The sequence below is a fragment of the Coptis chinensis genome, chromosome 7, assembly GCF_015680905.1.
Source record: "Coptis chinensis isolate HL-2020 chromosome 7, ASM1568090v1, whole genome shotgun sequence".
NCBI lineage: Eukaryota > Viridiplantae > Streptophyta > Magnoliopsida > Ranunculales > Ranunculaceae > Coptis > Coptis chinensis.
Window position 1 is genome coordinate 65066730 of NC_141462.1, and position 72089 is coordinate 65138818.

General features: G+C 35.6%; 5 protein-coding genes and 1 pseudogene across 6 annotated transcripts; 2 read left to right on the forward strand and 4 right to left on the reverse strand.

The window, feature by feature from the left end:
* Positions 1–9092: 9092 nt before the first annotated feature.
* Positions 9093–14332, reverse strand: LOC147488417 (large ribosomal subunit protein bL27c-like). Its single transcript, XM_086573347.1, has 4 exons — positions 14205–14332; positions 11929–12030; positions 11628–11837; positions 9093–9436 (listed from the first exon to the last, which is right to left on the reverse strand). The coding sequence occupies exons 1-3, from the start codon at positions 14286–14288 to the stop codon at positions 11658–11660; spliced, it is 366 nt and encodes a 121-aa protein (XP_086429473.1). The 5' UTR covers positions 14289–14332; the 3' UTR covers positions 9093–9436; positions 11628–11657.
* A 1630-nt stretch (positions 14333–15962) lies between these two features.
* Positions 15963–16664, forward strand: LOC147488418 (uncharacterized; annotated as a pseudogene).
* Positions 16665–26222: 9558 nt separating this feature from the next.
* On the reverse strand, positions 26223–37409 carry LOC147488419 (large ribosomal subunit protein bL27c-like). The gene is made up of 5 exons (XM_086575163.1): positions 37035–37409; positions 34159–34260; positions 33858–34067; positions 31610–31658; positions 26223–26404 (listed from the first exon to the last, which is right to left on the reverse strand). The coding sequence occupies exons 1-3, from the start codon at positions 37317–37319 to the stop codon at positions 33888–33890; spliced, it is 567 nt and encodes a 188-aa protein (XP_086431289.1). The 5' UTR covers positions 37320–37409; the 3' UTR covers positions 26223–26404; positions 31610–31658; positions 33858–33887.
* Positions 37410–42762: 5353 nt separating this feature from the next.
* LOC147488420 (tropinone reductase homolog At5g06060-like) lies at positions 42763–45402 on the reverse strand. 2 transcript variants are annotated; one of them, XM_086575161.1, is made up of 6 exons: positions 45342–45402; positions 44780–44875; positions 44460–44667; positions 43936–44152; positions 43757–43863; positions 42763–43179 (listed from the first exon to the last, which is right to left on the reverse strand). In XM_086575161.1, exons 2-6 carry the CDS (start codon positions 44866–44868, stop codon positions 42991–42993), a joined length of 810 nt encoding a protein of 269 aa, XP_086431287.1. In that variant the 5' UTR covers positions 44869–44875; positions 45342–45402; the 3' UTR covers positions 42763–42990. The 2 variants fall into 2 exon arrangements, with proteins under 2 accessions (XP_086431287.1, XP_086431288.1); XM_086575162.1 differs by lacking the exon at positions 45342–45402 and having other exon boundaries at positions 43785–43863; positions 44780–45274.
* A 5632-nt stretch (positions 45403–51034) lies between these two features.
* On the forward strand, positions 51035–51905 carry LOC147488421 (B12D protein). The gene is made up of 3 exons (XM_086573015.1): positions 51035–51191; positions 51426–51514; positions 51606–51905. The coding sequence occupies exons 1-3, from the start codon at positions 51168–51170 to the stop codon at positions 51751–51753; spliced, it is 261 nt and encodes an 86-aa protein (XP_086429141.1). The 5' UTR covers positions 51035–51167; the 3' UTR covers positions 51754–51905.
* On the reverse strand, positions 51823–56392 carry LOC147488422 (cytochrome b5). The gene is made up of 3 exons (XM_086573014.1): positions 56135–56392; positions 52332–52398; positions 51823–52176 (listed from the first exon to the last, which is right to left on the reverse strand). The coding sequence occupies exons 1-3, from the start codon at positions 56219–56221 to the stop codon at positions 51932–51934; spliced, it is 399 nt and encodes a 132-aa protein (XP_086429140.1). The 5' UTR covers positions 56222–56392; the 3' UTR covers positions 51823–51931.
* Positions 56393–72089: the final 15697 nt, after the last annotated feature.

Here is a 72089-nt window from a genome sequence, read left to right on the forward strand (position 1 = left end):
AATTGGTATAGTGGAAGTGTGTTTGACCTGTGACTTGCACATCCTGTGGTACCAATCCTCTGAAATTCATTTTCCTTTTTAAATTTGGTCTAAAAAAACTTGAAATACTGAAAAAGTTGTTGACATGGGGGTTCGAACATAGACTACTTGAACTGAAATCCTTATGGGCTAGGATGGTAACTATAATGGCCCATATAGGGGCTGCATTAGCAGCCCATTTTTACATTGGTCCCTCAAATTTAAAGATAGAGAGGCTTATAAAGGCCCCATGGGTAATGCCCAGGGAACCAAAAAATTGGGTGTTTTCCATTGTTTCCCCCTTAAAAAGGGTGTTGACTTCTTCTGTTAAATTGAAAATAACTTTTTCTGTACAGTCTCTAGTTTACTCTCATTTTTCGGTCAAGTCTAGGGAATAAATGAAAGTTACTGTCATTTGCCACATCAATCTTAATTTTTCTATGTAGATTAATTTCTTAATTTTTGATGATTTTTTTTTTAAAAAAAAATGTAACTGTTAAATGCATTTAGATGGCAAAGAGACGGAATTCCTACATTATTAAAATTGAAAATATGGATGTCCAAAATCTTTTTTAAAAAAAAGTATGTTGCCCACTATGAGAATTTGCCCATAGTTTGATATCCAGAAAATCATTTTTTTATTTCTTTATAAGCTCAAACTTATGTAAAGAGACAAATTCTGTGAATGTGAGAGAAGGCACGATAAGAGAAATAGGTGGAACACACCTAGAAATTGGAATGAAATGATCTCAACAAGCTTAGGCTTCGAAAGGATGTTAGAGCATCTTTAGGTGGTGGTAGCATACTCTTCATATTTGAAGAATGCTACAATAGAAACTGGTTGCAAATTTCGACCAACTCTAGGTGGTCGCAAATTTCGACCGCAAAATTTATTGTAGAACCCACCTTGGCGCCGACGACATTAAGATCGATGCCAGCGTCAATGCAAACCGGGCGCTGCGTGTGTCTTCAGTCAAAGTCAAAAAAGTTGTGGGGCGACATTTGCAATGGCGCACGACATTACCAATGTCGCGCCGCATCCGCATCCAAATTACTAAATTTGCGAACAAGAATGCGAACAAACATGTGATGCGACCACGAATGCGACCACCTAGACAGTGGCGGAGCCAGGAATTTATTCCAGAGTGAGCCGGTGAGCACTAAAAGATTTCAACTCAACTCAATTTGTGTGTACACAACTACATGAACTTAGTTTGTTTTATTTTAGTTTAACACTGTTCATCAATATATATAAATATTTTACGTAAACAAGCACTTCTTAATTTATTTAGTCAATATTTGAAAATAAAAAAATTTGTTAATATATTTAGGTAATGGAGATTTCCTAATTTGTAAGTAGTGTTGAATTTGGTTACGACTTACGAGTCACAACTTATTGCAACTAGTTAATCAAGTTTAGCCTTAGTAAATTGAACAAAATGAGATCCTTAGTATTTATTTATTAATAAGTCATGTATCTTGTTTTTTCCGCCAATTATGATAAGTCACCAAAAATTCTACATGGTTTCAACAAAATTAAATTTAAAGAAACATGGAATCATATGATATGATCAGCTTACTGTTTCTAATTTGAGTACTCTTCTAACTTTTCATTTTAACGATAGGATGAATCCATTAGCTCAACAAATGAAATATTACCTTTACCAAATAACCCTTCATAGTTCACTTTTTTACAACTAGCTAAAGCCCTTTATTCAAGGGCACAAAGAGAAAATTCAAAGCATAATAGACGCACTAAGTACCAACTCAAAGTATCAAAGTACTGTTTTTAGCCAAATTTCAAGGTGAGCCAGGTATTTCTGACCCCCTGGCCCCTCCCATTACTGCACCTAGAGATGGTATTTTAGGAAATTCCGACGCATTCCTTCAAATTTGAAAGATGCGACCATGAATATGTCCATCTAGAGATGCTCTTAAGCCAAATCCCCTTTGTTCTATATTTATATCAGTTTTTAGACTTACGCCCTCAGCAAGTTTGTTAATTAGATTTCCGTCCCTAGTTCTTCCATTATTAGATTTCCGTCTCCATTTTCATAGCATGACCAAGTCAGCCCTCTTTGACTAGATACCATCTGGTTAGTGCATGTCCAATGTCAAATCTACCCCTCACCATATAAAATAACCAAAATACCCATTGACCCTCACAAGACCTAAATCGATCAAATTACCACTTGGCACCATCCTACGATTTAATCCAAGGCACACAAATAATTTTCATAAATGACTCCTACTACCCCTCGCTCACCTAAAATTACTCCACTACCCTCACTCATTTTTAACTCTTCTACCACATCTCATCATCTAACACACACACACACAAAAATCAAATGATCGAAAACACCGTGATGGGGCGTAACACGCTTTAGTGAGTGATGATGCCATGATAACATCACCATCTTCTTCCCTGAAAAAACAAGGCACCAACAGAACTTTGATGCATGGGTATTGAAAGCCCAAGTTCCGGCCATCATAAATCATTATGTGCCGATCGGTGATCAAAACCTTAATACCACTTTATGAAGATTGAATCCGCGTAATTTTAGCAATATCAAACGATTAAATATCTAATAAAGAAAACACAGTTCCATGGTTTTGGTTTTGAAAGCTCCACAATTTTCACATTGCAACGAAGTCATCGGCTTGTATTGTAACCAAGTGAGTGCGATCATTAAAAGTTTCAACTTTTTCTTCCCCCTCAAAAAGACCTTAGTATCGACCGAGTGAACTCACATACTAACATACTGCTAGAGATATATGAGAGGAAGGGTATCTCGAGAAGATGGACCATAAAAATTAAATTGAGATAAAGAAAGGCCTAAGATCTAATGCAATCAGGAGGTGATTGACCCTGTTTTTGAGATAACTCTCCATTTTGAGAATCATTACTGATTGTCTCCCATTTCAGAGTTAATTTTCCATATTGACAATTTTACCTTTATGTCAAATTTGTAAAAGTTCCCAATTTTTAACATACATTTTTGAAAAATTCGAAAATAAATTAATAAATAAAAATATGAAAACTCAAAAAATCCGGAAAATTGAAAAAAAAAATGACAAAACTCGAAAACAAATTAAAAAAATATTCAATAAAAGGAAAATTCAAAAAAAAAAAATCAAAATTTTCCAAAAATTGAAAAAAAAAAAAAAAAATCGGGAAAAAAAAATTAGAAAAAATTTAAAATAAAATTGAAAAATGCATAAAAATTTGAAAAAATAATAAAACAACTCAAAATTTTTGAAAAAATAATAAAATTCATTTGTTTTCCTATATTTTGAGTTGTTTTATTATTTTTTTCAAATTTTTACGCATTTTGTCGATGTTATTTTATTTTGCCAAAAAAAAAATTCGAATTTTTTTTCCGATTTGTTTTTTCAATTTTTGGAAATTTTCAGATTTTTTTTTGAATTTTCCTTTTATCAAATATTTTTTAATTTGTTTTTGAGTTTTTTGTTATTTTTTTCATTTTTCCAGATTTTTGAGTTTTCAGATTTTTATTTATTTATTTATTTTGAATTTTTGAATTTTTAAAAAATGTATGTTAAAAATAGAGGGTTTTTACAAATTTGACATAAAGGCAAAATTGTCAATTTAAAAAATTAACTCTGAAATGGGGGGTAATCAGTAATAATTCTCAAAATGGGAGGTTATCTCAAAAGGGGAGTATATCCGTAGGGATTAAGTAAAAAAAACCCCTTGAAATTGTTCTAAAAACTTTTGGATTCCCACCTATGTGTTAGTACCGTGCATGTAGTCTATCCTTGTAAATAGCAATTCTAAAGCAGTGCTTTAAGTGCCTAAGAGGCTTCCATTCTTATTTGTTATTATGAAAGTTTTTTGTCACATCCCGAATTTTTCTAGACAAAGTTAAAACAGAGAATTATTCAAGATATAAATATCTCAAACGTCACACTATTCCTAAGGTAAATGAAAACCTTTTAACATATTATCAAATACAACAATAAAAAAAATCTGAGAACAAATTAAAACCGAAAAACCAACTCTTCATTCACGAATTCAAAAATAATTAATCAACTCTATTACATCCGTCTCAATTCAAAACCATACACTCTATAAAACTTAAAACTAGAAAGACTCCAAGAGCTTAATTCAAATCAAACATCCTCATCTAATACACTCCACCATCTATGTTCATAAAACACACCTAATGTTACAAAACAAAGCAAACATTGATCAGCAAATTGAATTTGTTGGTATAAATAAACCTAAAATAAAGTATACAGTACTACATTCAATCTTTTAAATAAATAAATATAATGTCACCAACCATTTCAACTTAGAAGACAAAATAGTTCTGTTTTCCAAAACAGTATGTAGTTTATTCCAAGCAAGCTTAGTATACATAATTTCAAACTAATAAACAAACAAATTATACCTTACTTTTAATCTATCATGACGTGTCAGGGTAGGACAACGTCTCTGCATAAAAAGTTAGTAAGTCATACCCTCCTACAAAACAAAATTAGATTTCCCAAACGTAATCTTTTAAAGTAAACATCTATTTTACTATCACTATAACCATCATGGATATATATAATCTGGTATAATATATCATCAATATTAACATTCATATCACACCACCATATCCATCATATCACACTAACCACATTCACATTCATTCGTAAAAAATTATATGCATCATATCATAATACAACCAATCATATCCAACAACTCATTCATATATAAAACCAATATTTTACGTAAAAACCACTCGTCCACTTATGAGAACGAGAAAATATCACAACTAGATAATACATTCATCGCTCGTGAGTATCAACTCACACAAACCACATAAATAGACACGGTTCCAAAACAGACACAGATTTTTTTTATTTTTTTTTTTTATTTTTTTTTTTTTTTCAAAAGACAGACTTCCGAATATCTTATCGGTACCCTAACTTGTCACACTCATGATAAAATTAATAAAGACTTATTGTTCTAAAAGGTACTCAAGGAACATGGTTTTTCATGTTTTAACAAAGTCCAAAACTTCGAACATAACCAAAAGCTACAAGTTAACTAGTAAAGTATTGTTTACCAACTACACCTTTATCGAAAAAATACTTATCAAACATATATATATATATATATAAACAAGAATTTGGCCAATAGCTATCTCATGCATCACCATCAAACATTACCATTTAGTTAAAATAGTAATCTATAGTGTTTTTACCCGTGGTTATAAACAACTCTCACAAAATCCAACAGTTCTAACATCTGTATATAACACTTCAAACGTTCCTTCTCATATATATATAAATCAATTCAGAAGCCAATAAAGTCATGCAGACACCTCCAATATACCTTCTCATATAAATAAGCTAATTCAAAAACAAGTAACATCAAAGTAGACACTTCAAATGCTCATTCTCATATATGTACACTACTTCAAAAGCAAATAAGTCATGGCAGATCATTAGTATCTACAACCAAACCCCTGTAATGGGAAAAATCCAAACTCTAACAAATCTAAAGGACACCAATTCAATTAATAACCAACTGTTTACCAACTACCATATATATAAACCCATGAAAACATAGATAACAAAATGAAACTTGGCGCCAATATGCTATAATGCCTTTGAACAGTTTAATAATCTTTCTCATGCCATGGTCCCAAAAATAATGAATCACACAATTTAACTACTAGAATTCTACGCTAATCCATTGAAAATAGAAATAATAATTTAGACTACTCACCCCGAGTTAATCGAAAAACAAAAACGTTAGTGAAAGCTTAAATAACCGGGCGAACTTCGAAAACCAACGGTAAGTGTTGTCTTCTTCTGTCCCTTTCTCTTTCAAGCACTCTCTCTCTCTCTTTCTCTTTTTCTCTTGTACGTTTCTCCCGTTTTTTTTGTATTTCAAAACCCTGAAAAAAAAAACTAACAAAGAAGGAGGGTTCGGTTGTAACCAAACCCCTCTAACTCTCCTACGCTTTTCTCTTTCTTATTTTCTTATTTTCTTTTTCTTTTCTTTTCTTTTAATAATATTATTATTTATTTTTAAATCCTAATAAGTAGGAAAAATATAAAGAAAAATAAACGGGGTGTTATAATATACACACCTTAAAAGAATCTCGTCCCGAGATTTTAGAAAAAAATATAGATTAACCAAAACAAGCACTACGCCAAACAAGAATTCTTCATAGAGTCTATAGTTAAAGACTATATCCCATCAACTAAGCTTATGTAACAATCTAAAACAAACCAAATAGAAGATTAAATTAAACTCATCATTTACAGCTTGCACCCAAAGGTCACAAAGAACAAATATCGAAAATGAGAGACATACGTGTATATGCAATACACACCTTAAAATGAATACACATATATAATATCCCCAAAACCACATATTTAAAAAGGTTTAATTATGTACACCTACACCATTTTTTTTATTATTTTTATATGAAAGAAATAGAAAACCAAAATCAAATCGAGTTCAAAAGCAAAATAAAAAACAACATGAAATTTAACATCACAAAGAAACATTCCTACCACCCATTATCACAATCTAAGGATCACCTAAACTTTATCATTCTAGGCTAATCTAGGCTCTGATATCAAACTTGTCACACCCCGAATTTCCCAGACAATTAAAACAGGAAATTATTCAAGAGTCGTTCAAACCCATATTACCTAACTCAATCAACAAGGGCCTAGGACATATGATTCTAAGATATTACCTAACTCAATCAACGAGGGTCTAGGACATATGATTCTAAGGGTCAAATGGCACACCTTAGTGCGACCATGAAACCTAAATTCATAAAGGCTCCAAGTTTAAAATTCCAAGCTTTAGGATCCAAATAAATTCTAAAAAATATGGATGATAAATTGTAAAATAAGTGAATTCAGACCACATAAACACCAGCAAACCGAGACACAAGAAAAACCAGTTTCACTTTAAAACTTTTCCAACCGAGACATAACTTTATACAGCCACATGACTAGCCCATCCTTTTCCTGCATTAAAGAAATGCATTTGCCACATGACATTCTAACCTACGAGTTAAACAAAAGAAATGCATTTGCCCACCCTTATTAACTTGCTTTACAAATGAACTAAGAAACAAAATCCAAAGACAAACTAAAACTCCTCATTAAAACCACGGTTTTGAACTTTGTCATGGTACGTAGTATTCACCTTCAATTCATAAATAAAAACACTGATGGAAACTATTTTAGATGCTTAAATTTCTTTGGTACTTTGCATATCTTTTTACGCTATGGAGCTTACTCACTTCTTTAATATTAGAGTTGAGTCTAGTATCAATAGATTGGCGACCTCTAGGGTACATGCCCTCCAGGTGCCATGTTCCGCTCCCTGTCTTGTGCTTAAAGGTAAAACTCTGTAGATAAGCTACCCACCTAAGCGTGTCTCGGACCGAGCTTATCCTAAGGCCTGAAGAAACCTTCGGATGGCGGAGCAACATCAAGATATCTAATATCTGCTTATCTATCCTAGCGTGCTATAAACCTTTGGAACTACCAGTAAAGAGAAAGGAGAGCTAGAAGGCAAGGAAAGGAGAAAAGCCATACAGACGACTGATTATCAGCGCTAGCTACAGGAAAGAGATTTCTTCCTGCTTTAATAGCCAATCTTTCCCTCGCAGTTTAGCATAGCGTGCATGGGAACTTTTATTTGCAACAAATAGAGAGAGAGATATAGTTTCCACAAACCCTCATCCCATGCGATGAGTGAACTTTGGAACCCAACCATTCTTTTCAAAGGGCAGGGCAGGGCACGCCATCCAATACCCAAAAAGGGAGCTGGTTAAAAACAACCCTTTTATTTTGTTATTGCTCTCCTTAGCAGCGGAAAGGAATCTATCTATCTGCCTAGCTTTGGTGGGTAAGTCCGACGACTCAGTAACAGTGCAGAATTAAATTTCTCGTCTGGTGGATCTGCTCTATAGCTTGGGGGGCATTACATACCAAAAGGTTCGAAAAAGGAACATGCATAAGAGTATATAACTAACCCACCCTTCTGTATAACCTATTCAAATTAGTTAAGCAGTGCATAAGGGAAATGAACATTTGTGAGACCTTAGTCGGGATGCATAGGGGAGTCAACCTACGAGCCTTCTTCGATAACACACACACAATAGCTCAATCAATGCTTCTTGACCGATTGTAACCAATATTTGTTCTAAGCTCTAATTACCTATGATAACAGTTTAAAAATCTATGAGTCACACAGCTCATGCTACATATTTATCACAGCATATATCTATCCATAAAGCATATCATTTTTTCAAGATGTAACATGCATATCACCATTTCAATGTGCAAGAGCTGAATTTATTAAAGAAATATCACCATGTTATGGTTGAAAATGATTTGGAACCACCACAATGGTGCAACAATTTTTTCGCACAATCCCCGTTGTTTTGCACGCTGAGTTACTTAAATAGTTAGGACTAAGTCTCGTGACATACGAGACTGAATACTAAGTATTACTAGCAATAATCAAGCTTCTTCAATGCTCTTGTAATGCTTGAAGGACACCAACCAAAGGATGGTTGACTTAAATAGTGGCAATAACTTAAAATCCTACAAACGGTACTGTAGTTTTAGACAATCATCCAACACCTATATATGTAGTTCTTGACTATAGTTTTAAGTAGAAATAAAGTGATGGTATAAACATTCTATTTTTCGTTTTTTAAAGCATTCTACCTAATGTACACACATGAAATCATAAGCATTTTAAACTTGTTAAGCGAGTCTAGTCCAAATCATAAATACTGAAACCAATCTACCTAATGCACAAATATGAGAACTTGTGGCCTATTTCAACTTGGGGATTGCTTGGGTGTCTCCAATTCTGGTTGCTGACAATTTGGGGATAAATTGTTACGTGAAAACAAATCGAAATAAACTCGCACAAAAGCCCTTTTCACAAGAATCAAACTTGAAACGGAAAAACAACTATATATGGCTACTTGGGACAATAGAACAAATTATCAACTCAGAACAAATTCCCAACATATACCAAACTGTTGTCCAACCAAAAAAATTGTAGTACAGCATATACATCTATATCCATATGTAGCCATATATAGATCATTCCCAACATATATAGTTTCGTTTTCACAACTACATCACATACAAAACTGTAGTCCAACCAAAGAAATAGTACAAAGTATACAAGAGCTGAGCTTTTAAAACAAAACAGATCAATTAGATGCTTTTAAAACAAAACAAAAGCAGAGCTTTTATAACAAAACAAATCAGCAAACAAACCCCCAGGCAAACCCCCACAAGAAAAATAACAATCAAACCCCACATAAACTTATAATTAACGTTAAGGAAAAAACTAACCATCCTTGTAGTTGGTCAATCGGCCACAATCAAAACCCAAATCTGCTACCTGAAATCAAAAACCAATTCCAATTCCTGAATTCAAACTGCACAAGTTAAATAAAATCCCCACAATGTAAACAAAACAAAATTCATCTAACAAAGCCGCCCACTAAACCATGCCAGCCATCTGTCACCATTCTAGAGAATCCGCATAACAATGAGAGAAATAAAGAAATGTAGACAACAAAGATAAATAGGTATAATTCACTTACACACACTTACACACACACACACACACACACACACACACACACACACACACACACACACACACACACAGACGTGGGCGTTCGGAGTACTTGGTTTTAAATTTCCGGTAGAGAAAGAGAGAACAGAGTAGGAAGCAGAAAAAAAGGTTCTCTTTTTTCTGGGGAGTACTATAAGGTTGTTTTGTTTTGCTTTTCTTATTTCTAATTTTTCATGAAAATATGGGCGGGTGATTCTAATTTTTCATGAAAATATTTGGGAGGGTCAGGGTCACTGAAAAATCAGCGCTAAGTATAGGGCGTGGTCAAGAACATGGTGTCAACTTGAGGCAAAGGCTGCAGCTACCTTGAAATGCATAAATAATTTTTCTCCTCAAAGTATAGTATCAGCAACGCTTATGGCCATAGCAAATAGTGACTACTGTTTGCTACCCTAGCAAGCGTGGGTGATGACATTTAGAGGATGTGAATAATCTTTTCTTCCTAGTATCAGCAACACTTTCAAGCGTAGCAAGAGAAAATGAGCATTTGCTACGCTCAAAGGCATAGTTGATGACAATTAATGGATTATAAAAATAATTTTTGTTTTTTCTAAATGTAAAATAACTTTAGCAACGCCAATAAGTGTTGCCAAAACTAGCCAAACATTTGAAGTTCTAGAAAAGGTTAGCAAAGCTAAAAATCATAGCAAAAGGTTTACATTTGCTACAAATATTGGGCATAGCAAAATGTTTTGTAGCAAAAAGACTCATTTCTTGTAGTGGCACATGCCAAGACTATTGTGGTATGCACCAATTCAAGCAGGACAGCACTTCTAAGGCTCTTCATTGACTGCTCTTTTCTCTTCATCTATTTTGGAAGAGGTAGGTCGGTGGGGCACTCACAGAACGCCCTCTTAACTCCGTTAGGAGTGAACCTGGAATGTTTAAATTTTATAAGGGTCAAACTTGAAGAATACAATAAGCAGGTCGCACTTAGTGCTACTGCTACTATCTATGAGATATGGAGGAGCGTAGCAATAATATATTTACTAATCTATACAGAGACCAAAGTCAGATTGTTCAGAGTATATTGCAAGAGATAAACCCCAGGTTACAACCAACAGAATAGATGTGCTACCACAAGAGTTAGAGCTAATATTGCACTTCAGCCGACAATAATTGTCACAATCTCTTGAAATCACCCCTTTAGAGCGGCTTATACTAAGCCACTCAACTAAAAAAAACAGTTTACAAGTTGGAAGCAACAAAATCAACCGTTTTCAGTTTTTACTATTAGTTAAAGCTCGCATATTTTGATAGTATTAGAAAGTTCAGAATAAACTGGACTACCGGCTTTCTTCGTAGTGTCAGCAATGCCCTTAATGAAATTGTTAAAATCAAACCTGTGGAATCAACATAACTAATCTGGATGAGACATACCTAGGTCATTCCTACCCCAACTAAGGAAACTCACCTGCCATGGGAGTGAAACGCACAATCCTCTGTAAGGAACTCCTGAACCTTGGATCAAATAATTAGCTCCAGAAGGACTACAGAATACAGCTTCAGTGGTCATCAAATACCTCATTTGCAGATATTCCCTAGGCCTTGATCACGTGCATCAAACATAATTAAATTTTGGATGGATGAAGTCATTGAGTTAATTTTTTTCGAGCTTGTTGACGTTGTGTGTGGTGTCATCTTATGAATCTAGCCTAAACTGAAGAAGAGCTGGATGCAAAATCCAGATCCACACCCTCATGTAATTGGAAGACTAACAGGATTTTCTTTGCAAAGGATCATACTTGCACTACCAACTAAGCCAGACAAAAGACAGATATAAAGTTCCAAGATATATCAAAGCACTTAGCTAGGATTCGGGAAAACAAAAATGCCACTTGTGCTGGATTGGAAGAAAACACAAATATAAGACAAGAACAATTTGAATTATGGATATAAATTTCATACTGCTTACATGTGAAGAGAACATAAGGTCAGACTAATAGCATACCTTTAAAATCAAACTCTTATCAACAACTGGTCAGCAATTTGGGTTCCCTTCAGAACTTCCGTCTGCGGAAGCCAATACCAATTGGGGCTGATAAATATATCCTTCCTGTCTAGCTTTACGTTTTTCACGCTGAATCCTAAAGTTTTCTCTCTTCCTTGCTCTGTAACCGTTGGGGTTCTCAGGCTGTACCTCTCGTGGATAAACACTCACCTGTTGTGTCAAATTGAACCTATACTTGTCAACCTACGAACTTCTAATTATCAAATTAAAACAGCAAGTATACTCCATTATTACACCATACCTGTTTCCTGTCAGGTCCAAACTTTTCAAATTTTACTAATCCATCAATTAGGGAGAAGATTGTGTGGTCCTTGCCAAGTCCGACATTTTTCCCTGGATGGACCTGAAACATCATGAGGAACGATGAATACATAATCAGCAAAAGAATTAATATTTTCACCCCGAAGTTTTACGTGATAAATGCAAATTGAATACTTGGAAACAAAATATAAGAATCACAAACATGGAGACGGAGTAAATCTTTCCAGACAAAGCAATGAAATTAGCTGAAATCAGTTTACCGACTAAAAAGCCAAATAAGAATCAGGTGCAAAACCTTTGGGTGATGATACCAGAGGTCTGGGGTTCGAACCCTGCTACACACAATTGAATTACTGATCTCTTTAAAAACAGGCTTGCCCACACATTTTTTGTAAGTGCCTTCTAGCTTAGTTGGCAAAACCTTTGGGTGATGATACCAGAGGTCTGGGGTTTGAACCCCGCTACACACCATTGAGTTATTGATCTCTTCAAAAACAGGCTTGTCCACACATTTTTGTAAGTGCCTTCTAGCTTAGTTGGTAAAACATTTGGGTGATGATACCAGAAGTCTGGTGTTCGAACCCCGCTACACACAATTGAGTTATTGATTTCTTTAAAAACAGGCTTGCCCATACATTTTTTTGCAGGTGCCAACTAACAAAGTCGGTAAAACCTTTGGGTGATGATACCCGGTGGTCCTGGCTCAAACCCTGTAGAAAGATCAAAGAGTTACTGATCTCATTTAAAACAGGCTTACCAATAAAAAAAAAAAAAAAATCAGGTGCAAAGCAACTTGGCCTAGAAAAACGTAGTAAGCCCATACTTATGCACTTCTTTTTTTGGTGGTCTCAGAAATTGACTGTCCAGAGAACACTCTAATCACTGATTTTATAGTTTATAAAACTAATTTCCAGCCCAAGTTCGGGAAAACATCCAAACCTAACATTTGCTACTAGATGTTAACTTGATAAGGCAAGAAACAACCCTGACACAATGTAGATACTTTACTTTACTCGAAGCAATCAACACGATAACACGTTCATTTGAAAACAAAAAGAATATACTTTCCGGGGACATCCAACAAGGTGTTTGATACCGAGTCTTACAGACAGTGAAGCACAAAACATTTTAGTCATAATCTAATCAGAACGACAATGACATAAACAATAAATTTACGCATAAGCTGCGATTCTTCGACATGTGTGGCATTTGGTGAGCAGGAAAGATAACTTATGGGTAACATGGGTTTGGTGTAACTTAATCAAGACAAAAAAATCTCTGGAGCATGAAGATCCCACATGACTGTTCATATAGTTGGAGGGCCATCCTAAATAGCATAGATGACGCAAAGAATATAGCACAACACCAGATTGGGGATGGGAGCAACACTATGTTCTGGCAAGATCCTTGGCACCCTAAAGGCATCTTGAAAGAGTGGTTTCCGCAAGCTTATCTCTATGACTCAACTTGTCATATAAACGCAACTGTCTCTAACCTCATTAATGGAGAAGAATGGAATATACCTCAACACATGGAGAACTGATGCCAAGACATTGTAACTAATATGAGGGAGGGAGTTACAATTAAAGGAGGTACTGATGAAGTGGTATGGACTGTTTCAATGACTTGGGAATTCCAGCTCAAAGACACATATGAAACTATAAGGAGGAAACTTCAACCTAATGACTGGCATAAGGTTATATGGTTTACGAATCATATCCCAAGGCACTCCTTTATAGGGTGGATGGTAATGAAGGGTGCGCTAAAAACATTAAGCAAGATGTATGACTGGAAAGTAGTTCCATCGAAGCTGTGTGTACTGTGTTGGAGGGAGGACGAAACTGAGATGCACTTATATTTCCATTGTAACTTTACAAAATATATATCGCAACATATTCTTTCATATGCAGGTTAAAAAAGGATGATGGCAGCAACTTGGGAAGAAGAAATCCGATGGGTACTCAAAGAAAGGAAAGGAAAGGGGGGAAAACAAGATGCAATGAAGCTGATCCTTAATGCGTACTTTTATTGGGTTTGGCAAGAATGGAATGCAAGGATATTCAAGAATCAGCATAGAACATCACAAGTGGTCATCCACAAGATCATTGGAGACGTAAAGATCAAACTGCATGCTACAAACTTCAAGATGAGAGAAGGACCTGAGAGACAGCGATTTATGGAAACATGGAATGTCAGTACTAGGGCCATGCAAGAGAAGAGAGTGTACTGTATTTGGGAGAAAGGAGAAACAGGTACCGTTAACCTTAATACTGATGGCACGTTACAAGGGCAATTCGGTGCGTGGGCTGCAGCAATTAGAAGCGAAACAGGTGAAGTCATTGCGGCTGCTCATGGGAAGTCAAGCTTTCAATCAATTGCATGGATTGAACTACAAGGACTGCATAAAGGGTTAAAGCTAGAGAAGTCATATAACATCACAAGGTTGCGGGCACAAACAGATTCCACTAATGTACTTTCATTTCTGAAGCAAGCTTATCCTTGGCAGGTGAAGCACATAATAAGGGAGATTAAGTCGATGATATGAGAGTTTGAAATGTTTGAGTTAATTCATGTGTATAGGGAGTGCAATAGACTAGCTGATTTGTTAGCTTCAAATATTGAACTGGTTCCTAGCTCATTCTTAGGGTTTTTTAGGTTTAGCTTTGATCGGAGTTTCTAACTTTTGGGTTTCCAATTCTTGAGTAGTTTGGGGGTTAATGTTTTTTTGGCAGGGAGATAAATATAATTACTTGATAGAGAAAGGAGATTTAAACAAATACAGAGGGGTCTAACTAATTATTAGCATTTCTTTTTTTTAGGAGTCTCTAATATTGCTCGATTTGGAAAATAGAGAGATATGGTGAGGAGAGATGTCAGGTGCGAGCTTTTATGGATTATTGTTATGAAATCCGTGGGCTTATATGGATGCCCATCATTAATATGTGTTTATCCTGATAATCTTATATCTTGGTGTTTATCATGATAATCTTCTATCTTGGTGTTTATCCTGGTAATCCTTTATCTTGGAAAGGAGGTTACCTAGTTGTATATAAAGACAACATCCTCCCATTCAGACTGACCTCAATGAATAAGAATTCTCTCTATCTCATTCTCTCAATGATTCAATCTACATGTTAAGTTAATGTTAAGTTAGTGTGGTGTTCTCTCTAAGCCGGTTTAATTCTAACACGTTATCAGCACGATAGTCTCTAGCTTTGGATTAAAGGTATGCATTTAACTTGTGATTAAATCGTATTCGATACTATTGATACCATATTAAATTAGCATCTTTGTCGAATTTAACTTTATCATAGAATAACATATGTATATGTATGTTATTACGAGATATTAGTGTCTTGCAATTTCTTTTTAATTTTGAATGAGTAATCATAGAATTAGCAAAGGTGTACTGCACACCACCTAAAATAAAAGCTCAATACGTAAACTCACGATCATTTGATACATAATCGGTTACTAGTCCAAGTGATATTTAACGAACCTTTTGATCCAATTTTTGAAGTTCAAGAAATAGCTTGTTTGCTGAATATAGAACAGGTGTAACATAAAGCTAATGATGAAATTGTTGATATGCCGTAAGAAAGATTATTGTTTTTGTTTAATTGATCTAACCCTTTGATAGTTTTGTTTCGTGCCCTAAGATGAAAGGTAGAAGACGATGATGTCATCAAGACATTATCACTAATTAAAGATCTCCTTAGGCTTTAAGTCTATGTTTTACCTGGGCTTCAAAAGGTAATGTTACTGTTATGGGTTTTTAGCATTTGTTTGTTTCAGACCTAACTTCTTATAAATTGACTTGGGTATGACCAGTTTGGACCGAGCCATTTTGACACTTGTAGACCAGGTCTGGTTGACTATCTCGACTTGGTCAGGTCCAACCCATAAGGATTGATCCGGTTTTGGCCCATTACAGTGGTCATTTATGTAGGCCCAATTCATTTTTATAGTTCTTTTTAATACATGTATGCTTAATCTGTTACAGTTACGTGAAAGATGTCAAACCTTACTAAACTCGATTTTCAAGCTCTTTCAATTAGAGGCGACAATTATTTATCATGGCAGTTGGATGCCAAGATCCATTTACAATCTAAAAAACTTGGTGATGCTATTAAAGAAGGAAACGAAATGAGCCCAGAGGAAAAAGCCACAACTCTCATAATCCTACGTCATCATATTCATGACGACTTAAAGAATGAGTATCTAATAGAGGAAGACCCAGCAGGTCTTTGGAAATCCCTGAAGGATAGGTATGATCACCAGAAGATGGTCATACTACCAAATGCTCAAAGTGAATGGCTCAACCTGAGGTTCCAAGAATATAAGACAGTTTCTGAATACAATTCTGCTTTGTTTAATATAGTTTCTCAGTTGAAATTGTGTAGTGAAAATGTAACTGATGAACAGATGTTAGAGAAAACTCTTTCTACCTTTCATGCCTAGAATGTGCTCCTGCAGCAGTAGTATCGAGAGAGATGATTCTCCAAATATTATGATATTATAACATGTCTCCTTGTTGCGGAGCAAAATAGTAACCTTTTAATCAAGAACCACAACTCCAGACCAACTGGGTCAATGGTAATTCCAGAAGCAAATGCCAGCTTTCGAGCTAGTGGTAGTTGTGGTAAAGGACATGGGAGAGGGCGTGGAAGAGGCAGAAATACTAGGAGAGGTGGTCAAGGTTATCATCCTTATTAGCAATGGTAATAGAAAAAAGGATCATTGGAATACTAATGACCAACAAAAGGGAAATTGGAACAAGTGGACAGCTCCACCGCATAAAGGGGACTCAAATCCTCATAACAAACAAAAGGAGAGCAGTGATATTTGCTACAGATGTGGTGGTAATGATAGACATTGGGCAAAATACTGCCGAGCTCCTATAGAAGAGGTTGAAAAGTATAAAGCCTCTAGGAAAATGGAAACAAATGTGATAGAGAATTGGAAGAGTGACCACTTTAATGATGGTACTCATTTGGATTGTTCTGATTTCCTTAAAGTTCAGTATGAGGATCCAAATAGCAATGGGCAAGTTTGATGAGCAAACTTTAATACTTTGAATGATTTATTTAGTTAATTATATTTTTATTACCAGTTCATAGAATATTTACAGTTAATATTGTGTTCTCTTCATGGAAAGTCTAGGCCTTGATTGTCGTTAATATTTTGATTTTCCATATTATGAATCTCAAGTTTTATTTTTCTTAATACACTTGTGCTAGTATCAATCTTTACAAATTTATTTTGCTTTATGTTAAAATGTATTGATATATAAATGGAGAAAAGTATTATGGATATATGTCTAGTAGACTATACCCATAAATGAGAAAGATATTGTGTATCATATCTAACGTTTGGAGCAAGAAGCTCACTTAGACAGTCTGTATTACATAATTGTCAATTTAATGAGACAGTATTCCCGTCGTTAGGGGGAGAAAAGCAATGGTTGCTCTAAGGAACGACGTGAAGCAACTTGGATCACGTCCTCTGTCTCATTAAGGATCCAAATAATGAATGTGACTATATGAGATAAGGAAAATGATACACTTGCAAACGGTTGTAGAGAAAATGCCTAAGCATTTAATGATATGGAAAAAGTAATCATGAATGTGCCAGCCAGAATTGATGTTCCACTTGGACGGGGTCCAAACATGGCGGCAAATGAATCTACTATACGCTAAAAATGTGGTAGACCTATAGGATCCAAAGAGTGTGCTCCTAGGAGAGGAGAACTGAGGAACCATCTTGTCCAAATAATAGCCAGGTAATGGCTGGAGCTCCATAAACAAATAATAAAAATGTGCAAATATCCAAGTTCACTGAAATGCCTATGGTTGCCCATGGAGAGGCACATGTACCTGAAAATGAAAAGATCGATCTCAATATTCCATGCATGTTCAGGTGAATTGTGGGATAGGAAAGCACTTGTCATAGATGACATATTTAGCTATGGTATAGCTATTGGGGCTATGGTATAGCTATTGGAACATCAAAGGACAATGATGAAAAAATAAATGAACCACGTGTTTTGTCGACAAAGAAAAGATTGGCCAATCTAGAATTTGCTATTCAAGCATAATTAAACTCTTTGAAAAACGTGGTGTGGACCTATAGTAAAATCCGAGGTTAGATTCAATATAGTAGCAACAAGTTTGGTTGGTATAAACTTAATTGTGACTCCTAAGGAATTAGAGAAAACTGCTGACTATAGATTTTTTTGAAAGCACATGGTTGTGCGAAACTTGGATTTAGATAAGGATCCATTTCGACTAAAGGAAGAACATGAGAAAGTTCTTGGTCTTGAAAATACCCTACTTAATACCCTACTTGAGTGATATAGAAGCATTTATGTATCTAGCACAATACGTGCAGAAGATCAGACATTGCATTTTCTATTAGTTTCTTATCAAGATAAAATAATTGTGCACATACACTTAGACACTGGAATGATGTCAAACACATATTGAGATATTTTTATAGAATAACTGGTATGAAACTATTTTATTCTTATGGTTCCACTAATGACTATGATCTAGTTGGCTATGCAGTCCTTGGTTATCCATCCTAATCAAAAAAGGTCACTCTCAAATAGGTTATGTATTTCTTAGTGGTAATGTCTTTGCCATTTGTTGCCGTTCCACTAAACAAACTTTGAAAAGGGAAAAAATTGTTGATTTGGGTAATTGAACTATAGTGGATTTTACAAAATGGGTAATCAGTATTATTTTTTTGCAAAATAGAATACCGTAGATTTCAAATATTGCTAAATAAGGTACGATCTATATATCTTGTAAAATATGTATACATATTTGATGATTTGGCATACATATTTGATGATTTAGTGTCCATATAAACACAAAACACTAAAAATTTGGCCCAGTTATAAGAGGGGTAGCCCACTGCCCATATATATTTTAAATATATTTTTTTTACTCAACGGAACCTTTTCACATATTGAAATCAAATGAAAGCCATCTACTATTTTGGAAACGTATCCATTGAACACTATCATTGTTCAAGAACCAAACAATAAGTAAAATTAGAAATCGATCCTGAGAAAAAGCTAGAAACTTGTATACTACATATTTGGCGTGGATGAGTCACACTTATGATGCTCCTAGAAATTTTGAGAAAGTGAGAGCTTAGGTGATATTTTGTTCTTCATTTTATATGTTGGATAAAAGTGCAATGCCAACAATGCTTTCAACCCATAATAAGAAAGAGAATTTAAGTCTTTGGGGTCTATGTTCTTGAGCTCATCAAAGAATGGAAACAAAGAGGGTAGATATGACCACCTATCCCACCAGTGAAATATGATCCGTAAAACTATTGGTTTGGTTGGTGGGGATAGAGCTATTTTTATCCGTGAAACGTAAGATCTTCAAATGCCGGCTTGGAGTGATATTGATCGGGGAGAAGGGTGTTTCTGTAATTTGGAGAAGTTCGAATGAGTGAGAAATGAGGAGTGCTTAGTTAGTTGGGCTTTACTTGGATAGGCGAAACATTTAATGTTTTAAGCAAAAAATATATAAAAACGGGCTTGGGCTAGTAGTGGGCAGTGGGCATCTCTACACTATATGATAGCCGGGTTTGTAGGAGCCACACTTCTCAACCGAACAGTGTATTTCTAATCTCCCTATTTTAAGATTTTAGAGCCACCTCCCTACGTTTATTTAAATTATATCTCTCCTATTTATTAATTACAATTGGCTCCCTGATTTCTATTAAAATTGAACCACCTCTTTCTTCAATAATTTTAGGATAGTCTTCTTAATTTAAAAGCTAAAATTTATGTATAGGAATTGTATATCTTTCCCATTTTTAGAAAATTGTTTCTCTTTTCTTAGTGAGAGAAACAACTTGGCGAACTGATGCGTAGCACAGGACACATGCTAGTTCACTAACTGTAAGGGTGGAATTCAAGCTAAACAAGTCGAGGTTTACCATGCTCAAGCTCGGCTCGCTAATTACACGAGCTTTAAATTGAGCTCGAACTCAGCTCATATAATTAAACGAGCTAGCTCGAGCCGATCTTAAACGAGCCAAGCCCAAGCTGAGCCCGAGCCGCTCGGTTATTTTACACTATAAATATGTTATTTGAGCTAAACGAGCCGAGTTTCATCAAACTCATTTGTTACACGAGCTTTAATTTAAGTTCGAGCTCGGCTCATGTAGTTAAACGAGCGAGCTCGAGCCGAGCCCGAGGGCTCAAATTCCACCCTTAACTAATTGGGCCGAACTTTTAGTGTTTTGTGCTTATGTGGACACTAAATCATCAAATACATATGCCAAATCATCAAATATGTATACATACTATACAATATATATATACGGTACCCTATTTAGCAATCTACGGTACCCTATTTTGCAAAAAAAAATAATACAGTACCCATTTTGTAAAATCCACTATAGTTCAGTACCCAACTCAATAATTTTTTCAACAAACTTTAGTGGCAACTTCCTCTAACCACACTGAAATTTTAGCTCTTTATGAAGCTAGTCGTGAATGTGTATGGCTAAGCTTATTAATTGGGCATATTCGTAGTTCTTGTCAATTACCTTCTATAACAGGTGTTCCCAGCATTATTTATGAGGATAATATAGCTTATATAGCCCAGATTCAAGAAGGATTTATAAAAGGAGACATGACAAAATACATTGCGCCAGAATTCTTTTACACTCATCAGCTTCAGAAGAAGAAGCAGATTAAGGTCGAGCAAGTTCGTTCTAGTGACAACCTTGCTGATCTCTTCACTAAATCACTACCTAAGCATACATTTCAAAAGCTTGTATATGGGATCGGCATGTGCATAGTTCACCACCAAGCCATATAAAGACTTGTCTTTATCAGGGGGAGCATTCTGAAGAATGTGTCCCAGGACATATGCACTGTACTTTTTTCCCTTATCTAGGTTTTATCCCACTGGGTTTTCTTAGTAAAAGTTTTAATGAGGCAGTATAAAGCAAGTCACAATGATTCTAAGTAATGTTGTACTCTTTTCCTTCGCTTTGGTTTTTTCCATTGGGTTTTCCTTAGCAAGATTTTAATGAGACAACTGTCATTGGATAGTTATAGAGCATCCAGAAAAATGCTACAAAAGATACATCCACTATAATTTCCACATGAATGGTAGACATCCAAAGGAGAGTGTTATGAAATCCGTGAACTTATGGTGTTTATCATGATAATCCTCTATCTTAGTGTTTATCTGGGTAATCCTTTATCTTGGAAAAGAGATTACTGTATATAAAGGCAACCTCCTCCCATTACATCAATGAATAATCATTCTTTCTATCTCATTATCTCAATGATTCAATCTACATGTTAAGTTAGTGTGGTGTTCATCGGTTTAATTTTAACAATTATTATTTTTTTCCACATAAATAGAACGAAAATGTACACCACATCTCAAACACGTGACCTCCTCCACCCAAAGACACAAATATTTCACTTTAAAGTTTAAACAACCTACAAACAATTAGAAATCCCGAACCTTTCTTCTCTACTCTACTTCTGAAATTCTCGATCCCCAACACCTATTCTCAAATTACAAATGTCGATCTTCTATGTCTATCAACTCTCCTAATCCAAATGGAAATCCAAATTGTTGTTATTGTGGATTTCCAGTAGCAATTTGAACCTCATGGACGGGGTATGAGAGCAGGTTGTGTGAACTATGGAGCACTTGATGCTTGTTCTTTCTTTGATTCGGTGGATCCACCAATTAGAGGTCTGAGCGGGTTCTATAAAACGGGCGATTTTTTTCGTTTAATCGGAAAATTGGTATAAAACAAGTGCCGATTAATAGGGTTTTTTTTTTTTTTTTTTTTTTTTTTGTAAATGTATGCTTCGGTAAACGTTTTTTTTTAATATATTAAAAACGTTTCATTTCACCGAGGAAAAATAATCAAAACCGTAAAAAATAAAAAACCACCAAAGAAAACTCTTAGGCCAGCTAGCACTCCATCACTCAGGTTTGTAGTTTTTTTACTTTATTTTGTTTTAGGTTGTTATATCACTTATATGTGACATATGTATTATAGGTTAACTAAGGCGATTAATTTCGATTAATTGTTATAAGCTCTTGGAGCGACTTGCTCCTGATTAGCGCTTAAACTGCACAAGTTTAAAGGAGATAAGGGAGTGAAGGGACAAAGAGGATCTTTATATTTTAGTTTATACAATGCAAACCTTTATATTGAATGGTAAATCTAGCATAAGCTTTCAACTAATGTGAAATTGGTATAGTGGAAGTGTGTTTGACCTGTGACTTGCACATCCTGTGGTACCAATCCTCTGAAATTCATTTTCCTTTTTAAATTTGGTCTAAAAAAACTTGAAATACTGAAAAAGTTGTTGACATGGGGGTTCGAACATAGACTACTTGAACTGAAATCCTTATGGGCTAGGATGGTAACTATAATGGCCCATATAGGGGCTGCATTAGCAGCCCATTTTTACATTGGTCCCTCAAATTTAAAGATAGAGAGGCTTATAAAGGCCCCATGGGTAATGCCCAGGGAACCAAAAAATTGGGTGTTTTCCATTGTTTCCCCCTTAAAAAGGGTGTTGACTTCTTCTGTTAAATTGAAAATAACTTTTTCTGTACAGTCTCTAGTTTACTCTCATTTTTCGGTCAAGTCTAGGGAATAAATGAAAGTTACTGTCATTTGCCACATCAATCTTAATTTTTCTATGTAGATTAATTTCTTAATTTTTGATGATTTTTTTTTTAAAAAAAAATGTAACTGTTAAATGCATTTAGATGGCAAAGAGACGGAATTCCTACATTATTAAAATTGAAAATATGGATGTCCAAAATCTTTTTTTTAAAAAAAGTATGTTGCCCACTATGAGAATTTGCCCATAGTTTGATATCCAGAAAATCATTTTTTTATTTCTTTATAAGCTCAAACTTATGTAAAGAGACAAATTCTCGTGAATGTGAGAGAAGGCACGATAAGAGAAATAGGTGGAACACACCTAGAAATTGGAATGAAATGATCTCAACAAGCTTAGGCTTCAAAGGATGTTAGAGCATCTTTAGGTGGTGGTAGCATACTCTTCATATTTGAAGAATGCTACAATAGAACTGGTTGCAAATTTCGACCAACTCTCAGGTGGTCGCAAATTTCGACCCAAAAATTATTATAGAACCCACCTTTTTGGCGACATTGAATTAAGATCGTCGTGGCGTCGATAGTGCAACCGGGCGCGTGTGGTCTTTGTCAAAGTCAAAAAGTTGTGGGCGACATTTGCAATGGCGACGACATTACCAATGTCGCACAAGATCCGCATCAAATTACTAAATTTGCGAAAAGAATGCGAACAAACATGTGATCACGACCACGAAATCGACCACCTAGACAAAGGGCGAGCCGAGAATTTATTCAGAGTGAGCGGTGAGCACTAAAAGATTTCAACTCAACTCAATTTGTGTGTACACAACTACATGAACTTAGTTTGTTTTATTTTAGTTTAACACTGTTCATCAATATATATAAATATTTTACGTAAACAAGCACTTCTTAATTTATTTAGTCAATATTTGAAAATAAAAAAATTTGTTAATATATTTAGGTAATGGAGATTTCCTAATTTGTAAGTAGTGTTGAATTTGGTTACGACTTACGAGTCACAACTTATTGCAACTAGTTAATCAAGTTTAGCCTTAGTAAATTGAACAAAATGAGATCCTTAGTATTTATTTATTAATAAGTCATGTATCTTGTTTTTTTCCGCCAATTATGATAAGTCAGTCAAAAATTCTACATGGTTTCAACAAAATTAAATTTAAAGAAACATGGAATCATATGATATGATCAGCTTACTGTTTCTAATTTGAGTACTCTTCTAACTTTTCATTTTAACGATAGGATGAATCCATTAGCTCAACAAATGAAATATTACCTTTACCAAATAACCCTTCATAGTTCACTTTTTTACAACTAGCTAAAGCCCTTTATTCAAGGGCACAAAGAGAAAATTCAAAGCATAATAGACGCACTAAGTACCAACTCAAAGTATCAAAGTACTGTTTTTAGCCAAATTTCAAGGTGAGCCAGGGCGTACCCTGGACCCCCCTGGCTTCGCCACTGCACCTAGAGATGGTATTTTAGGAAATTCCGACGCATTCCTTCAAATTTGAAAGATGCGACCATGAATATGTCCATCTAGAGATGCTCTTAAGCCAAATCCCCTTTGTTCTATATTTATATCAGTTTTTTAGACTTACGTCCTCAGCAAGTTTGTTAATTAGATTTCCGTCCCTAGTTCTTCCATTATTAGATTTCCGTCTCCATTTTCATAGCATGACCAAGTCAGCCCTCTTTGACTAGATACCATCTGGTTAGTGCATGTCCAATGTCAAATCTACCCCTCACCATATAAAATAACCAAAATACCCATTGACCCTCACAAGACCTAAATCGATCAAATTACCACTTGGCACCATCCTACGCATTTAATCCAAGGCACACAAATAATTTTCATAAATGACTCCTACTACCCTGCTCACCTAAAATTACTCCACTACCCTCACTCATTTTTAACTCTTCTACCACATCTCATCATCTAACACACACACACACACAAAATCAAATGATCGAAAACACCGTATGGGGCAGAACACGTTTTAGTGAGTGATGATGCCATGATAACATCACCATCTTCTTCCCTGAAAAAACAAGGCACCAACAGAACTTTGATGCATGGGTATTGAAAGCCCAAGTTCCGGCCATCATAAATCATTATGTGCCGATCGGTGATCAAAACCTTAATACCACTTTATGAAGATTGAATCCGCGTAATTTTAGCAATATCAAACGATTAAATATCTAATAAAGAAAACACAGTTCCATGGTTTTGGTTTTGAAAGCTCCACAATTTTCACATTGCAACGAAGTCATCGGCTTGTATTGTAACCAAGTGAGTGCGATCATTAAAAGTTTCAACTTTTTCTTCCCCCTCAAAAAGACCTTAGTATCGACTGAGTGAACTGACATACTAACATACTGCTAGAGATATATGAGAGGAAGGGTATCTCGAGAAGATGGACCATAAAAATTAAATTGAGATAAAGAAAGGCCTAAGATCTAATGCAGTCAGGAGGTGATTGACCCTGTTTTTGAGATAACTCTCCATTTTGAGAATCATTACTGATTGTCTCCCATTTCAGAGTTAATTTTCCATATTGACAATTTTACCTTTATGTCAAATTTGTAAAAGTTCCCAATTTTTAACATACATTTTTGAAAAATTCGAAAATAAATTAATAAATAAAAATATGAAAACTCAAAAAATCCGGAAAATTGAAAAAAAAAATGACAAAAACTCGAAAACAAATTAAAAAAATATTCAATAAAAGGAAAATTCAAAAAAAAAAATCAAAATTTTCCAAAAATTGAAAAAAAAAAAAAAAAAAATCGGGAAAAAAAAATTCGAAAAAATTTAAAATAAAATTGAAAAATGCATAAAAATTTGAAAAAATAATAAAACAACTCAAAATTTTTGAAAAAATAATAAAATTCATTTGTTTTCCTATATTTTGAGTTGTTTTATTATTTTTTTCAAATTTTTACGCATTTTGTCGATGTTATTTTATTTTGCCAAAAAAAAAATTCGAATTTTTTTTCCGATTTGTTTTTTCAATTTTTGGAAATTTTCAGATTTTTTTTTGAATTTTCCTTTTATCAAATATTTTTTAATTTGTTTTTGAGTTTTTGTTATTTTTTTTTTCATTTTTCCAGATTTTTTGAGTTTTCAGATTTTTATTTATTTATTTATTTTGAATTTTTGAATTTTTAAAAAATGTATGTTAAAAATAGAGGGTTTTTACAAATTTGACATAAAGGCAAAATTGTCAATTTAAAAAATTAACTCTGAAATGGGGGGTAATCAGTAATGATTCTCAAAATGGGAGGTTATCTCAAAAAGGGGAGTATATCCGTAGGGATTAAAAAAAAACCCTTGAAATTGTTCTAAAAACTTTTGGATTCCCACCTATGTGTTAGTACCGTGCATGTAGTCTATCCTTGTAAATAGCAATTCTAAAGCAGTGCTTTAAGTGCCTAAGAGGCTTCCATTCTTATTTGTTATTATGAAAGTTTTTTGTCACATCCCGAATTTTTCTAGACAAAGTTAAAACAGAGAATTATTCAAGATATAAATATCTCAAACGTCACACTATTCCTAAGGTAAATGAAAACCTTTTAACATATTATCAAATACAACAATAAAAAAAATCTGAGAACAAATTAAAACCGAAAAACCAACTCTTCATTCACGAATTCAAAAATAATTAATCAACTCTATTACATCTGTCTCAATTCAAAACCATACACTCTATAAAACTTAAAACTAGAAAGACTCCAAGAGCGAATTCAAATCAAACATCCTCATCTAATACACTCCACCATCTATGTTCATAAAAACACACCTACGTTACAAAACAAAGCAAACATTGATCAGCAAATTGAATTTGTTGGTATAAATAAACCTAAAATAAAGTATACAGTACTACATTCAATCTTTTAAATAAATAAATATAATGTCACCAACCATTTCAACTTAGAAGACAAAATAGTTCTGTTTTCCAAAACAGTATGTAGTTTATTCCAAGCAAGCTTAGTATACATAATTTCAAACTAATAAACAAACAAATTATACCTTACTTTTAATCTATCATGACGTGTCAGGGTAGGACAACGTCTCTGCATAAAAAGTTAGTAAGTCATACCCTCCTACAAAACAAAATTAGATTTCCCAAACGTAATCTTTTAAAGTAAACATCTATTTTACTATCACTATAACCATCATGGATATATATAATCTGGTATAATATATCATCAATATTAACATTCATATCACACCACCATATCCATCATATCACACTAACCACATTCACATTCATTCAGTAAAAATTATATGCATCATATCATAATACAACCAATCATATCCAACAACTCATTCATATATAAAACCAATATTTTACGTAAAACCACTTTCGTCCCACTTATGAGAACGAGAAAATATCACAACTAGATAATACATTCATCGCTCGTGAGTATCAACTCACACAAACCACATAAATAGACACGGTTCCAAAACAGACACAGATTTTTTTTTTTTTTTTTTTTTTTTTTTTTTTTTTTTTTCAAAAGACAGACTTCTGACAATATCTTATCGGCTGCCTAACTTGTCACACTCATGATAAAATTAATAAAGACTTATTGTTCTAAAAGGTACTCAAGGAACATGGTTTTTCATGTTTTAACAAAGTCCAAAACTTCGAACATAACCAAAAGCTACAAGTTAACTAGTAAAGTATTGTTTACCAACTACACCTTTATCGAAAAATACTTATCAAACATATATATATATATATATATATATATATATATATAAACAAGAATTTGGCGCCAATAGCTATCTCATGCATCACCATCAAACATTACCATTTAGTTAAAATAGTAATCTATAGTGTTTTTACCCGTGGTTATAAACAACTCTCACAAAATCCAACAGTTCTAACATCTGTATATAACACTTCAAACGTTCCTTCTCATATATATATAAATCAATTCAGAAGCCAATAAAGTCATGCAGACACCTCCAATATACCTTCTCATATAAATAAGCTAATTCAAAAACAAGTAACATCAAAGTAGACACTTCAAATGCTCATTCTCATATATGTACACTACTTCAAAAGCAAATAAGTCATGGCAGATCATTAGTATCTACAACCAAACCCCTGTAATGGGAAAAATCCAAACTCTAACAAATCTAAAGGACACCAATTCAATTAATAACCAACTGTTTACCAACTACCATATATATAAACCCATGAAAACATAGATAACAAAATGAAACTTGGCGCCAATATGCTATACGTGCCTTTGAACAGTTTAATAATCTTTCTCATGCCATGGTCCCAAAAATAATGAATCACACAATTTAACTACTAGAATTCTACGCTAATCCATTGAAAATAGAAATAATAATTTAGACTACTCACCCGGAGTTAATCGAAAAACAAAAACGTTAGTGAAAGCGAAATAACCGGCGAACTCGAAAACCAACGGTAAGTGTTGTCTTCTTATGCCCCTTTCTTTCAAGCACTCTCTCTCTCTCTTTCTCTTTTTTCTCTTGTATGCGTTTCTCCGGTTTTTTTTGTATTTCAAAACCCTGGAAAAAAAAACTAACAAAGAAGGAGGGTTCGGTTGTAACCAAACCCCTCTAACTCTCCTATGCTTTTCTCTTTCTTATTTTCTTATTTTCTTTTTCTTTTCTTTTCTTTTAATAATATTATTATTTATTTTTAAATCCTAATAAGTAGGAAAAATATAAAGAAAAATAAACGGGGTGTTATAATATACACACCTTAAAAGAATCTCGTCCCGAGATTTTAGAAAAAAATATAGATTAACCAAAACAAGCACTACGCCAAACAAGAATTCTTCATAGAGTCTATAGTTAAAGACTATATCCCATCAACTAAGCTTATGTAACAATCTAAAACAAACCAGCAGGAAGATTAAATTAAACTCATCATTTACAGCTTGCACCCAAAGGTCACAGTAAACAAATATCAGAAATGAGACATACGTGTATATGCAATACACACCTTAAAATGAATACACATATATAATATCCCTGCAAACCACATATTTAAAAGGTTTAATTATGTACACCTACACCATTTTTTTATTATTTTTATATGAAAGAAATAGAAAACCAAAATCAAATCGAGTTCAAAAGCAAAATAAAAAACAACATGAAATTTAACATCACAAAGAAACATTCCTACCACCCATTATCACAATCTAAGGATCACCTAAACTTTATCATTCTAGGCTAATCTAGGCTCTGATATCAAACTTGTCACACCCCGAATTTCCCAGACAATTAAAACAGGAAATTATTCAAGAGTCGTTCAAACCCATATTACCTAACTCAATCAACAAGGGCCTAGGACATATGATTCTAAGATATTACCTAACTCAATCAACGAGGGTCTAGGACATATGATTCTAAGGGTCAAATGGCACACCTTAGTGCGACCATGAAACCTAAATTCATAAAGGCTCCAAGTTTAAAATTCCAAGCTTTAGGATCCAAATAAATTCTAAAAATATGGATGATAAATTGTAAAATAAGTGAATTCAGACCACATAAACACCAGCAAAAACGAGACACAAGAAAAACCAGTTTCACTTTAAAACTTTTCCAACCGAGACATAACTTTATACAGCCACATGACTAGCCCATCCTTTTCCTGCATTAAAGAAATGCATTTGCCACATGACATTCTAACCTACGAGTTAAACAAAAGAAATGCATTTGCCCACCCTTATTAACTTGCTTTTACAAATGAACTAAGAAACAAAATCCAAAGACAAACTAAAACTTCGTTTTAAACCACGTGTTTTGAACTTTGTCATGGTACGTAGTATTCACCTTCAATTCATAAATAAAAAACACTGATGGAAACTATTTTAGATGCTTAAATTTCTTTGGTACTTTGCATATCTTTTTACGTTATGGAGCTTACTCACTTCTTTAATATTAGAGTTGAGTCTAGTATCAATAGATTGGCGACCTCTAGGGTACATGCCCTCCAGGTGCCATGTTCCGGCTCCCTGTCTTGTGCTTAAAGGTAAAACTCTGTAGATAAGCTACCCACCTAGCGTGTCTCGGACCGAGCTTATCCTGCGTCTGAAGAAACCTTCGGATGGCGGAGCAACATCAAGATATCTAATATCTGCTTATTTATCCTAGCGTGCTATAAACCTTTGGAACTACCAGTAAAGAGAAAGGAGAGCTAGAAGGCAAGGAAAGGAGAAAGCCATACAGACGACTGATTATCAGCGGCTAGCTACAGGAAAGAGATTTCTTCCTGCTTTAATAGCCAATCTTTCCCCTCGCAGTTTAGCATAGCGTGCATGGGAACTTTTATTTGCAACAAATAGAGAGAGAGATATAGTTTCCACAAACCCTCATCCCATGCGATGAGTGAACTTTGGAACCCAACCATTCTTTTCAAAGGGCAGGGCAGGGCACGCCATCCAATACCCAAAAAGGGGAGCTGGTTAAAAAACAACCCTTTTATTTTGTTATTGCTCTCCCTTAGCAGCGGGAAAGGAATCTATCTATCTGCCTAGCTTTGGTGGGTAAGTCCGACGACTCAGTAACAGTGCAGAATTAAATTTCTCGTCTGGTGGATCTGCTCTATAGCTTGGGGGGCATTACATACCAAAAGGTTCGAAAAAGGAACATGCATAAGAGTATATAACTAACCCACCCTTCTGTATAACCTATTCAAATTAGTTAAGCAGTGCATAAGGGAAATGAACATTTGTGAGACCTTAGTCGGGATGCATAGGGGAGTCAACCTACGAGCCTTCGCGATAACACACACAATAGCTCAATCGAATGCTTCTTGACCGATTGTAACCAATATTTGTTCTAAGCTCTAATTACCTATGATAACAGTTTAAAAATCTATGAGTCACACAGCTCATGCTACATATTTATCACAGCATATATCTATCCATAAAGCATATCATTTTTTCAAGATGTAACATGCATATCACCATTTCAATGTGCAAGAGCTGAATTTATTAAAGAAATATCACCATGTTATGGTTGAAAATGATTTGGAACCACCACAATGGTGCAACAATTTTTTCGCACAATCCCCGTTGTTTTGCACGCTGAGTTACTTAAATAGTTAGGACTAAGTCTCGTGACATACGAGACTGAATACTAAGTATTACTAGCAATAATCAAGCTTCTTCAATGCTCTTGTAATGCTTGAAGGACACCAACCAAAGGATGGTTGACTTAAATAGTGGCAATAACTTAAAATCCTACAAACGGTACTGTAGTTTTAGACAATCATCCAACACCTATATATGTAGTTCTTGACTATAGTTTTAAGTAGAAATAAAGTGATGGTATAAACATTCTATTTTTCGTTTTTTTAAAGCATTCTACCTAATGTACACACATGAAATCATAAGCATTTTAAACTTGTTAAGCGAGTCTAGTCCAAATCATAAATACTGAAACCAATCTACCTAATGCACAAATATGAGAACTTGTGGCCTATTTCAACTTGGGGATTGCTTGGGTGTCTCCAATTCTGGTTGCTGACAATTTGGGGATAAATTGTTACGTAAAACAAATCGAAATAAACTAGTACAAAAGCCCTTTTCACAAGAATCAAACTTGAAACGGAAAACAACTATATATGGCTACTTGGGACAATAGAACAAATTATCAACTCAGAACAAATTCCCAACATATACCAAACTGTTGTCCAACCAAAAAAATTGTAGTACAGCATATACATCTATATCCATATGTAGCCATATATAGATCATTCCCAACATATATAGTTTCGTTTTCACAACTACATCACATACAAAACTGTAGTCCAACCAAAGAAATAGTACAAAGTATACAAGAGCTGAGCTTTTAAAACAAAACAGATCAATTAGATGCTTTTAAAACAAAACAAAAGCAGAGCTTTTATAACAAAACAAATCAGCAAACAAACCCCCAGGCAAACCCCCACAAGAAAAATAACAATCAAACCCCACATAAACTTATAATTAACGTTAAGGAAAAAACTAACCATCCTTGTAGTTGGTCAATCGGCCACAATCAAAACCCAAATCTGCTACCTGAAATCAAAAACCAATTCCAATTCCTGAATTCAAACTGCACAAGTTAAATAAAATCCCCACAATGTAAACAAAACAAAATTCATCTAACAAAGCCGCCCACTAAACCATGCCAGCCATCTGTCACCATTCTAGAGAATCCGCATAACAATGAGAGAAATAAAGAAATGTAGACAACAAAGATAAATAGGTATAATTCACTTACACACACTTACACACACACACACACACACACACACACACACACACACACACACACACACACACACACACACACGCAGTGATGCCTGAGTACTTGGTTTTAAATTTCCGGTAGAGAAAGAGAGAACAGAGTAGGAAGCAGAAAAAAAGGTTCTCTTTTTTCTGGGGAGTACAATAAGGTTGTTTTGTTTTGCTTTTCTTATTTCTAATTTTTCATGAAAATATGGGCGGGTGATTCTAATTTTTCATGAAAATATTTGGGAGGGTCAGGGTCACTGAAAAATCAGCGCTAAGTATAGGGCGTGGTCAAGAACATGGTGTCAACTTGAGGCAAAGGCTGCAGCTACCTTGAAATGCATAAATAATTTTTCTCCTCAAAGTATAGTATCAGCAACGCTTATGGCCATAGCAAATAGTGACTACTGTTTGCTACCCTAGCAAGCGTGGGTGATGACATTTAGAGGATGTGAATAATCTTTTCTTCCTAGTATCAGCAACACTTTCAAAGCCGTGCAAGAGAAAAAATGAGCATTTGCTACGCTCAAAGGCATAGTTGATGACAATTAATGGATTATAAAAATAATTTTTGTTTTTTCTAAATGTAAAATAACTTTAGCAACGCCAATAAGTGTTGCCAAAACTAGCCAAACATTTGAAGTTCTAGAAAAGGTTAGCAAAGCTAAAAATCATAGCAAAAGGTTTACATTTGCTACAAATATTGGGCATAGCAAAATGTTTTGTAGCAAAAAGACTCATTCTTGTAGTGGCACATGCCAAGACTATTGTGGTATGCACCAATTCAAGCAGGACAGCACTTCTAAGGCTCTTCATTGACTGCTCTTTTCTCTTCATCTATTTTGGAAGAGGTAGGTCGGTGGGGCACTCACAGAACGCCCTCTTAACTCCGTTAGGAGTGAACCTGGAATGTTTAAATTTTATAAGGGTCAAACTTGAAGAATACAATAAGCAGGTCGCACTTAGTGCTACTGCTACTATCTATGAGATATGGAGGGAGCGTAGCAATAATATATTTACTAATCTATACAGAGACCAAAGTCAGATTGTTCAGAGTATATTGCAAGAGATAAACCCCAGGTTACAACCAACAGAATAGATGTGCTACCACAAGAGTTAGAGCTAATATTGCACTTCAGCCGACAATAATTGTCACAATCTCTTGGAAATCACCCCCTTTAGAGCGGCTTATACTAAGCCACTCAACTAAAAAACAGTTTACAAGTTGGAAGCAACAAAATCAACCGTTTTCAGTTTTTTACTATTAGTTAAAGCTCGCATATTTTGATAGTATTAGAAAGTTCAGAATAAACTGGACTACCGGCTTTCTTCGTAGTGTCAGCAATGCCCTTAATGAAATTGTTAAAATCAAACCTGTGGAATCAACATAACTAATCTGGATGAGACATACCTAGGTCATTCCTACCCCAACTAAGGAAACTCACCTGCCATGGGAGTGAAACGCACAATCCTCTGTAAGGAACTCCTGAACCTTGGATCAAATAATTAGCTCCAGAAGGACTACAGAATACAGCTTCAGTGGTCATCAAATACCTCATTTGCAGATATTCCCTAGGCCTTGATCACGTGCATCAAACATAATTAAATTTTGGATGGATGAAGTCATTGAGTTAATTTTTTTCGAGCTTGTTGACGTTGTGTGTGTGTGTCATCTTATGAATCTAGCCTAAACTGAAGAAGAGCTGGATGCAAAATCCAGATCCACACCCTCATGTAATTGGAAGACTAACAGGATTTTCTTTGCAAAGGATCATACTTGCACTACCAACTAAGCCAGACAAAAGACAGATATAAAGTTCCAAGATATATCAAAGCACTTAGCTAGGATTCGGGAAAACAAAAATGCCACTTGTGCTGGATTGGAAGAAAACACAAATATAAGACAAGAACAATTTGAATTATGGATATAAATTTCATACTGCTTACATGTGAAGAGAACATAAGGTCAGACTAATAGCATACCTTTAAAATCAAACTCTTATCAACAACTGGTCAGCAATTTGGGTTCCCTTCAGAACTTCCGTCTGCGGAAGCCAATACCAATTGGGGCTGATAAATATATCCTTCCTGTCTAGCTTTACGTTTTTCACGCTGAATCCTAAAGTTTTCTCTCTTCCTTGCTCTGTAACCGTTGGGGTTCTCAGGCTGTACCTCTCGTGGATAAACACTCACCTGTTGTGTCAAATTGAACCTATACTTGTCAACCTCTGAACTTCTAATTATCAAATTAAAACAGCAAGTATACTCCATTATTACACCATACCTGTTTCCTGTCAGGTCCAAACTTTTCAAATTTTACTAATCCATCAATTAGGGAGAAGATTGTGTGGTCCTTGCCAAGTCCGACATTTTTCCCTGGATGGACCTGAAACATCATGAGGAACGATGAATACATAATCAGCAAAAGAATTAATATTTTCACCCCGAAGTTTTACGTGATAAATGCAAATTGAATACTTGGAAACAAAATATAAGAATCACAAACATGGAGACGGAGTAAATCTTTCCAGACAAAGCAATGAAATTAGCTGAAATCAGTTTACCGACTAAAAAGCCAAATAAGAATCAGGTGCAAAACCTTTGGGTGATGATACCAGAGGTCTGGGGTTCGAACCCTGCTACACACAATTGAATTACTGATCTCTTTAAAAACAGGCTTGCCCACACATTTTTGTAAGTGCCTTCTAGCTTAGTTGGCAAAACCTTTGGGTGATGATACCAGAGGTCTGGGGTTTGAACCCCGCTACACACCATTGAGTTATTGATCTCTTTAAAAACAGGCTTGTCCACACATTTTTGTAAGTGCCTTCTAGCTTAGTTGGTAAAACATTTGGGTGATGATACCAGAAGTCTGGTGTTCGAACCCCGCTACACACAATTGAGTTATTGATTTCTTTAAAAACAGGCTTGCCCATACATTTTTTTGCAGGTGCCAACTAACAAAGTCGGTAAAACCTTTGGGTGATGATACCCGAGGTCTGGGGCTCAAACCCTGCCAGCATCAAAGAGTTACTGATCTCATTTAAAACAGGCTTACCAATAAAAAAAAAAAAAAAATCAGGTGCAAAGCAACTTGGCCTAGAAAAACGTAGTAAGCCCATACTTATGCACTTCTTTTTTTGGTGGTCTCAGAAATTGACTGTCCAGAGAACACTCTAATCACTGATTTTATAGTTTATAAAACTAATTTCCAGCCCAAGTTCGGGAAAACATCCAAACCTAACATTTGCTACTAGATGTTAACTTGATAAGGCAAGAAACAACCCTGACACAATGTAGATACTTTACTTTACTCGAAGCAATCAACACGATAACACGTTCATTTGAAAACAAAAAGAATATACTTTCCGGGACATCCAACAAGGTGTTTGATACCGAGTCTTACAGACAGTGAAGCACAAAACATTTTAGTCATAATCTAATCAGAACGACAATGACATAAACAATAAATTTACGCATAAGCTGCGATTCTTCGACATGTGTGGCATTTGGTGAGCAGGAAAGATAACTTATGGGTAACATGGGTTTGGTGTAACTTAATCAAGACAAAAAAATCTCTGGAGCATGAAGATCCCACATGACTGTTCATATAGTTGGAGGGCCATCCTAAATAGCATAGATGACGCAAAGAATATAGCACAACACCAGATTGGGGATGGGAGCAACACTATGTTCTGGCAAGATCCTTGGCACCCTAAAGGCATCTTGAAAGAGTGGTTTCCGCAAGCTTATCTCTATGACTCAACTTGTCATATAAACGCAACTGTCTCTAACCTCATTAATGGAGAAGAATGGAATATACCTCAACACATGGAGAACTGATGCCAAGACATTGTAACTAATATGAGGGAGGGAGTTACAATTAAAGGAGGTACTGATGAAGTGGTATGGACTGTTTCAATGACTTGGGAATTCCAGCTCAAAGACACATATGAAACTATAAGGAGGAAACTTCAACCTAATGACTGGCATAAGGTTATATGGTTTACGAATCATATTCCAAGGCACTCCTTTATAGGGTGGATGGTAATGAAGGGTGCGCTAAAAACATTAAGCAAGATGTATGACTGGAAAGTAGTTCCATCGAAGCTGTGTGTACTGTGTTGGAGGGAGGACGAAACTGAGATGCACTTATATTTCCATTGTAACTTTACAAAATATATATCGCAACATATTCTTTCATATGCAGGTTAAAAAGGATGATGGCAGCAACTTGGGAAGAAGAAATCCGATGGGTACTCAAAGAAAGGAAAGGAAAGGGGGAAAACAAGATGCAATGAAGCTGATCCTTAATGCGTACTTTTATTGGGTTTGGCAAGAATGGAATGCAAGGATATTCAAGAATCAGCATAGAACATCACAAGTGGTCATCCACAAGATCATTGGAGAAGTAAAGATCAAACTGCATGCTACAAACTTCAAGATGAGAGAAGGACCTGAGAGACAGCGATTTATGGAAACATGGAATGTCAGTACTAGGGCCATGCAAGAGAAGAGAGTGTACTGTATTTGGGAGAAAGGAGAAACAGGTACCGTTAACCTTAATACTGATGGCACGTTACAAGGGCAATTCGGTGCGTGGGCTGCAGCAATTAGAAGCGAAACAGGTGAAGTCATTGCGGCTGCTCATGGGAAGTCAAGCTTTCAATCAATTGCATGGATTGAACTACAAGGACTGCATCAAGGGTTAAAGCTAGAGAAGTCATATAACATCACAAGGTTGCGGGCACAAACAGATTCCACTAATGTACTTTCATTTCTGAAGCAAGCTTATCCTTGGCAGGTGAAGCACATAATAAGGGAGATTAAGTCGATGATATGAGAGTTTGAAATGTTTGAGTTAATTCATGTGTATAGGGAGTGCAATAGACTAGCTGATTTGTTAGCTTCAAATATTGAACTGGTTCCTAGCTCATTCTCAGAAGATGTTAGGAAAATTGTACATGAGGATGCTAGTGGGAAACACCGAAACAGTACTTGAGATGTAATTGACTCTAGGCTTTTTTTATTATTAATAAAGGGGTAGGGGACCTCGTTACTAACCCCGCTTACCAACCTGATTTCAGCCAGCTATTAATAATACCGTACTTCTAACGCGTACATTTGAACATGAAAAATAAAACTAATTTAAAACCAAACCTTGGTTCCACGCTGACGAATAATGATGGCACCAGGTTTAGCCACTTGGTCACCATAAATTTTGACCCCAAGTCTCTTTCCTTTAGAATCACGACCGTTCTTGGTACTTCCAGCTCCTTTCTTGTGAGCAGACTCAATAGTCAGAGGAACAAACTGAATGGGTTGTGGAAATGAGACCTTGTAATTGTTTGCAGTTGTTATTGTTGTTAAAACTGATGCTGCGTATGAACAAGAGCTTGTTGATAATGACAGTCCTTTAAATGTTCCAACCAAAGCTGCTGCCATTTTTCTTCTTCTTCTTCTCCACGTACCACTCAAATCTTTTGTATCGACTATCGACCACCTTATCTTTCTCTTACCTGTAAGTAGTCCCAAAGCCCAAGCCCAAAGCCCGAGTCCAGCTGGAACTGTTAGATTTAATGTATTTCTTGGGCTTGGACACTAAGGTGAGGCCCAGCCCCAACTCCAAACCTTACTAGTATACTGCTAGGCAGTGGGCGCGTGAGTGGAGAGGGAGAGGGAGAGTGGAGAGTGGAGAGTGGAGAGGAAGAGGGACGAAGAGGAGAGACGAAAAATGAGGACAGACAAACAGAAACCGACCAAATGAATTTTTGTCCGTATAGCCCCCCCTGGCCCAGAACGTTCGCTCCGCTCACTTGACAAAATGTGCAGTTTGAAATCGTGGCAAAGTATTGACTTGATTTCCAATTTTTCTGCCAAATTTTATATAGGATTTCCAAATTTGCAATTCAAACAGGGGGACTAATTATGTATTTCAATCAAAGATTTGACAAAAAAGAAGCTACCAGAATATTGCAAAATTATTTGGTTTTAGAAAACAAGGTGCTAATGAGCTAATCCCATGCATGGTTTATTCCAAAGTCAAGGTAAAACAACACGTTTGAAGCTGGAAAAGTATTTTGAACATGTATAAGTAGAACTACAAGAAAAGTATTCACCACGCTGTGGATGATAAGAATTCTACACAAATACTGATTTATCAGATCAAGACTGATCAGAAGTTGCGTTATCAATCAAGATCTTCATAGTATACAACTGCAATTGAGTTTCTGGAAGAGTTGTAAGCTAGGATGAGAGTTTATTATTGCAGACAAGTCCACTTGACATGAGTTACAACAAAAGTATACTGAAGGACATTTTTTCACATAAAAACCTCTTACTTACGTAACACTTCCAGTAATGTTTACTAAACATGATCAAGCACTACCTCTTATTACACTAGCTAGAAACATATTTGTTGAAGTATGTAGTGTCGGTCTCACACATTCTATAAGTGTGAGACCGTACCTTATTTAGCTTGTTGCTATTTAGGTTATTCCATCTCTAGTATAAATATATGTATTGTAGGTTAGGGTAAATATACTCTAAACCCTACTTTCTTCTTGTGCCTCCATCCTTTCTTCTTCTTCTTCTACACACTCAATCCCTTTAACCTAACAAGCTAACCACCATATGTATCTCCTAGCATAAATAACATGGTATTGGAGCCGACTCTGCTTAGAGAATGCTAGGAGAGAGATCCTCAATTTCAAGGTTCCAGTTTTAGTATTAGTTGGTGTCTTAGTATTGTTTCGCTTCCACAATCTCTCGGTATTGATAAAGAGGAGACGTCTGTCTTGCAGTTTTGCAGTTTCGTATTCTTTTTCATCAAGTGAGTTTTTCTTCTCTTTACAATAACTGATGTTGTTCCAAAATCCGATGAATTCGGTAATACGTCTGTTTTCTCTGTTGGTATGACCTTTATCAAATTGGAGGGTGTTGCCAATTACCTTCAATGGGCGAGAGGCGCTTCTCGTTTATCTTCTTGGAAAAGGTAAGGAAAATCATCGGCCAGATCCCCGGATGATAAAGGAAAGACAACCGGACAAAAGATGACGCCTTTGGTTAAGAATTTTTTCGTGGAATACTATGGAGAAAGATGTTTGTAATATCGTGCGGTTTTAAAACCTCGAAGGAGATTTGGGAGTATCTACAAGAATCATACTCTCAATCTCGGAATACTTCTCGATCTTTCGGTTGTATGAGAACATCCTTGATCTCACTCGAGGAGATATGTCTATCTCTCGAATATTGCAATTCTCTTCGTAGCAAGTGGGGAAGAACCTAATATATATCACCCACTTACTACGCATATAAATCATTTGAAGAAACAAAGAGAGGAATTTCGAAGTCTCCAAATTCCTATCCGGCTACGCCCGAAGTTTGCTAATGTGAAAGCCCAAGTTCAAGTTTGAATCTAAGCTCCCTACCCCGCCCGAGGCTTACTCGCTTTGTCTCAGATATTATTGCCCTCCTCCAAGGCACAATGACAATGAGGCTTTATTGATCCCTCCAAGCAAGTAATAACAACCCCTCTTCCGTCGTGGTAATGGCGGTTAGAGGAGGTAGAGGGGGTCGGTAATTCGGGGGTGGTCGGTTACTTACCCGGGCCGTGGCCGTGGTCGGTGGTATTGGCGGTTTTGAGCCTTGTGAGCATTGTGGGCACAAATCATAGTGTTGATTTTTGTTGGGATATAACAGACGCCCCACCTTTGCACAAAGCCAACAATGCCACACGATGGTTGATCGAAAAGTGACCGATTTTCAACGAGTTCAAGAAGACTTTGCAGCCCGATGAAGCGGATACAAGCTATTCCCAGTTCATCGAAGTTTGTCCGACTACCCCATCTGCGACCCTAGCCGATTCGGGTAAAACATGTCTTCATACAAGTGGTAACAACTCTTGGGTTATTGACTCGGGAGCTTCGATCATATGACAGTAATCCCCAGTTGTTTTCTAGTCTTATGATACTCACACACACCATCATATATCACATTAGCAAATGGGGCTAAGGCTAGTATTCTTGGTCGGGTACTATTCAGTTAACTTCGTAATATATCACTTGTCTCGAGGCCTTGCTTATTCGAAATTTCCCTTTAATCTATTGTGCGTTCATCGTCTCACCCAATCTCTTCAATCAGAATGTCATATTTTCTTCCACTCATGTTGTGTTTTCGGGATCTATAGACAAAAGACACTAGTTGGTGGGGGTATGAGCATGGGGCATCTATTACTTTCAAGATGATTATGGGCACTCTCACCGTATGTGCTCTTACATCTTAGTCTCTCCCCGCTCGATTGGCATAGATGTCTTGGTCATCTTCCTCCAGCTAGTTTGGCGGGTTTAGTTCCCAAGATTTCTTATAGTATTCAGTCTTTAGGTTGGGAGGTTTGTGAGTTAGCTAAAAATCGCCGTATACTTACAAAAAAAGGTTAAATAAGTGTTCTAGTGCTCCTTTTCAGTTAGTCCATTCAGATGTCTGGGGTTCTTGTAAAACCACTGGCCTTTTTGGAGCCAAGTATTTTATTACATTTATAGATGATTTTTCTTGTGTTTGTTGGGTCTATATTATGGAAAATCGTTCTCAAGTATTCTCTGTTTTTCAAAAATTCTATGCTGAGATTACTAATCGGTATTCTGCACACATGCATGTTTTTCGAACTGATCATGCCAAAGACTATACCTCTACAATATTCTAGAGTTTTTTAGATGATCATGACATTACACATCAAACCTCCTGTGTGGATACACCTCAACAAAATGGGGTTGCTGAGAGAAAGAACAGACCCATTCTTGAAGTCGCCCGATGCTTAATGTTTCAAACAAATCTCCCAAAGTTTTATTGGGCAGAGGCAGCCCTTACTGCCACATACTTGATTAATCGTATGCCCTCTTCAGTATATATTAGGAGGCAAAACACCACACTCTGTTCTTTTTCCTGGTCAATCTTCTTTCCATCTTCCCCCTCGGATTTTTGGTTGTGTCTGCTTTGTTCATAATCTTAAGCCAGGTCGTGATAAGTTAGACTCTCGTGCTATTAAGTGTGTTTTCCTTGGGTATTCACGTACACAGAAAGGGTACAAGTGTTATAGTCCTCATCTGTGTAAATCATTTGTCTGTGCTGATGTTACCTTTTTTGAAGATGTCCCGTTTTACTCTTCAGAAGGGAAGATGTCCTCTGAACCATTTGAGGATTGTGTTATGCCATCTGGTGGTGCTGGGTATGATCTTGGTGAAAATGAGGGAGTGAGTGAAGAAGGAGCTACTACCGCCCAATCGATAGCCTTCCGGCCGTGATCCGCGCCCCTTGATGGTCGAAGTTCCAGCGGTCGAGCGCGACTGCGCCACGCATCGATAGCCTTTTAGGAGCGCTGGCGAGCCCAATCCTCCGCTTGCCATTCCGAGTTTGAGGCCGAAGTTCAATCGCTCCGCCTGCCCTCACCTCTTCACACCGCGGTTCAATGGATCCGATTGCCATTCCATCCGACCTTGATGTTCGATTGCACTCAAAAACTTGAACGCCCACCGCCCGAGATCGTCTTCCTAGTAAGTATGCTCAGTATTCTATTTCTAAGTATGTTTCCACTGATCATTTACCACCATCTGTCAAGTCTTTTGCTACGTCCTTGTTGTCTGTCTTTGTCCCATCTAACTACAGGGATGCTCTATCTCATCCTGGCTGGAAGCAAGCAATGGACGAGAAGTTGAGTGCCTTGTATTCTAATGACACTTGGGTTCTTACAGATCTTCCTTCTGGGAAGAAAGCAGTTGCTTGTAAGTGGGTTTTCACTATTAAGCATAATCCAGATAGTACTATTTCTCGTTTAAAGGCTCGTTTGGTTGCAAAAGGCTTTACCCAGACATATGGTATTGATTACTCCGAGACGTTTTCTCCGGTTGCAAAGCTCGCCTCTGTGCGTATTGTGATTTCTCTTGCAGTTCATCATCATTGGCCTCTGTTTCAGTTGGATGTTAAGAATGCCTTTTTACATGGCGATCTTCTGGAGGAAATCTATATGGTTAAACCTCCTGGTTTTGTTGCTTAAGGGGGGAAAGTCTGTCGATTAAAGAAGTCTCTTTATGGGCTCAAGCAGTCTCCTAGAGCTTGGTTTGCGAAGTTTAGTCAGGTTTTGATGGCTAATGAAATGACTAGGTGTGAATATGATCATTTCGTGTTTTACCGAAAGACCCAGCAAGGGATTATTGTCTTAGTTGTGTATGTTGATGATATCATTATCACAGGGTCTGACAAACAGGGTATTGATCGACTTAAAGTCAATCTCTCAAGACAGTTCCAGACCAAAAATCTAGGAGAACTGAAGTATTTCTTAGGCATTGAAGTTACTGGTTCCTCGGTGAAATTCATCTCTCACAGAGAAAGTATGTATTAGACACCTTCGAATGAGAAAATTTTAGGAGCTCGCCCAGTAGAGACTCCTATGGATTCAAACGACAAACTCTAGTCGGATGTTGGAGAGATGTATACCGATATTGAGGGATACCGTAGATTGGTGGGAAAGCTGATCTATGCTACTATTACTCGCACTACCTCTTATTAGCACTGCCTCTTATCTCTACACTATATGATAGCCGGGTCTTTAGGAGTCCCACTTCTCAACCGAACAGTGTATTTTCAATCTCTCTATTTTAAGATTTTAGAACCACCTCCCTTAATTATTTTAAATTTCTAATGGATTCTTTTCTTTTAAAACAATTTGCAAAAACTCTCCCACTTTACTAAAATTAGAATTAGTTTCATATTATTTAAAATAATTTAAAAAACCTCATTCACATTACTGAAATTATATTCAATCCCTCCTAATATTTTTATATTATTTTTTAGATTAAAACTAAAATTCAAAAAATCATACTATCGGAGACATAGGTTAGAGCGACAAAAATCATACTATCTGAGAAATATTAGAGCGACGAGTTTAAGTACAGGTGTAGACAATATTACAATATACGTAGTTCTCAAATACGAGTTTAAAGCCTTGAAAAAACACCGATGCGTAGCACGGTTCGCATACTTGTTACACTAGAAACATATTAAAGGTGCTTTTAACCATTAAAGAGAAGTGATCACCATCTCCCCAGCCCATGAATATATTCTTCTAATCATGAGTTGGGAAGAAACCATTAGCAGTCAAGCCTCCATCGACACAGATAACCTGACCAGTGATGTATGAAGCAGCTGGGAAGCAAAGGAACGCCACCAAGGACGAGATTTCTCTCGGCTCACCAATGCGCCGCATTGGAGTTCGACCATATGCCTTTTCCATGTGTTCCTTGTTGTCAAGGAACTGCAAAATAAATAATAGCACTATAAGAATTGGTATTGAGATTGTCACCACAGCACCAAGAGAAGAGTATATGCTCTGTCACATGGAGGAAATACCCCTGCAGCGATTTATGACTAGGAGCCTAGGACTAAGTTTCTTGAATCTTGACTTAGTTTGAGCTTTGCAGCTTGCCCAGCTGCCCCTCAAAGATGGATATGATGTTTGTCCCCCTCCACATTCTAAAAAACCCCGCTAGAGATTTTTGCCTGCAAACTTAGCAATTTTTTTCTCATTTTTTTATTTTTTTTAATCATTTTTCTTGTGGATTTTTAGGATATTAAGCACTATGAAAAAATTGAATGGCTACATACACTCCTGATACAAGCTATCTGTAATCTGGGACTTCCCAATGTAGGTCCGACGTAATCATGATTTAGCACATATCCTTGCCAGTGAATAAGTTTCTTATATTCATTCATCACAATATAATTCTCTACCGAATAAGTTATGTTGTAATAATTTGGAACATAGAATGAAGTAACATAAATGTGGAATTAATAAAATTAATAGGAAAGAAAAAGCGGGAAGTTAATAGTACATCATCCACCATCGATGTTCTAATATACCAAGGCGCAACGCTGTTACTACGGATATTGTCTTTTGCCCACTCACATGCCAGGTTCTTTGTAAGGTGATTTATAGCTCCTGAAAGAAAGACATACGATTCAATGAAAACCCTCCAAAATGTGACTCGGAAGGTTTTCAAGATTTACAAACCTTTAGTCGCTCCATAAATCGAAAGACCTTGATGAGCTACCACACCGGCAATAGAAGAGATGAAAACAATGCTTCCCATTCCAGAGGTTTTCAAAAGAGGGTGTGCTAGTTGAGACAGATGAAAGGCAGCCTCGACATTGATACCCATAAGAGTTGAGAAATCTTCCGCACTACAATCAACTGTTGGCTTATATAAGAGTACTCCAGCATTGTTTACCTACATCCACCACGAAGTAGTCAGAACGAAGTTTTGTTTTAACAAATTATAACCTATATCCATATTACTTTCAGCCAACCTTTAATTAGTTGCTATATGTAGTTCCCTTGAGACATTACCACAATCTCTATACATGCCTTTGCTTTGAATTTACTTCTTTTATATTTTTATACATGCCTAGTTCCATCCTAGATGTGATTTACTTTTTTCACATGCATGTTTCATCATTCTGTCTGCCGATTAGTAAAACACAAACGATTTAGTGAAATAGAACTCATGGACAAATATAAGGTATGCCAAAACTCACAAGGATGTTAAGCATCCCATCAAAGGCAGTGGAGACAGTTTCCATCAGATTCTCCCTTTGGGAGCGATCGGATACATCACATACTGAACCATTGACTTTGTAACCCTTAGCCTCCCAAGCTATCAAAGCTGCGTCGAGTTCAACTTTGTTTCGAGAACAAGTATGTACCGACGCCCCAAGCTCAAGTAATTCCTCCACAATCACATGCCTAAACAGAAAACAAAAAGATGGACGAAAATATATATCAGAAGTTTTAAAGAGAAAAAGAAAACAGGTCATAACTGCTATCGAGCTCAAAGTGGCTGAGAACAGAGATTAACCCAATTCCTCTTGATCCTCCCGTAACAAGAGCTGTCTGTCCCTTGAGAGACCATCTATCTCCTTTGGTTGCACCCTCTGCATTTTCCATGCTGTAGCTATGAAACGTACTTCTTTTAGTCAATTTACTTGTATTAGTTAAGTGTGTTTCAATCCAATGGGAGTGCTACTTATAAGAGTGTATGTAGTAACTATTAAGTATGGATTCATATGTAATTTGATGTTGACATAGGATGCTCAAAATCCTCAAATAATGTAATCTACGTTGTATATTTTATTAGAATTTCAAATTCATCTATAATAACATTCGGGCAAAAGTTCTCGAGCAACCAGCAATCTGGATTTGAACTCACGGAAATTTTGTTCATTCGCTCCAAAACACGGATGAAATGGCAAAAAATGCCAAATAGTGACTCAATAATAGAAACTGAGTTGGACTAAGAGCATTGTTGTCCCACAAATGCCAAAACAACGAATAATGGTTGCATTTGTAATGGATCGAATTAAGAAGAGAAAGGTCTTGCGAATCATATAAAGAAAGAAATATTGAGCTAGAATACATACTTGTTCTCTCCAACACTCCACTCCTTGAAATGATCAGTTAGTGACTTTGAATACACCAATGCACTTTATTATGTCCTGCATTTGTCGCCGAGTCAGTAATGATACACGGATTTATTAATTTGACCTACTTAACCAACGTACTGGTGATAACCATTGATTACATCGACACGTGTCGACGTGTATTTCAATGCAAATCAATTTTTTCTAAATAGTAAGTCGCAATAGTGGGTCTAAATAGGTCCCGATAGCCATTACTTTTGTAGAGTTGGTAAAAATAATAGAGTAGTAGACACATAATATAAAATATCTCGATATATTATGATATTTGGAAATATCTATTCAGATTTCAGAAAAAGATATATAAATATCACGATATGTTCAGAGATATATACAATTGTAAATATCAGTGATATTTTGATGATATTTGAGAATATTTTGTGATATTTGGAGATATTTGGCGATATTTTGTGTATATAATAATTTTATTTAATATTTATCATTATGTTTTAAAAAATATAAATAGTATATCACGATATATCAAGAAATATCCACAATATCTATGATATTTGTTGATATTTGGGATATATCCACGATATTTGTATGTGAAACAATATCAAATATCTTCAAAGAAAATGATATATCCACAATACATATCCAGAAATTAAATATCAATAAATATCTATATTCTGATATTTTGTATTAGGATAGACAGAGTTGTTAAAAGAAATGGATATACTTTTGGGTTTATCTACGGCAACGTAGTCGACCACAAAATGCACACTTTTAAGTTGGTTGCCTGTAGTCTGGAGAGACGTGGTCCCAACACCAGGTTATTGTGTAGCCTGACATAATCTTGATTTTATATCTGAAAGGGCACCGTACATAGCCTGAAATCCCGAATACCCCAGCCCAAAGACGGAGCCCAGCCCGAACAATCAAATTTGATAAATGGCTTGGGTTTCTACTATCTATATACTAAAGCAGAGACCTTTAAAAGAGGATTTTCTCTCTCCTATGTGACATTCTAATATGAGAGTTAACATTTTCTCTATCCTATGTGGCAATATGAAAGATAGTATTTTCTAATAGCCTACACGTACATGGAACCTCTTTGGAGAGTTTAAGTGTATTTCTAATTTTTATATTTTGAGACTTTTAGTGTATTTCCAATTCTTATATATTTGATCAAATAAAAAAAAATTGCTAAAAAATAAATGATTTGTAGAAAATAATTTCCTATTACGAATCAAACACTTTTAGTGTTCCAATTCTTATATATTTGATCAAATAAAAAAAATTGCTAAAAAATAGGTGATTTGTAAAAACTAATTCCCTATTACAAATCATACAATTTTAGTGTTAATGGTAAAGCACTGACTTATTTCAAATATATCCTTAACACAAAGATCAAAACATAGTTAAAAACAATTATACAAAAAAATAACATCACAAAATATATAATAGAAAATGAAAATAATAATAATAATAACGGCAAAACAATAATGACAAATATTTTAAAATATGTATAATACTGAATAAAACTAACGTCAAAAAACAATTAATGGGGAACCGAAAACTGGATGCAAATGTATCTCAAATAATATTTAACGGAAAATCGGAAACTGAATGCAAATGCAATCATTAAACAAATTTTAAAAGTAATTAATAATAAAAATCGAAATATAGATACAACTGCATTAAACTAACCTCAAATAATAATTAATGGAAAATCAAAACTTGGATGCAAATACATCAAACTAACATCAAAAAATAATTGTCGGAAAATCGAAAACTGGATCCAAATGCATTGAGCTAACCCTCAAAGATTAAATTAACAAGAAATCGGAAACTAGATGCAACTGCATTAAACTAACCTCAAAGAAAAAATAATTATAAATTGGAAACATAATGCAAATGTGGAACTAATCTTAAAAAAATAATTAACGAAAATCGAAAACCGGATGCAATTGCATTGAACTAATCTCAAAAAATACACTGGATGCAAAACCTCAAGAAATAATTAACGGGAAATCGGAAACTGGTTACAAATTCATTGAACTAACCTCAAACAATAATTAATAGGAAATCAGAAACTATATGCAAATGCAACTTTATCAAATAATAAACGAAAAATTGGAAACTGGATGCAAATGCATTAAACTAATCTCACAGAATAATTAACGAAAAATCAGAAACTAGATGCAAATGCATTGAACTGACCTCAAAGAACAATTAACATGAAATTGGATGCAAATGTATTGAACTAACCGAAAAGAATAATTAACGAGAAATCAGAAACTGGATGCAACTGCATTGAACTGATCTCAAAAAATAAATAACGGGAATAGAAAATTGGATGCAACTGCATTGAACTAACCTTAAAATATAAATAACGGAAAATCAGAAACTGTATGCAAATGCATTGAACTAACCTCAAAATATAGTTGGGTTATATGTTATAGGAATATTTCGATAAGTATAGTTTTGCATTTAAAATGATATTTATATTATGTCTTTCCGTATGATTGAGAACTCTTTGCTATTCGAGATTTCGAGTAGCTTCAATATATATGAACTTCTTCTTATTAGGCAATCTCATAAAACTTCAATCAAATTTCTATTATTAAACAACAAAATGAAGTTGAAGGGTTTTATCAAAGGCGAGTTATGTTTTTTTTAATGGAGAGTGAGATTTTCACGTTATAAAAAATTTGGTTGAGTGATCAATATTATATCAATATATAATAGTTTTACATATTTGCAAATAATTTTCAGAGTAATTAATATAACAACACCCGTTCGTAGATAATCTTTGAATATTTCACATAATGAGTCATGCATAATTTAAATAATAATTAACGAGAAATCGGGAACTGGATAATCTTCGATGATCCCACATAGTAAATTAAGCATAATTTATTTTTTATGTCAAGTTTGCAAGGACGACACTACAGATGGATCAGTAGAAGTTTGTATTACACACCACATTGGATAATTATAAGAAAATCGAAAACTGGATTCAAATACATAACTGAGCTCAATGAGTAATTAATGGGAAATCGGAAACTTTATGCAAATTGCATTAAACTAATGACAGAGAATAACTAACGGAAAATTATAAATTGGCCGAATGCAAATCTTTAAAAAATATTTAACGGAAAATCGGAAACGGTATGCAAATACATCAAACAAACCTCAAATAATAATTAATGGGAAACCGAAAACTGGATGCAAATGCATTGAACTTAACTCAAAAAATAATTAACATAAAATCAAAAACCGAATGCAACTGCATTGAACTAACCTCATAGAATAATTGGTGAGAAATCGGAAACTAAATGCAAATGCATTGAAATAACTTTAAAGAATAGTTAGCGGGAAATCAGAAACCGGATATAATTGTATCGAACTAACCTCAAAGTATAAATAATTAGAAACTAGATCTTGAGATGTATTGGACTAACCTTAAAGAGTTATTAATAGAAAATCGGAAACTAGATCTAAATGCAATGAACTAATCTCAAAGACTAATTAATGAAACATTGAAAAATGAATGAAACTGCACTGAACTAACCTAAATGAATAATTAACGATAAATTATAAATTTGATGTAACTGCATTGAACTAACCTCAAAAAATAATTAACGAGAAATCAAAAACTTGATACAAATGCATTAAACTAACCTTAAAGAACAATTAACATAAAATCGAAAATTGGATGCAACTGCATTGAATTAACCTCAAAAAATAATTAACGGAAAACCAAAAACTGGATGCAACTGCATTAAACTAAAATCAGAAATTAACTAACGGGAAATCAGAAATTTGATGCAAATGAATTGAAATAATCTAAAAAAATAGTTAACTAGAAATCGGAAGTCGGATGTAACTGCATCACACTGACCTCAAAACATAAATGTCCACTTTTTTAGCCTTCTCACATTAGTAATTACGAGTAATTACGAACTCAAAACGAAAGTAAGTTTATAAAAACAGACTCTTACATGTATGCAAACAAATTATAAACAATCGAACTAACCTAGAAAAGCAATTAACGGGAAATCAGAAACTGGATGCAGATTGAACTAACCTCAAAGAGTAATTAACAGGAGATTGGAACCTGGATGCAAATGCAATGAACTAATCTCAAAGACTAATTAACGAAATATTAAAAACTTGATGCAACTGTACTGAATTAACCTTAATAGATAACTAACTGGAAATCATAAATAAGTAGATGCAATTGCACTAAACTAGCCTCAAATAATAATTAACGGGAAATTGGAAACTTGATGCAATTGCATTGAACTAACCTCAAAGAATAATTAATGAGAAATTGGAAACTGGATGCAACGTACTACATTAAACTAATCTCAAAGAATAATTAATGGAAAATAAAAAAACTTGATGCAAATGCATTGAACTAATAATCCTAAAACATATTTGTATCATATGTAGGGGAAATAAATGTCTTAACAAATATAGTTTTGCATTTTAAATAGTGTTTATTATAATTATTTTATTGTAATTGGGAATGTCTTGCTATTCAAGTAGCTTCAATATTATTTTCGTCATATTGGGCATTCTCACAAAGCTTCAATCAAACTTCTATTATTAAACCTAACAATAAAAAGAATTCGATGAGTTTTATCAAGGCTTGGTGCTTCCTTTTTATAGAGAGTGGTCAAGAAATTTAAATGAGTAATTAATATAATTTTCATATCTCATAGCTATGCATAGTTGCTAATATTTTTTAGAATAATTTAATATAATGACACCCGTTCGTAGGACACGTTCATGTGAAAAATCTTTTCAAGTGGGAGTAGTGTATTCTTTGAGGATATGGAAACAATCAATCTGTTTTAGTGATTTGTACACATTACGTAAGCCGAATGGTGATGATTTACCGCTAAATCACCATAAATCTAATAAAACTATTATACAAGCTAGATCGAGTTTAAAATAATTTTATTTCAAAATTACGGATTAGTATTCTAAACCACAATGTGAAGAGGCTATCTCAATTTGATCCCTTTGTTTCCAAGTACTTATGCACTATAATCGTTGCTCATTAACGTATTTCGGTTTATTTTCAATAAAAATATTTTTTTATTCGAAAATTTGCCGCTAAATCACCATAAATCTAAGAAAACTATTATACAAGCTAGATAGAGTTTAAGATAATTCTATTTGAAAATTACGGATTAATATCCTAAACCACAAAGTGAAGAGACTATCTTAATTTGATCCCTTAGTTTCCAAGTACTTATGCACCATAATCACTGGTCATTAACGTATTTATATTTATTTTTAATAAAAATATATTCTAATTCGAAAATTTGTGTGAGACATTTTGTAAAGCCTTTTCAGCACACAAAATATTTAATAGATCCCGAGCGTATGCCCGGGTCCAAAATCTAGTGGACACTAAAGCCGAAGCCCAGCCCAACTCCAAACCTGATTTTTCTAATAGGATTTTGGTGTGAAATGTATACCAAATTTGTATAGGATTTTCAAATTTTCAGTTCAAACAGGGGAACTAATTATGTATTTCAATCAAAGATTTGACTAAAAAGAAGATACCTGAGTATTGCAAAATGATTTGGTTTTACAAAACAAGGTGCTAAGTGCTAACCCATGGTTTATTCGAAAGTCAAGGTAAAACAACACGTTTAAACAAAGTATTGTGAGCATGTATAAGTAGAAGGAAAGTATTAACCATGCTACACGCATGATTATAATTCTACACATCCTATTAGTTCTCAAGCCTCAACATAAACAGACAGCAAAAAACATCCCCCACACATACAATCAAGCGTTCTTGCAATGGCACGTTGGATCATACCAGAGGTTTGCACAACTATTGACACTAAATATGTTTCGTTTCTCTTTTGTGTCAAGTTGAACCATGTCACGACTACGCGAACACAATCATCATCCCGTAGAATGTATATGTATAGTTAGAGCCTTATAAACGAGCTTCCATGTTTGGATTGTCACTATTTTCAGCAAAGATAGCTTTGGTACTTTCTTGTCCGTAAAAATGAAACTGGTTTCCTCTAACATAAAATTATGAATCCTCAGGTTTATCCACTCATGGCTGCTATGACCTTTGTAATAGGAATGTGCGGCTTCCAACTAACAAGGAACATGCTGTTGAATCCAGATGTCAGGTGAGAATCATTCAGTACCTGTCAACTGTGAGACTTAAATTTAGTGCTCTGAGTAGTACTAGATGGCCCTCCTCACTTTTGCATTTTGCAGAATCAACAAAGCTCACAGAACAAGTGCTGTACTCGACAACAAAGAGGAAGGGGAAAAATATGCAGAACATGGACTCCGTAAATTCCTCCGTCAGCGTCCTAAAGAGATCATGCCTACCATTAACCAGTTCTTTTCTGGCGAAAAATAAATAAATTTCAACTGCATTACCGTTATCATGCATAACTGGTGCTCTATCTAATCATGTAAAGCGATCAGCTGTGAAGGAATTGTGTGCATGTTCATGACTGTTTTCTATAAATAACAATGAGTTTTCGCCTTAATTGTGGCGCAAAAATATTATTCTGGAAATACAAAATTGCAATGCTTCATTTCTTACGCAAATATAGCACACCAGCTACCACAGAGACGCCAACTATCGCCACAGTTACAACCCAATATTGCGAAGTCATGTTCATTAAAACTTCCGTGAAATTCGTTTTCTTTTCTTCTAAAGTTTCCGTTTCTGGGGTTGTAGGAGTTGGATCCAACTCTCCAATGCAAAACTCTTGCATGAGCTGTATGGCATCTCTGCTGTGACCCGCATCGTTGAAATCCTCAGTGGCATCTCTCCCTAGAAGAATATGAAAAATATCAGGTAAATGGTTTGATATTTTACCAAAATACCGCAGCATTTTCCAATAAATGATTGATTCCGTGGAGCTTGGTTGAATTTTAACATTACCTAGAAAAATGATCAATTGGGAGCAGAAAGGAAACGATAATTACCTGTTGAGTTAAGTAGGACGTCATCCCCACCTGGGTGCTCATCCAGATAAGTTGTTACATCATAAACCTTCAACAAATAAACAAACGAATCAGTGGAGATTATGAAGGAATGGCCATTTGAGACGAACTTTCATGTTCAATAGAGAATGAAAATAAATGATTATTCTCGAGTCCATTTTATGAGAATCCATTTTAGTGCCAATAATTGATTATGATTCTCATAATCGATTTTGGATATAAAAAAATGTGTTTGGTAAAAATATTTAGAAACTATTATCTCATTCTCAAAATTAGATAATCTATTAAAACATAAACAAAAAAAAACTAGCTTACATAATGAGAAATAAAAATTGTGGAGCTTTTCTCTTGCCTTATTTCATTCTCTTTTGTTTTTGGCAATTTTCTCTTTCCATTTCATTAGTGAGTAAATCAAACAATCATTTCGAGTTTGGTTGTTTGGTATTATTTCTTTGATAATGGCTTATGTCAAAATCATTTAAGTAAGAATTCGTTTTAAAAACAAAACTCATTATACTTAAAATGGTTACCAAACGGCCCCTGAATGAACCTTAATATTTATTCTTTTAAAACCAGTTATTTTAGATTAGTCAAGATTCAAGAAATGCGAAAACCTTTTTATTTTGCCTACCCAAAATAAAAACAAAAAATATATAAAAATAATTAAATAGGGAAGATGAGCCCCAAAAACACGAGAAGATACTTGATCAGCAAACTGTAGCAAACAAGAAGTCAAAATGATAATGAATTATCTCCCCCACCTTAACTTGGACATCTTAAAAGGAAAACCATTTACAATGTGTATAACGGTCCATTTTACATACTTGTCATTGAAGTATAGACAGTGTTTCATATGTTGACATATAGTGATAAAGGACAGATGAGACATCTAGTTCTACAGCCCACCAGAAAGGGCCTTGACATATGGGAGAACCGAATCGTGGATTCAGTACGTTTAAACAGGTGAGATTCTTCAGCTGCAAAAAATCCTCATCAAAAGACCCCTTATATTTCTAGAGGGATTATTTCATTTGTTCCAGTCGATATGATTCGAAAGAGATTAGGTCTCACATTTTAGTGTGTCTGTGACTGTGTCAATGTGACTCAAACATTGATCCAGCTTAATAAGGATTTAGGTATGTTCATGACCGGTTTGGATGTAAGTTACATGAGGACTGATAAATTACTACCATTTCACAAACTAGTGGCAATGTAAACATGAGTACTCAGTAAGGGTTTTAACCCTCTCGATTTTTTCTGTCTGTGTTTTGAAATTCTGTGCCTAGGACCTTGTCTGATGTCTTCCTATATCCTATAGTCTAGACTCTAGACCAATTAGTTTCAAGGAAACTTCTCTTAGAGTTAGTAGTCTTATATTTTTCAGTTAACAACTCATTGGGAATTTAGACCCTGTCTCCCACAGCCATTGCAAATTCTACACTGGAGACTTTTTATTTCCATCGATTCTAGTCTATAGGTGATGAATAAGATTCAAGAAGACTTCCAAGTTGTCAGTCTTGCAGTGACTGGAATGTTAGGAAAGACATGTCAGGTCTCAAACATAAAGTCAATACACATGAAAACTTTCTTCCATTTGAACTGTGGCTAATTATCAGTTCTATGGGAACATTTTCAAAATGCTACCTCCAAGCAAAACAGAAAACTACCAGTTCTGATCACAAGATTCTTTTTCTTCGCTTTACTTATTAAGATACCAGTGCAAGACATAATATTGTTCACTAAGGATCCTTTCTTTGCAAAATATAATTACAATAAACTTCATTTGATCAGAACCACCACAACTACTGCATATTCATAACCAAACTACGCGTCCCAACCTCAATTAATCGATTTCCAAAATGCCATTTGCCGACTTATATACTCTTCTCGGTATGCTTAGTTCTTATAACTACAACGCAAAAACAAAACAAAATCACAAGCGTTTTCTTTCTTCCCCTTTATTTTTCGTTTTTTTTTTTTCACTTAGCACCAGTACAAGACATTTAATTATTTCACAGATTATAACATCAATAAAGCTCAATGGAGCATAATACCACCAAAAACAGTTGTATCTGTATCTTAAGCCTAATCCATTTCAATATTCCTCCTGTTCTCTGAAACTACACATTTAGCACTATCTAATCTTAATGAATGATGGGGTTGCACATACACTGGCTCCCTACGAGACAACGTTGTACCTATTAAACATTGACATGGCATTTTACTAGAAAATGCTGTTTCGAGACATGTTGGGCAATGGGCACCAAAAGTCGGTAGGGCCAACATGTGAAGATTCTATATCAACAAAGTGATTACTGGAGAGGGAGTCTCAAGTTAGGGTCTTCTTCAAATCCTATGGGAAAGATAAAGGGTTTCCAAACTATTTTTTTGCCTGAAGCATAAACAATCAATATTTACAAATCAACCTCTCAGATCAAACTCTCGGATAAGAGAGTCCTGAGAGAATACAAAAACCCAAAAGCTCTCTCCTCAAATTCCTTCCATTTCTTACACCAAAGAAATATCAACCATTTGATGTCAAAAATTATCCGACATGGTCCCTCACCTCAACACTACTCCTACATAGCTCCAACCAAATGCCACAAACTATTGTGAAGGAAGTGATGCTCCACTCATAGACCGTGTGGGGAAATAAATTGGACCACATCAAAATGTAAGTGCAAGTAGAAAATGTTAATTTAACTTTACAAACATAATTGCACAGCCATGTTCGGGTTTTGGGTGTTTCACAATCTGTGTCCCACACCAGATACCGGTCCGGATACTGACACTTGTACCGTTCCATAACAATAAATTCACTTGCCTAACTATTGGAATCACGAATAAGATGAAGCATCAACTTATGCAACATTGCAGCTCCAGAGAAACAGGTCACATCCCAAGCATAATTGTCTAATGGGATCACTTGTCTAATACAAGCATGCTGTTATATACCTGATCATAAATGATTAGAAACCAATAGGGTCATGGCTTTCTTAATGTACCTATCCTGTCTTCTTGTACTAATTTGTCTAGATATAATGAAAGCATAACTGAACCATTTTGGAGGGGAAGCGAGGTTGGTTTGTTATTCTACATGATTTATCATGAATACATGAATATAAATGGGAAAGAATAGTTCTGCACGCATGATATTTTGTTTATTGGCACAACTGATTTTGATTATCTAGCCCCTAAACCCTTAAGCCCACCCCCCCTCCCCCTCCCTCCCTGAATGTGCGAATTGAACCCAAGTTCTTTGTGCCCAACCCTCCAAGTCTAAAGGAGACCTTAATCAGATAGTGAAGATAGAAATACAACAACAATGCTTATAGCACAGTGATGTTTAAACAAAACAACTATAGGGAGGTCTCTTGGGATGGGAGAGACAAAATCATCTGTCTTGGTCTGTCCCCCAATCTCCATCTTCCACACTCAATTCCTCATCTTACCAACTGAAACCTTCATCTTCCATCCTCAAATTTTCATATTCTCAATTCCCTTCTTCCAGATTTTGTGTGGTTCTGGTCCTATTCCTCGATTGCGGTATTCTAGTATATATATACCACCAAAGGCATGTTATAGGTTAACTATCTATTTCAAACTCTAGCCTGCTCGCTTCAAGATACTCTTGGAGCAAATGATTTCACTTGAACTGAATTGCAGAAGACCCACTTGTCAAATTTGAAGTATAAAAGATCTACTATAAAAATTCAATGAATATCTAAAAAAAAACAATGCCAATCTACATAAACACTAATAAGGAAAATAAAGAGGGAAATTACCTTTCCATCAATTACGACCCAACAGTCATCTCGTGTGTTGTGCTCTCCGGCTTCTTTTAGGTTGTACAGTTTTGTCAGAGTTGGCATATTTTTCTTCCGCCGTTTTTTTAACGTGGATGATGAATCTCTTACTCCTTGCCCTTTTTGTTTACTGTCTTGTGCTACAAAGTACAAACTAAAAAATTAACAAGGTTTCGTATTATATAGGGGCTTCGAGTTCCATTATTCAACAACTTCCCACTCAAGTCAAAAAAAGACAAGGGTAGGCCGAAGATTTTCCCAATAGCCTCTAAGGCCCAATTAATACAACAAGTATTGGGCTGAAAGCCCATTTTTGCACCCAGCAACATCAAAATCCAGGCAGTGGAAGTTTAACCAACTAGTTTGCCCTCACCAACTTTTTCAAAATACTCTTAATACTTTTTGCCCCTAAACTATAGCAATTATTACAATGATATAAAACCAATTATCTTGTAATTTAAGATGCAAAATAGAGTCAGAATCGTCTAAATAGCTTGTATTATTAGAGACAACTCAATTAAGAAGTTGGTCCTCGCCCCACTAATAAAGTCAGCTTTATCCTTATAATATGTTACTTTTTAGCTCCTAAAATATAATAAATATTACAATTGCATTTAGCCGACTCTATTGTAATTTAAAAATAGAAACTGGGAACAAAACCGTCCGAAGTGGTGCGAACGGATTTGCCACGCCCAAATGGCTCACTGCATTGATAGATAATGATTAAAAAGCCCAAAGTCCACTAATGTATGTATTGTAATTGTTGTACCAAATGTTGGTCCATAAATGTATTGGTCTATTAACTAATGTATGTATTGTAATTGTTGTACTAAAGGTTGGTCCATGAATGTATTGGTCTATTATCACCATTAGGGGCAGAGAATACAATGTTTATAAAGTGCGAATTCAACCAAACATTTATTAAATGGTAAAAGTCCATTTATTATTCTTGGAGATCTTGTTAGTTTTTCTTACACATATTGGCTTATGATTGCTTCCTCATTATAAACATGAAGATGTTCCTTGTACTCAAACCATGTAACAATATAAAGAAGAGAAAAATCTCACAACAAACATTACATTATGATCACCATAAGGTTTGTGTATTAGCCATATAGGTGCTTAGCTCATATCCCTATTATAGCTAATAACCAAATTCAAATTATCAAATGTGCACCACACCTCTCAAACTTAATGGAACATAACTTCCATATGCTCCCTTGAGGTCTAAGATTATGTTAAAAAATTTAGTTGCTTGTTGTCGAAGATGCAGAGTTTTCGTGTTCTCACACACCACTGCACCTTCTGCAAACCGAAACACAACAAATTGCATATGGCTTGAAGAGATCATTTTTGCCCATGCTATGAGCTACTCCTGAATTTTGTAATCATCACTAACTAAAGGGTTGAAAAATGCAACTATTGACATTATATTAATATGCTTCAGACTATTGATTAGACTTGCAAAATATAGTAAGGTATGCTATTAGAAAATTGCGGTTATTAAAAACCATGCACATAATTGCCACAATTAAGTAAGTACAGTCAAAGAAATTATGAGAGAGATTATCAAGAACACAATGAGAGGGATTTTACATGTTATGCATCAACATGGACAACTATATATTCTCTCCCAAGCTTCAAACGTCCTTAACATTCATATTCTGGACGGGACTGTTACATGAAGTAATATTTTATTATGTGGCGAGTTTCTTTTGCAGTATATTTGGTAGTGAACAATTAGAATCCTAACAATGGGACAAATTTGAGAATGAAGAATTATAACCCTAAAAATATAGATGGGTCAGTGATAAACCATTTCATTTATCATAAGGCTGAAGTTTATTCTACACTTCACATTCCACTCTTAGCTTGTAACTTTTCTTTGAAACTTTAACACTATGTTTAAGACACCAACCATAGTTACTATGTTCAAATGATTTTCTATCCATTGCACAATTATCTTGTATCGCATCTAATACCAATATATCTTTAATTATTTAGATTGAGTTGAAGACAGACAAATCTTTAGTACAATTCAGAAACAGGAGTTGCATAACCAAGTCTCTAATTGCAATATAAACATAGGACTATCCAATATCCAACCTTAAAATTTATTTATCAACTATGCAAGTGAATGACAAATAAAATTCATTGAAGAATATGCGAACATAATTTTGGTTTCTAAAGTTCTTTTATGAAATTGCTAGTGAAAGAGTTGAAGTCATGTCCCTAAGATGATATATGTTAACAATATGCCTAACCAAGTGTATATCAAGTGGGTAGACACTTTAAGAAACAAATAACACTTGTTGACAACTTAACGAAACCATATTGAGAGAAAACATTTACTTTCCATCTTGGCAACCAATTCACTAAGGATGAATTATCTACAAATTATTTGAAGCAAATAAACCACCGTAGTTGCAAAAAGAACATTAATTACATGCGATACAATCGCCTTAGTGCTACATACTATTAGAATATGTCAGTATTAGAATATGTCATATATGTAAAGTCTCACATTTCTATAAGTGTGGACATCCATATCTAGTAGTTTCTATTATCATGTTTTAGGTTAGTATAAATATGTAACTCTGGGTAGAGAACAATAACCAAGAACACTCTAACCCTAATCAATCTCTCTCTTAATCAATTTATATTATTCTACATTGTTCTTCTTCTTGGTTTATCTCAATATATCAATGTCACAACTCTCCTAGCATCACCATGCACTAACATGCAATTTAACATGGTATCGGAGCGTCAGGTTCAAATCAAATCAAAGTTTAGTGGTATGTTAGGAGAGGAATATCTTAAAATCAATATCTATCAAAAAATCATTTTTTTTTTTAATTTTCAATATTCAATTCAAGTCAAGTTTCAATCTTCTCACAAGAAGAAGTTTTTCTATTATCTCGATTCAAGTTTCAATCTTTCTCTGGATGGATTTACTGTTCACTGACACTATTCATCAGAACTGTTCACGGGTACTGTTCATCGTCATGTTCAAGCCACTTTTCAAGGTTCCGCAATCTCTTGTCTCATTATTCTCCATGGTTCGAAGTCAGTATTCAAGTTATGCAATCTCTCTGTTTTGAAATCAGTATATAGGGCGCACTTGCGCTCAAGATTGCCTTTGTCAAGGCACCCGTGCCCTCCTCTTTGTATCTCGCACTAGCTGTTCAATTTTGTTGCATGGGGCGCACGCGCTCGATTTAGTCTTGCTCAAGGCGCGCCCGCGCCCTCGCCTAAACATATCAGGTCCAATTTTTTGTATTCTTCAGAAGTTTCTCCTTATCTCAACTAATATGATTTGGTAGAATTCCTGATTATTGGTTGGTTGATAAGTTCTTTCCTTTATAAGGGTTTGACTCCCTTTCATGTCATGGTTTTGAGTTCTATGGTGTTTCACCGGATTTCTGTTTTAGCCTTCTTATTGAGGAGCTTCTCATATGTTGTTGTCATTAATGGTTTAACTTTTCAATTTTAATTCCTTTTATGCCGCAGTGATGCCAGGTACTCAGTATTAATCTCTCAGGTTGCAGTCACATCATCACTGCACTATTCATATTCATCTCTTAGGTTGCAGTCATCCCACAGGTGTTTTGTTTCCAGTTTGTGCATGTGGTACAACTTCAATTTTCTGGTTAGGCCATTGTTTACACCGACAATTTCACTTTCCAGAACGTCTCGTCTCAACAGTTGTTTGTGTTCTTCAACTAAAGGCAGTTCTATGCGAAAGGGGGAGCTGTATTCTTATCTTTTATTTATGTCATTTAAGCTGTAATTTGCAAGTTTGCGGCATTACAACTTGAGGGGGAGTATTAGAATATGTAAAGTCCCATGTTTTTATAAGTGTGGATATCCATATCTAGTAGTTTCTATTATCATGTTTTAGGTTAATATAAATATGTAACTCTGGGTAGAGAATAATAACCAAGAACACTCTAACCCTAATCAATATCTCTCCCTCTCTTAATAAATCAATATATATTATTCTCCATTGTTTTTCTTCTTGGTTTCTCTCAATATATCAATGTCTCAACTCTCCTAGCATCACCACTAGCATGCAATTTAACACATACTTAGTTGGATTACACAGAATTCATACTAAACGAAAGTAATCAATTAAATACTTAGTTAGATTAGCAAATGAGTACCTCACAAAATCAGACTGAAAATCCCTTGACACACGATTTAATTGGAAGTAATGTCACCAAGAGTTTGGCATTTCCCAACCTATATTAAACATGTTGCATGTTGTATTGAGGAGACATACAACCAATACAAAAAAAGCAATCCCTAAAGCAAAAATAATCTCAATGAACATACTTATAACAAAATTTAAAACCCGTTGAAATTTTCTAAAATCTTCTAAGCCCAAAGAGTTGCAATTTCAATATTCTTAAATGGCTTTCTAGTGGTAGTTCCAAGTGCATCTATCATATAGGAATTGTTTCCATTAGCAGCCAAAGCCTCTTTAGCACAATCATGTTGCCAACCATTTGAGAAGCAGAAAATAGATAGATAATATAAATAGTATTCTCAAAGAAAAGATACGCAAAAAATAGACAACAACGATGTATATTAAATGACAATTTTTTTTTCTAAAGCAATAATAAGGATTGAACAGTAACAATAACAACATAGAAACATAGTTAGTGGCGAATAAATCAAGAATATAAAATTGAATTGTTGTGGTAAAAAGTGATAATAGAAAGAAAGAAAAAACTAGCTAGTACTTATAGACATGACAGAGATCAATCTCAATAACAATAATAGTGAACACAACCAGGACGAAGAAATTAAAACCATTATGTTTCATTGTCATATATATGCAGAAAAATACTCGAAACTTGTTTCACTTGCGTAGAGGAACATACTCGACACTTTTGCAATTATGGAAAAATTGAAGTTAGCACTTAATAGTAGCATAAAAAAAAATGTAATGATGGGCCAAATAGTTGCTGAAATGTGATTCTCTCTCTCACGACTGTTTTATAAGGATTAGTCCTCTCACCTATTTAGAATTGTTATGGGAATAAATTTAGGAGCTATGTCATTCTAATAAGCAAATGAGGACTAACAACGATGGAACAATAACAAAACCAAATAAAGCAAGAAGTGAAGTACAAAAAGCATTCATAGTAGTCGAAGCATCATTAGAAATAAACTAAGTATGATAAAATAAGGTGTTTGTTACTGTCGGACCCCATATTGTGTTGGGCAGACCCCAAAAACTAAAACAATTATTACAAATGTGTCATTAGTCCCAAAAGTTGTTTTGTGTTGGGCACCTCCCAAACCAAAGTGAATTTGACTTGTTGCAACATTTTCAGCCCTTCTATTCTATTCTCTTCTATTCTCTTCTCTTCCACCATCAAAAACCATAAACCCTTAAACCCTTAAACCCTAACACTAATAATAAACACTAATGGAAGAGCCCAACCCCATTTTAGAATATGAAGATGACGAAGAAAATGTAATGCATCATGACCCCATTCAAGAAGAAAATGTAGAACAAGTTTCAAGTGACCCCATTCAAGAAGAAAATATAAAACAAGTTTAAAGTGAAGAAAATAGAGGAATGGATGATGATGCATTTAATAAGAATAAGGTAAATCTAAATTAAACATAATTATACATGTAATAATTATGCATGTAGTAATTATTGATGTGTACAGTGATTATACATGTAGTAATTAAACGACCCGGCTAGGTAATTTGTATTTCAAACCAAACGGTCTGGCCACACCATCTGGATTGTGTCCAAAACGATGTGGCCATGTCGTTTGGCATATGGACTAAAAAAAACTTGCCGGTGTGGCCACACCGTTTGAACTTAGTCCCAAACGGCATGGCCACACCGATTGGGACCTAGTCCAAACGGTGTGACCATGTCGTTTGGGATTTGAACTTGGAAAAAAAGCCTTGTCTGTTTTTTTGCCACTTGAACGGTGTGGCCACACCGTTTGGACTTAGTCTCAAACGACATGGCCACACAATTTGGGACTAAGTCATTTTTTCCAAGTTCAAATCCCAAACGACATGGCCACACCATTTGGGACTAGGTCCCAAATGGTGTGGCCATGTCGTTTGGGATTTGAACTTGGAAAAAATGACTTCGCTGTTTTTTTGCCTCTTGAACGGTGTGGCCACACCGTTTGGACTTAGTCCCAAACGACATGGTCACACCATTTGGTTCAAATCCCAAACGGTGTGGCCATGTCGTTTGAGATTTGAACTTGGAAAAAAGACTTGTCTGTTTTTTTTGCCACTTGAACGGTGTGGCCCAACGGTGTGGCCATGTCGTTTGGGATTTGAACTTGGAAAAAATATGAAGTTCTATTTTTTGGAATCTCTAATGGTGTGGCCATGTCGTTTTAGGATTTGAACATAGAAAAACACAAACAGTGGTAAACGGTGTGTTTGTCGCATTTGGTACTTAAGCCAAACATCAATTAACAACTGTTCTTTATTTAGGATCCTTCGGTGTGTTTCGAGAACTCTGGAAACTCGAATGATGTGGATGATGTTCAACCGCTTTCAATGGATACAACAAAAATATTTACTACGGAAGAGGTACATAGTAGGCATTGTTTTCACTTGTTTTTATTTTCTAAATGAAATTATATTAGTTTATTGATTGTTGTTTTCTTTCATATCTTTAGGTATTTCATACACGTAATGACGTAATTGGTTGGGCAACTGCTCGGGGAAAACAATGTAATGTGGTTGTGGTAATTAGGAAGTCACAGAATGCTAACGGGAACCGAGTACCAAGGCTGGATTTAGATTGCGAGAGTTCGGGCGTGTATCGTTCACACAAAAAAGCAGAGAAAGCTAATAAGAGAAATACGAGAACCAAGAAACGTGGATGTCCATTTAAGTTAAGATGTATTTTCCAACGCGGCATTGTCGATAGTTGGAAAATTGTCATTCTTAATGGTGTTCACAACCATCCATTGACGAAGACCCTTGAAGGACATGCATTTGCTACTCGACTGACTGTTCCACAATTCGAGTTCTTGTCAAAGATGACTCAAAATGGAGTTAAGCCTAAAGAAGTTTTGAAGTCCATCAGACATAGGTTTCCTGATAACCTATCTAGCATATATCAAGTCTACAATGCCAGGCACAAGGTGAGGACATTGGATATGAGCGATTGCTCGCAAATGCAGAGATTACGTGAGTTGTTAGCAGAAAACCATTATTTCGAGGAGGTGAGAGAGGATATGAATACGGATGAGATAACGGGATTGTTATGGGCCCATCCGACAGTGTTAAAATGGCTCGGACTTTTCCAAAAGTTTTCATCATAGACGAACCTACAAAACCAATAAGTATCGGTGGCCTTTTTTACAGTTTGTGGGGGTGACTTCAACCTGGAAGTCTTTCACGGTCCTGTCAAGTGTTGCTCCAGTCCGAAACAGCGATAGATTATGAGTGGGCTTTGCGTCAGTTTAACGGTTTGCTGGGTGAAGAAAGGTCATCTGTGATCGTGTCTGACAGGGACTTGGCCTTGATGAGTGCCGCTGATATTGTGTTTCCTGACGCGCACAAGCATCTCTATAGATGGCATATCTCTATGTGCGTCCTTCAGAAATGCAATGATTTTTTTCCCACCACAGAACTTGTAGATAAAGGCCAGTTCTCATGGAACACTGTAATGAAATCGAGGACTGAGGATATCTTCAACCGTAGAATTGCTGCTTTGGAAAAACACTATAGGGTTGAGTACTCCAATTTTGTTAGTTATCTGCGAGAGACTTGGTTGCCTTACAAGGATCAATTCGTATGTTGTTGGACAGATCAACACATTCACTTTGGGAGTACAACAACCAATAGAGTCGAAGTCATGCTCAGGTGAAACGTGTTCTAGGAAACACAAATAGACATGATTTTCTAAGTATGTTTTACTTGATCCACCCGATTTTAGAGATTTAGCTGTCTGAGATTAGAGGTACGTTTGAGAAGAGTCTAATTGTAACCCAGCACCACCACCGGATTCCTTTATTTTGTGAACTCAGAAACCTGGTCTTAAGAAAATGTTTGGACTTGCTTTATGAAGAACTAGATACCCGTGTAAGCCGTGCTGCTAAGGACTCTGAGTTCATTTGTCGGTGTTATTTGCACACCAATCATGGATTGCCATGTGCTCACGAAATCATTGAACTTCAAAAGCAAGAACGTTCCATATCTTTGAGTGCTATCGATCCCTTTTGGAAAACTCTATCTGTTTTTCCAAGTGTGTCGGTGGGTGTTGGTCCCGATTGTAGACCTTCGATGGATATGTTTATGAAAAGGTATGAAATGGCTTCTGAAGAAGAGCAGAGGGTTATGGTTAGGAAACTTATGGAGATTGCTATGCCAGAAAGTACATGGCTAGAACCACCTCATGAGAAGGCGAAAACCAAAGGTCGGCCTAAGGGTAGCTGCAAGAGAAAGCTTCCAACTGAGGATGAGAACTCTTCAAAGTGAGATTCATCTGGTTTTGAACATTCCCAACGTGAGCATGAAGAGTGGGTCTCGTCGCAACAATCGGAATGTACGCCAAATTCCAAGCCTTCTCATAAAACACCCCACCATCGAAATATGCTACTCCAAACCCACCTGTAGAGAAGTCTTCTCCGAAACCACCTTTGCCACCAAAAAAATCACACCACGGAATAACTCTTCTAAAAAATCACCTTTACTACCTAAAACAACCACACCACGGAATAACTCTTCTAAAAAATCACCTTAAAAGTTAGACATTGGCATCCTAAGGGGGACGAAACATTACGGTTTGGATATTCCAAAAGAACTGCACAAATATATTGTTAAAGTGGATGACCCTGTGGGTGATAGCAATTGCGGGTATAGAGCAATGTGCATTGCACTGGGAAGAAGTCAGGAAGAGTGGCCGTGGATGAGAAATGAGTTGTTACAAGAACTTAATGACAACCTCCCCCTATACATTGTACACTCCGCGATTGGGATTAGGTAATGCGAAACCTACAATTTCCCATGAATGCGGTTGGGCACCCCCGGTAAGTGGATGAGCATGCCCTTTGGTTTGGATATCTATTTGCTTCGAGATTTAATGTCGTCCTCGTACATTTAGGAAGTATGTACTGCCATCTTATTTTGCCACTGAGAACCCAAGCAAATCCTGAGAGAGTAAAGAAAGTGTTGGGTACCGCTTACGTACAGGGATGTCATTTTGTCCATGTTGAACTTGTTGATGATTGTCCGGTTCCAAAACCGATGCGAAGATGGCGTAGAGCTCGACACTTAATTGCAGATAGTTGGGATACTGCATTACAAGCAAGACAAGCGCAATTTACGGCATTGAACATTCCCAATTTAGTATTGGAAGACGAGCACACTAATGATGGGTCCGAAATACCAATAATAGATGTTGACTAGGAATAAGTCTATGTAATTAATGTTCATGTGGTTGGAATTGTAATTTGGTTTTTGATACAATTTTCTTAAATTTGATGGTATTTTTTTGTCGAATTAATTGTATGGATGTATGTATGTTTGTTTGATTTTGGAAAAAATGACTTTTGAGATTTGAACTTGGAAAAAATGACTTCGTTGTTTTTTTGCCTCTTGAACGGTGTGGCCACACCGTTTGGACTTAGTCCCAAACGACATGGCCACACCGTTTGGTTCAAATCCCAAACAGTGTGGCCATGTCGTTTGCGATTTGAACTTGGAAAAAAAGACTTGTCTATTTTTTTGCCACTTGAACGGTGTGACCACACCGTTTGGACTTAGTCTCAAACAACATGGCCACACCGTTTGGACTAGGTCCCAAACGGTGCGGCCATGTCGTTTGAGACTAAAACTTGGAAAAAAAAGACTTGTCTGTTTTTTTGCCTCTTGAACGGTGTGGCCACACCATTCAAGAGGCAAAAAGATAGATGTTTCGTGTTTTGGCAATTTATCAATGTTTTAGCAAAAAAATGGTGTTTTGGCATATTGGCAACAAGATTATATAAAACGAAACAAAATACAAGAACTCATGTGAAAATTTAATTCATGTAAGTTCCATTCTCAGTTAACCCTCACATAAACAACAATGAGTACTTGTTATACAATATCATCTAACTTCAAATATTAACATGTAACCAAAAAAAAAAAAAATGGCACTAAACATTACGTTCTGCATTAGATTATTAATAAAGTTATCTTCGCTTAATAGATCAGCAGCAGGACAATTTGAACTCTTTTAGAACTCTATGAGGAAACTAAACACTAGCATGCACACATAAGATTAAGAACTGACAAACAAACCATTCACATAACCAGCAAGAGTAACTTACATCATTCTCTTCCAACACAAGATAACCACTTACATCAAAAAACTAAACAGCTCAGTTATCAATCTCTTCAACTTCTCCACATAAAAACACTAGTACAAGATAGACCAAGGATCTAAATAAACATCATCAAAAGACTGCCTCTATAACACACTTCCAACAAGACTGGCAATGCTCAACACACTAAGCCCTAAACTAACCAAACTCAACATTGCTAAATCTAATGCTCCTTAACGATATTGTCCGCCAATGAACTTGCACCGGGTCAAATTGTATGCCTCCATGAGCTCATTCTGTGCATCGTCTGGAATCGCAGTCCCACCCAATTGCAGGTCTTGATTGAGCAAGCGAGAAATTTCATCGACGACGGGGTGCTGTCAAAATTAAAACGAAAAACTACATTAGTATATACATTTACATTTATAAAATACCAAAACAAAACAAAAAAAAAAAAAAAACTAACGTTGTAAGGTATTAACTCGCCAAATTATGATATGGAAGACTCTGTAGGGAGTAGTGATTAAGATGATTAGGGTTTATCATTCGAATATGACTATTGTTTTCGTACCAACTCATGTATCTACTAACACACTCCCATGGATAAGACGGAATGGGTCCTCGATGTTCAAGTTGTATCAAGTGATTCTGCCATTTACTTTAATAGGAAGACACAATATTAAATTTCACATCGTACCCGCGTTCGGAAGTAGTTCGAGTCGAGGTTTTTGGTCTTGGGGGATCTGAAGGTACAAACTGCATATGACCCAACTGACGCACAACCCTCGAAACATTGTACTGCTCGACATTATCAAGAAAGCATATAAATCCCTTGAAAAATGTTATTTCATCCACCGGCCGTGTAACTCGGACTTCAGTATAGGGATACCATTCAACCTGTCAAATTGCATATGATCGAGGAAATTAGTCATTAATCACATACTAATAATATCAATTAATAAATAAAACTATTTACATACAAAAATGCTTACATCGGTACAAGTCATATTATCAATCATCGCTCGGGTATGCTTCAATGCAGCTGTTGTGCTAGTATAAAAAGACTGAGTAACTGAGTACTTATGAGTACGCGACATGCTCAACTGATAGTCATCGTTTGGGGATGGCCTGAACACCGGGAAGTACTCATAAATCCATGCCTAGATTAATATAGACACCCAGTTAATATTGTAATAGATAGATAAAATTGACATTGAAAAGAAAAACAAAAAAACTAATACCTGTAGGAGAGTGAAATAGCCTGAAACACCCTTCACCTTGGCACTTGTGGTAGTCCCAAGACCCACATAACTAAGCCCGATGAAGGCTTGCACCCCCACGCCAGTAGTCTCTGATCTCGACAAATTTCATAAGTAGTCTCAGATAACAAACGGGAACTGCAGTTCCAGACGTGTCGGTAAAGGCGGTACATCCAAAGAAAAACAACAAATAAGCTCTCACAACAAACCGCAACTCTTTTTGGGTTGACGCCTTCTTCACAACAACCCCATTTTTGTCCCGTAAATCTTCATCCGTTATCTTCCCAGCAAACTGCTTCATCAAGAAATCCATCCTAACTTTGGAAGTGAACTTATTGGATTTCATCTCCGCATCTATCTTATCCATGGGTATGCCAAGACCTTGGTGGAGGAGTCTTTTTGCCTGTTCCAGGGTTAAATTAGTGTCCCCAGTCACTGCTTTGCCTCTGATCGGAACTCCTAAGAGTTGGGAAACATCATCCAACGTGATTGTCATCTCGCCCCACGGCATATGAAACGTGTTGGTTTCTGGATGCCACCTCTCCACAAACGCAGAGACCAACACAGGATCCTGATGCCTATATACACCTAATACCAGAGCACATAAGCCGGTCCTTTGAAGCTCCACATGAAAATTAGAATAGTCTGAACACTCTCCGACGATATCCCATTGTACCAACTTGTTTAGGTTCCCATGACACTTCAACACCCCTCGCTCCACCTAAAACAATAAAAACTCAGTATTAATGTATGCACAAGGTTTTCTAATACAAAATTTAAATACTAATAGACAATATATGATAATATTTCCTGCCGCTCCCAAATATCGCGAGCCACGTGCACCGCATAGTCATACAACAGATGTGACACACTAGGGCCACCTCCATAAACACCTCTCTGGAACTCCAAGTCATTTTTGGACTTTCTCACAATATTCACTGGAGGTACAGGTACAGGGACTTCAGGGACCTCCTCCTCATCCTCCTCCTCCTCCTCTTCCTCCTCCTCCGCGTCCTCCTCCTCCTCGTCATTCTTCTCTTCTACATCATCAACACCCTCTTCGTCATCTTCTTCACTATCAGCATGACTTACAACTACACTCTTCCCACGATCCATATTTACGTCATTGTCATTTGCATCTAAATCTAAATCTACATCCACATCTACATCTAGATCACTCAGAACTGTCCCCTTTCTTCTCTTTTGATTTCCTAACTCTACACTACTTACAACATTACTGGAATCATCGGCTTTCCGATCCCCTCTACGAACTGATGCCGAGGTGGTTGTTCCCCTTCCTCTCTTTTTCTCAGGCTCCTCATCGCGACCCTAACTACTACTCCCCCCACCTAACAACTTTTTAGCACCCGTGAAAACACTTTTTGCTACATTCTTCACATTCACATTCTTTGTTCGAGGCATTGCTACAAAATAAATAGGAGTTAAAAATAAGACATTCAACTAATTCAAATTGTTGCAATACCAACGTGAAAAAACAAAGAACGAAATAAGGCGGTGTGCATGCCAATCTATATCTAAGGTGTGTAGTTCCCATACGATCAATATTTGTGTAGTAAATCAAGCAATCTTAAACAGGTGATGTGCCTAGCTATCTGTTAAACTTACAAGTAATATGCTTAAAATGGCTACAAGACTACAAGTTGATTTCTCACTTCTCTAATGATCTAAACCAATATTTTCCACAACACATGTTTGTTTAACCAATAACCTACTAGAACTACTTCCCAAGTAATGAACTAGACCATTTTGAACTAATATTGATCAAACACCCAGATATGTACCGAAAACCAATTTCTAAATCAATAAACCCTAAATACGAGAAGAGTAGTATTGGTATGATCTAGGCAAACTATACTCCTCTATTAAATCCCCCCTCCATACACAAACAAAAAAAACCCAATCTAATTCAACCAATATAAGTGTTTGTTCACTATACTTATTTGTTCCATAATTTCATATAGCCGGTAAGCCGGTACCAAGCATGGAAGCACAATTGTAACAACAATATCTCTTTCATGCATGCATGCATGATGATGTTTCCAGTGGTCCTTGACACTGAGCACCTATCAATTTCAAATACTAGGTAATGTTTGCAAAACAGAGCATTTTTCAGTGGAAACCTCTTAGATATGAAAAATGCTTTAATGAATGATTCTTTTTTATATTATAGTTAAATCGATTGAAATATAAATGTCAGGAGAGGAAATAGCAATTTGTACACCATGTGAGATTAAATCACCTCACCTTATTCAAATTGAGCTACTGGAGAATCAAAGACACTACTCTTCCCAATAAAAATCTGAACATGTTTTTAAAAAAGATATCTTGTAAGAAACAAAAGAGGAATAACATAATCAAGAACAAAGTAATGCTAGAAATAAACTTGAATCCTAAAACCTAATAAACGGAAATCACCAAATTCCAAATAAAACAGTTTTTGCTTCTTTTCTTGCCTCCTCCATGCATGAATATGGATTTGGTGGTGACCTCATTAATGCCTAAGGTATGTTGACTCTCCCAACCCAGATTTATTCAAGATATTCTTCTTAAACCGCAAACTTTCTTCTGAAAATACCCCCAACAGTTTTAATTGATTCATGAAGGTCTCGTAGCTACATTTCAATGCATCTTTAGGTTTGTAGCATGCGAAATCGACTAGGAAAACTTTACGAGAACGACTCATGTAAAACTTTAAAGCTGCCATGGAGATAATGAACATCGAAAAAAGAAGCACATTTGTAAAACGAAAATAGTCGACGCAGCATAAGAGAAAGACAATATAAGAGCTGAAACTCGATGGGAAAAATGAAAGGGCATAGAAAGACCAGCATCAAAGGGGAACAACTGCCGATACTCGATCTTAAGTCTCTAACTAAAAAACTAATGAATATGAACTGAGTGTAGAAGCTATTAAAGTCACAGTTGTATACATAGCACATCAAGATCAAGAAGCCAGAGAAAATTGTAGAGTCGAATGCATCTACTTTGCACATATATAGCAGGAGGCATTATAGAAAAATTGCTATCAGTTATTAAGTTGGATTCGAGCATATGGCATAGATGCAAGTTAAATGCAGCCATGTGGTCTTGAGTTCAAGGCAAGTACAGTGTCGGTGATACACATTAATGAATTTTGGTGTCTCTCTTGCTAGTTTGGGACGTCCAACATAAACTAAAATGTCAAAAACTTTTAATCTTTTGTACTTGCATGATCTTCATGGAAAATTCTTAGCTGGAAAGAAGCCTTACGACCATGCACGAGAGTACCAGGGTAGGACGGTAGGTAGTCGGGACCTTAATTAGTTTAGTTAAGCGTCACACTCCTACTATGATTTGCATGTACAAAATGGGTGTCTAGAATTCAAAAGAATTGAATCAAACATAACATTATATATATAAAAAAAAAAGATAGAAAGATAGAACAGTTACTTGAAACAGAGCTATATAAGTAGTATAGTTTCAAAGACGCCAACAACTTAGAACAGTTTCTTTCCTTTCTCTGTGTTAAGGAAAACAAGCAGTACTCCAGTCGATATGGCCTCAAATAAAAATCTAGTGATATCAACAGGAGAGACAATAAGTTCATAACTTCATTGCTTGATTTAATGATTTATTTATTTTGAATCATTCATCTCTTATAAATCCAATCAAGTAAACAAACAAAATATCTTCAATTAATAATTCAATCCCATTTAAATGTTTATAAAGCAAACAAATATCAAACAAACCCATATCAACGCCAATTAGATTAAAAATGCAAAAAATATTTTTCCATTAACATGATGGAAGAAACTAAAAATACAAAAGATTAAAATAACAAACAAATATAAGCTAGCCATTTCTTCTGGGCATTAAAAATATTACGTATATATAGCAGCGATAGCAACCACAACGGTTTTGAAATCACTTTTGCTCTTTCTTAAAGCCACCTATAAAGACTAGCCCAAGCCCCACTACATATCACGAATGAAGTGGAAAAACAGATGTAGCAATTTCTAGCTAGACACCATAATTTCATGAGTTACACCATAATTTCATAATTTCAAGTTAAAATAACATAGGAACAGAGCATTGCAGAGAACATATATTCACCAAGTGATTAAACAACTTTATCACAAACTGGATTATCTGATTATGAAATCCCACGAAACTAACAATTAGGTGCAAGATAACGTACACACATTCGGGAAAGATTCAAACAAACAAACAAAAAAAAATCGCATTTTTAGGATCTTACCTTTAGAAATCGAGTGAGAGATGCTATTCGAGTGTTTGAAGAGAAGGGATGATTCTGAGTGTTTGTGGGTTTTTGGTCGAGAAAATCGAGGGTTTGAAGCAAAA

What these genes read in the sequence shown, in the direction of transcription:
- LOC147488419 (XM_086575163.1), bottom strand. Translation starts at nt 37,319, where the DNA reads ATGGCAGCAGCTTTGGTTGGAACATTTAAAGGACTGTCATTATCAACA. An exon ending in TTCGTCAGCGTGGAACCAAG is followed by an intron (nt 34,261 to 37,034) that starts GTTTGGTTTTAA and finishes ATGATGTTTCAG; the next exon opens with GTCCATCCAGGGAAAAATGT. An exon ending in TTGGACCTGACAGGAAACAG is followed by an intron (nt 34,068 to 34,158) that starts GTATGGTGTAAT and finishes TTGACACAACAG; the next exon opens with GTGAGTGTTTATCCACGAGA.
- LOC147488420 (XM_086575161.1), bottom strand. Translation starts at nt 44,868, where the DNA reads ATGGAAAATGCAGAGGGTGCAACCAAAGGAGATAGATGGTCTCTCAAG. An exon ending in GGAGGATCAAGAGGAATTGG is followed by an intron (nt 44,668 to 44,779) that starts GTTAATCTCTGT and finishes TTTTCTGTTTAG; the next exon opens with GCATGTGATTGTGGAGGAAT. An exon ending in ATGGGATGCTTAACATCCTT is followed by an intron (nt 44,153 to 44,459) that starts GTGAGTTTTGGC and finishes TGGTGGATGTAG; the next exon opens with GTAAACAATGCTGGAGTACT.
- LOC147488422 (XM_086573014.1), bottom strand. Translation starts at nt 56,221, where the DNA reads ATGCCAACTCTGACAAAACTGTACAACCTAAAAGAAGCCGGAGAGCAC. An exon ending in GGGTCGTAATTGATGGAAAG is followed by an intron (nt 52,399 to 56,134) that starts GTAATTTCCCTC and finishes TATTTGTTGAAG; the next exon opens with GTTTATGATGTAACAACTTA. An exon ending in CGTCCTACTTAACTCAACAG is followed by an intron (nt 52,177 to 52,331) that starts GTAATTATCGTT and finishes ATATTCTTCTAG; the next exon opens with GGAGAGATGCCACTGAGGAT.
- LOC147488417 (XM_086573347.1), bottom strand. Translation starts at nt 14,288, where the DNA reads ATGACTTCACCTGTTTCGCTTCTAATTGCTGCAGCCCACGCACCGAAT. An exon ending in CATCAGTATTAAGGTTAACG is followed by an intron (nt 12,031 to 14,204) that starts GTACCTGTTTCT and finishes ATGATGTTTCAG; the next exon opens with GTCCATCCAGGGAAAAATGT. An exon ending in TTGGACCTGACAGGAAACAG is followed by an intron (nt 11,838 to 11,928) that starts GTATGGTGTAAT and finishes TTGACACAACAG; the next exon opens with GTGAGTGTTTATCCACGAGA.
- LOC147488421 (XM_086573015.1), top strand. Translation starts at nt 51,168, where the DNA reads ATGGCACGTTGGATCATACCAGAG. An exon ending in CACGTTGGATCATACCAGAG is followed by an intron (nt 51,192 to 51,425) that starts GTTTGCACAACT and finishes ATGAATCCTCAG; the next exon opens with GTTTATCCACTCATGGCTGC. An exon ending in CTGTTGAATCCAGATGTCAG is followed by an intron (nt 51,515 to 51,605) that starts GTGAGAATCATT and finishes TGCATTTTGCAG; the next exon opens with AATCAACAAAGCTCACAGAA.